At 36.4% G+C, this 72,089-nt stretch overlaps 2 protein-coding genes across 2 annotated transcripts; one reads left to right on the top strand and one right to left on the bottom strand.

Annotated features, from left to right (window-relative positions):
- Positions 1-27,822: 27,822 nt before the first annotated feature.
- LOC145692459 (uncharacterized) lies at positions 27,823-28,692 on the bottom strand. Its single transcript, XM_081767768.1, has one exon. It carries the CDS (start codon positions 28,690-28,692, stop codon positions 27,823-27,825), a length of 870 nt encoding a protein of 289 aa, XP_081623894.1.
- Positions 28,693-40,472: 11,780 nt separating this feature from the next.
- On the top strand, positions 40,473-44,730 carry LOC145692458 (uncharacterized). Its single transcript, XM_081767767.1, has 2 exons — positions 40,473-40,605; positions 44,249-44,730. The coding sequence occupies exons 1-2, from the start codon at positions 40,473-40,475 to the stop codon at positions 44,728-44,730; spliced, it is 615 nt and encodes a 204-aa protein (XP_081623893.1).
- Positions 44,731-72,089: the final 27,359 nt, after the last annotated feature.

Here is a 72,089-nt window from a genome sequence, read left to right as displayed (position 1 = left end):
AATCTGTGAAGAAGTAGAATTACCTTGGTAGTGGGTAGAAGTAATTGCAGCTTTCTTGTTTCTTTCCCTCTTCCATTATTCTAATTCTTGTACTCTGCTTCCAGTCTACGTTACCGAAGTAACAAACTATTTGCGTTCTTTAATCGTGAAGAAGTTTGCGTTCAGTAATTTCTCTCTTGCAATTACAGTTCATCACAACTAGGCACATACAAATACTTTTTCTTTTGTTACAAAAACACTTTAGTATCATTTAACATTTGCAGGAAGATGTATCAAATAGTTTACTGTTTACATGACCGGTGAGCTTTTCAATGTTATTCTAAAACTGATTGTTTCCTTTTCCACAAGTGTAAGATTTTCTTAGTTGGTAGTAAGTATCGTCGTAAGATTTTGTCATTTGAAGAACCCGCGTATGTGTCACAGTTGGAATAGACGACTGTTTGTATAACTGTTCAAATTGTGTAGTAACTTTTTTGGAGAAGGGAACATTTTTTTCTATAATGCAGAAGCAACAGATAGCTTATATAATTCTCCAAAACACGACAATAATACACCTTTGTAAGTCGGTAAATTATTTTCACTTAATTTTTTAGGCAATCCAAATATAGGGCAACTATGAGATAGTCTTGTTAACAAAGATTTCTTATCCACTCCATTTCGGTTCTAATACGGTTTCACAAACAACAATCCACCAAAATATTTCCAAAACAATCGTAACTTCTAAATAACACCAAGTCGTACTACCAAACAGACACATTAGTACAAACACAAACAACACGACAAGAACTGACTGAGTGAGACTTCAAAGCATAGTCCAGCTCATTGATGTGAGTTTCCGCGCCGCACTGTAGCAACAGATAAATCAACTTGACGCCAATAGGTGTCAAATGGCCTTGTACATTTACACATAAGTACGTTTCTAAGACAAGGGTATTATCATTCCGATTACAGGTTAGTAAGAAGAAAGAAACCGCTTTCTGAAGACAAAACTTGTGCACTGACAAAAAATTGCATGTGGCGTACGTAAAATCGTATGTTATATCTGTAAATCCTGTAGTTTTTGGACTTAACGTACAGCAAACGTATAACTCAAAAAGCATGTTTTATAATACTTTCTGTATAGGTGTTTCATCTGTACGTACTTTCCGTATAAAACAATATAGGCGGTCAAGATCTCGCATACAAATGAACGTATATAACATATAGCTGACAAAGGTAACATACATATATGTATGTAATATAAGGAAGACTGTTAGATATCAGACATCCTTCAACGGCATGATGTAATTTCTAAGGGCAGTTCCTATGTAGCATGAGGATAAGATATGCTCCGTACTGATTTCTGTAGCAAGCAAGAGGATTCCGTATATTTGTGCAATATACCGCTGTTCGGAGAACGGATTTTTTTCTTAGTGTGAGCTACGAAACTCTGGATTTTCTACTTTCTGTTAAGTTTACGATTTTCGGTTGCAATGCGTGAACTGAAGATACTATCCAATTTCGATTTCATTTTATTCTGCGTATTGCTATATGCTTACGGAAAACCTACCGCTTCAATAGAACTATATAAAAAAAAGTAAACTGTATTTTATACAGGGTATTCCAAAACTGTACAATTTTTGACAATTTGATGAAATTATGACCTCGATGACAATGTCAACTGAAGATACTATCCGATTTAGATTTTTTCTTGTGCGTCTTGTTACATGCATACGATAAAAATATGGCCCTATTAAAACTATAAGAATTAAACTATTTTCTAAAGAGTGTTCCAAAAAAGTACGATTTTTTACACTTTGACGAAACTTTGACCTCGATGCACAAACCGAAATTATTGCCCGATTATTTAAAAAATGCATTTTCGCACTGTTAGAATACGTTTTTTTTAAATAGTTATTTTCGACCCACCCTACTCTCTATGTTGGTCACCATCGGTTCCGTTGAAAATGACCAATTAGACAAGTGGCCATCTTACAGAAAAAAAAATGTTTTCAAAGCAAAACCTATTATGAACTGTAATGTAACACCTCTTAATTAAATAACTAATTATTATTTAAACATTAGCCTTTATGTATGAGCAACTTGGACGAACGTAATGGAAAGCGCCACTTCCGGTGAAGTTTAGTTATTAGATGGAATGGGTTGACGTCCAACTACAGAAGAGTATGTAGGTAGTTTAATTTCAGATATGTACGTAAACGCAGATGGCAAGGGGAACTTTTGGTATATATAATTGCATTGAATTTCTCCAAAATTTCAATGTTTGCGAATGTTTGTGATATTGTATCATTCGTAGTTTGTAATACGAAATAATACAGTGAAAGTCATAAGTATTCGTACACCGACTGCAAGCTATGATTAAATGCTTTTAGCTCCGACTTTGTTGGAGATAGAGCATTGAAACAAAAGGCATTGCATTTCCCATTAATTTCTTTATTATGTACAAAACAAACGTTCCGTGAATGCGAAAACATAGACACGTAATGGCAAAAGAAACCAAAATGAACATGGTTTTGATATGTCAAAAGTATTCGTACACTGAAATTAAAAACAAAACTGTCCAACTGTTCGATCTGTTGTTCACGCCCTCTGGCGGTTAGAACGCCCTCTGGTGTTTTGCAAAGCTAAACACTACCACAGGACAGCGAAACATCAATCAAGATCAAAGATTGATTCAAGACGAAAGACATAATGGGTCGAAAAGGGACAGAGACAACAGAAGTAGAAAGAAAAATAATTATAAGGCTTCATAACGACTGCAAATCCTTACGGGAGATATCAGATATTATCGGAAGACCACATTCGACCGTGTAATCAGTCATAGATCGAAACTGCGAAACAAATACAGTCAAAAACATGCTGCGAAGTGGACGTCCACGGAAGAGAACTAGACAATGTGCGCGTATACTACTGAACATAATGAAGAAGAACCCAAGAGTCAGTGCTCCGCATATAATGGCAGAGGGAGCCAAATCAGGTATGTCAGTTTCAGAAAGCACTGTGCGTCGTGCTTTCAACAAACAAGTTTATAATGGGCGTGTTGCTCGAAAGAAATTTTTTGTTTCCGAAGTGAATAGGAAGAAGCGTCTCCAGTTTGCAAAAGCTTACGTGAACAAAGATGTGGCTTTGTGGGACAAAGTGGTATTCTCAGACGAGAGTAAACTTAATCTTTTTGGTTCCGACGGTAGACAAATGATGTGGCGGAAGACAAATAAAAAGATGAACCCGAAAAATCTGCGGCCAACCGTCAAGCATGGAGGTGGGAGAGTGCTAGTTTAGGGGTGCATGAGTGTTTCGGGAGTGGGAAAGCTGACAATTATCGACGGTACTATGGATCAGCATATGTACATTGACATCTTGAAGAAAAATTTACGTCCTAGAGCTGAGCAAATGGGCCTGCAAGATAACTTTATATTTCAACAGGACAATGATCGCAAACATACGGCACACAATACAAAGCTCTGGTTACTGTACAATGTGCCAAAGCAACTGGCCACTCCTCCTCAATCGCCTGACCTCAATCCGATTGAGCATTTATGGCACTTACTCGAAAAGAATCTCCGCAAGCGCAGCATTACGAGTAAACGTTCTTTGCAAACTGCACTCGAAGAGAAATGGGCTTCTATAACAGTTGAAGATACGCAACGTTTGGTGCACTCGATGCTGAAGCGCCTTCTAGCTGTAATTAGGGCCAAAGGGAAACCAACCAAGTATTGAATCATGCGCAATAATGTTCTTTCTGAACGTTTCGTAAGTGTACGAATACTTTTGACATATCAAAATCATGTTCATTTTTGTTTCTTTTGCCATTATTTATCTATGTTTTCGCATTCACAGAACGTTTGTTTTGTAAATAATAAATAACTTATATGGATAATGCAGTGCCGTTTGTTTCAATGCTCTATCTCCAACAAGGTAGGAGCTACGGGCATTTAATCATAGCTTGCATTCGGTGTACGAATACTTATGACTTTCACTGTATATGTGGTGTTGTAAGTTTTCGTTTAATCTGCACAATGAATCCTTTTAGGATTTTCACTTTTTGAAGTAAATTTTAGACTTTCACTCAAACAGCTACTGCTTCCTTACTATTTATCATAGCATCATAATTCATACAATTATTTAAATGATAAAACACTTTTCAACGGTACCAGTCGCTTATCTTTATTATACACAAAAAACGGAAAAATCTGGAAAAACCGAGAGATTTCAAAACTTCAATCTTGTATCGTAAAAACTGAGGTCGGGTACATAAAAATATTTCAAAAATGCACTGCGTCATTACTTTTTAATCTAGAGTTATGATTCAAATGTCATTTTCTTCACCATAAAGAACCCTTTCCAACGGTACCACTACGATACTACGCCATGGTAACAAAAGTTACCAAAAATCCTAAAACGATTAAAAATCCGTAATAATCTGATGTAGTGCTATTTGAGAAAAGTATAATTTTATACTGAATTAACAATAGCGATAATCGGAAGATGTTGCGGAGCATTTCAAACAACGTCCTGTAGATGTTTGCATGTTATACAATTTCATTGATGTTAATTTAGTAGTTAAAATGTTAGGAGATCGTTTCAAGAAAAATGGGCAACCCTGTGTATGTAATAGTAAAATTTACTTGTACAATATATAAGAAAAACACCATATGTAATAAAATATGAATTTTTGTTTGTCACTCGTTCACTGTTATTTATTTATTTATTCTTTCCCCCTCCACCCACGACGTTACTAAGTAATGTCAATTGTTACAAGAAATACTCAAAATGTCCATACTGTCTCACTCTTCTTGGTTGCAAAACACCCAAAGTGACTCTGTTGCTCATCTGGAAACAGTCGCTAATTCGTGATGACCAACAAGTAGTGGGTCAAAAAAAAACGGCTATATTTGTTTTTTTAATACTTTGTAACGTAAATTGGATAGTCTTTTGTCAATCCCCCCGCCCAACTCACACACACAAACAGCAAGCTTATTTTTGTACAGTTATATAATTTATATAAAATAAACCTAGAAATAATATTTTTTTTTTTGTATTTTCATCTTACATTTGTATTTCTAAAAACTTCTAGGAGGTATCTTGACCTTAAATTGATTTATTTTGCTTCCATGAATGTTTCTTTATTTTTTGAAGCGTCGAAAGATGTGTATAGAAATCATAATGAGCTTGTGATTCTCACAATATTGCTTTTATTTAAATTTCAGAACTCCAAGTTATTATAACTGAAATTAAAATACACTTGAAAATAATTATAATGTCATTAATTCCGTTACACACAATACAGGAGGAATAACTTCAAAGATCATTGTTGTTTATATACACTATACGAGTATATATAGTGTAAATTTACATTAGATGATAGCCTCAGTACATTATAAGCACCATTGTATTTTCTATTTGATTTAAAAGGATTTTGAACTACATTTGTCTAAAAATATATTTCAAAAATAAAACGATATCTTATAAATTTTTGCATGTTTTCTTTCTAAAATGACATTTTTTGATCAATAGATTCAATATGCTTCAATCAAAAATTTTCTTGTAAGCCTTATATCTGCAGAACTACATATAATGTGCCATGCTATCACTTAACTCAGTATGGTACCCTTATTCCGTAAAAAGTACGAAAACTCGGTTTAGAGGCCGTTCAAAAATTTTGTCACCCCTGATCCATAAACTAATTATTGGCCAAGTTCGCAATCTTTTGATGCATTTTTCCTTTGATCATTCCTAAAATTCTTGGCCAATATCATAATACAGTATTTTGATCCATTTTTCATCATTCATAATTTTTTTTTCTATTTACAACTAGGCCTTATATTTCATTTGATTTCATTTTGAGTTTAGCATCTCGTTCAGTAGTAAGGCTTTGTAAGACGTAGAAAACGGTTTAATTTGGGATCCGAACCATATGAGCTCCCGAAGGGTCTCCCATGCCAAAGGTGCGTACGCTAACCGAATAGCCACGAGGGAGTTCACTTACAACTATAGTTCTACGACACATTCACAGATACAGTACTATTTTTACTTGAATAGTTCCACACGCACACTCTAGGTACCAGAAAGTGAATAAAGGAGAAAATACTAGTATTTGGAATTCTCCAGACACACCACAATCTTGAAAAACTGTCCGCAGAACTATGGATACATTATCCAAATTATCGTAAGTTCAAGTTCTTGAATGAAGAGATGAAGATACTTTTGCGTGACTGGATATTACCTGACAACATACTATTCGATTGAAAAATCTTCCTGATCACATTGAAGTTGTTAATTCTCTCCATTTACACAAATTGATGACTGTTGGCACATTCATTGAGAATTCAGTTGTTGACTCTTATGTTGATATGTTACAAGCGACAATTTCAGTCAACCTTCATGTTTTACATTCGTATGCATCCACTTCCCAGGGTTATCTGGTTAACAAAGATTGAGATTATTAAAACACTGACTGGACATTTGATTGTGATATAATTCCTCCATTCTGTGAGGACAATATGCAAGGTTATTGGTACTTAGATGCGTACTACAAAATAACGAATACAATAAGCTGAATTGATTCAGGAAGAAAAGTCAAGATTATATCAAAAGAAAAAAGATTGTGATTGATTTTATGATTTCCTGGGGAATTGTTATCGAAAGAGAATAGGCTAATCTTCGCTTGTGTTTAAGCTTATTTTCGTTAACCATAATACACCATCAAAAAGTTTCAATACTGACTGTTGTGTTTAGGTAATATCGTTTGTAAATTAGTACCTCAAAACGTTTTTTATTACAAAAATGCCTAAACTTCGTATTTTGTTAGAATTTTTTCGTATCGAATAACTTTTTTTTTTTGTCACGACGATGTTCTTCAAGAAAAAGTAACTTTTCATATATCTTCTTGCAATCTATAATATACCCGTATCTTTTATTTCGTTGCCTAATTGTTTCCAAGTTTTTTGTAGGTTTCTCAAATTCGCTTCACACTTCCTTGTTAGTATCTCCAGAAACTGTGTAATTAAATGAGCGCATTATGAGCGTACTCGAAAGAATTGCGCCATGAAAATGCTGTCGAATCTCTGCCAACCAGACATGTGTTATTCGATCCTACTGCCAAGTCAAGTTATTGCTTGATTATCTTCCAATATGTATTTTCAAAATGGAGTGCCTTCAATTTTAAACAAATAAATAAAGTATAAATATTCTCTTTTTGCTACATTATTTGACGCAGGCATAAAAATCTTTTCATACTGTCCTTCATCTTTTATCATGGCTACGCTATCTAATTTCGAACAGTTCGATACAAACAGAAGTTCCATACAAATGCATTTGATAGGGTTTGACCAATGTGCAAGTTGAGTTAGATACTAGTATAAGCAATGGAATCCATGCTACTCTTTTAGCAGTTATAAATAAGAGGCAATATGTAGTTAGAATACACACCGTTGAGTTGCAACATTATTGGTATGGAATACTTCTAAGTCGGTGGTTCTCAACCTAATTACTATCACGACCTCATTTCATCACATCCTTTTGCCAGCGAACCCCTTATAATTTCTGGTTTGTAATAAGCTTGTGTGGGATTTTTAATATACCTATTGTTGAAATCCTCATGTTACCCACTTATTTCTACAAAGGTTATTTCTGATGTATGACAACGACTTCAAACTGCACTTATCTTAAGATAAACTATGTCGCCACCATCGGGAATGCTCTATTTGGTGGTCCTGTATCTGGGCAATATAGCCCTTCAACGGTGTGGAGTCTCCTGTGAGACAAGGCTCGTTTCAGGAGGCCAAATGAGCAAACGGCCATCGATGACGCATCAGGGGACTTCACTGGGATGTCTGTGAATCAAATGGCACGGATTCCAGTTTCTGCTGCCATTTGTTGAAGGAAGAGAAGGGTTGAGCAAGAGTTTGACTTGACGTCTTGTGTTGATGCACCCACACACGATACTTTTTCCTCCCGTAGAGATGTGGAATATCATGGCGATAAATGTGTGTCAGGACCTTAGCCTGATAATATTAAAAATTCAACTTCCTATTTTTGGCTACGCGATGTATGGTCAGGTTACACTGGTACGAGTATCCAGCAATGATAATGAAATCTGTGTCAAAAACTTTCTTTGTATTCAGTGAACCATCTTTGAAAGCCAATTGCACCTGTCGATCGATAAAAAAATTCCGCGTGGCTCGTGACAGTTATCCAGATAAACATATACCTCGCCCAGTGTTACAACAAACTTCCTCTTTTTACCGGCCAGGTACTACTCATTTAGATTTCGACAGTTGGTGTGACGTTCCTGGACGTGTTTTGGCAAGAACTTATGAACACACCAATTCTGTTGCTTTAAAAACCTCAAATCGCGGTGATTAATGGTTTGCATTGTCTTCAGTGATGTCTGTAGCCGATTCGCGATACTAATCTATGGGAGTGGATCTTCCTTGATGACTAGAACTCCGATTTCTCGAATTGTAACTCGTGTGTGCTAGTGGCAGGTAGGGGGTTAGCCTGTTTTTGCGCCACAGCAATCATCCCACGTTTCGCCTTTTCTACCCCTTTCAACGTCCATGATATATCATTTTTTGGGTACAGTGAATCCACACTCCTTGCACAATTTGACAATGGCTCTATAACCGTAGTTCATGTCAGAAGGGGTAGTTATGTAGCCCTCCCAATAAACACTTATTTTCGGAGGCATTTGTCTCGATATGCACTTACCACACCTGTCACGCACAGTCAATGGTCCAAAGTGCCCATACGACTGGCAGCTTCCTTCTCTTCTCGCTTGGTGGTGCTGCACAAAGTATGTCATTTCGTCACCATAGATCGGAAACAACCTCTGTATAATGGTAGAGTCCATTTCTTGTATATAGTGGGTACAGTAACTTCCCTAAAAGCGAATGTATTAAAACCAAATTTGGTCAGTTCATTCATACTACAAAGATTAAATCCGATCCGTCATACTGTTTCAAATTGGAGGCGATTTGAAATTTTTTAAACTTCGTAAGTCCCTTAAATTTGGGTCATGTGATAAAAAATAAAGGGTTTTTTAATTTTGGTTAAAAAATGTTGGGCAGTTGTTAAAAACGTTAATGAGTATTTTACTTTTTGAGAGGCCGCCACTTTGAGAGTTACCTCATATTGTTGTGAAGTTTGTACATTGTCGTGTACGTGTTCGGTAATACCAAAAACTTTTGAAAGCAACTTGCTTACATTTAAAATTTAGGAAACAATTAAAATCGCGCACCAAAAATCTACCTTCATTGTGACCAGTTTGCTGAAAAAAGACTATTGGTTCGTACACATACGTGTACAATTTTGGCAAGAACATCAAAGGACCCTAAACAAAAGCACTTCTTTTTATTGCCGACAGAATAATTTATCAACAAACCCAACACAGCTATTGCGGATTAGTGTTTTGGCTTTGTGATTAGCTCAACCTCACAAGGCTGAAAAAATAATAAATTATCTCTTTATTTAGTATATATTTTCAAACAACCTATAAACCTAGTGATTTGGTTGCAATTCTCATTAGCCTCATATCGTAGCTCTTTCACTTAAATTTATTTTACACAAGTCTACACCGTTTGAAAGTATTAAGTAAACCTATTTTTTGTTGTGCTTAACAGTATATTGTATATACAAATTTAAAAAAATGCCTATCAGAACAAAATTGAAAATAATAATTAAAAATATATTTCGATATTTGATTCTAATTATGTTTATCTCTTCCGCTTATCTTCGTGACCCCATGAAAACCTCTCACAACCCCCAGGCTGAGAAACCCTGTTCTAACTAAATATAGAATAGAAGCCATATGCTATTTTAAATTTGAAATTTATATAACTATCCCTAAGCATTCTGACTTCCCACTGAAGTATATGTAATACTGATGTTACATAGCTTACGGCTTCTACTCTATATTTACTTGGAATATTCCAAATAAATGATGAATATATATAAGCTGAAGTGCACAGAAACCTTTGATACCACACCGTTGGCTTCACTAAGCAATTGTAAAGAAGAAACTGTAGGCCTTTTGTGTGTGTGTGTGTGTGTGTGTGTGTGGCACTTCTTAGTTAAAAGATAGTCTCTGTTTCCCCAGATGGAGTTTAGATATTTGCAGTGTAGCAAGTAGTTGGAATGTAGTGCCAATATTAACCATTTGTTAAGGAAGTTGGATTTTATTCATGGAAGAACAGAAATCATTAATTTCTTCTTTAGACAAATAACACAAAGACTGTCTAGAGATAATAGTAGAAAACACTATACCGGGTGTTAATCAACTGTAGCGACAAGCTATAAATAGTGATTTCTCATTAAAATAAGAAAAAAATGTCCATGTGGACCTGTGAGAAAAAATCCATAGTTTCAGAGCAAGGGCTGTCCGAAATCATGAAAAAGCTAAATTTCAGCACGAACTATTTCGAATTCGAGAAACCGTGCAGTGGCTATTCATATCAATGTAAAGGCAGTCATATATATGCAATCCAAACATGCATATTTCATTAATATGTAATCAGTTTACAAGGGATTCCTTACAGACTGTATTTACCAGATATGTTCTTAACTGAATTATCAGATTTGTTCTGATTCCAAGGGGGCTATATCGTAAGCAAAAGGTGTCCTTGACAATAGTGGACACAGAATACTTCAGCGGGAAGTTCAAGTGTAAGAGACTGTCAGTTCCACAACATGAGGAACCACGGAGGTGGCAAATCCTAAAATTCTCACTTCCCGCCGAAGTATTTCATGTCCATGTTTTCGAGGACACCTTTTCCTTACTTTATACCCATACTGCAATCAGAGTATACCTGAGAATTCTGTTGAGAGCATACCTGGAAATTACACCCTGTAAGAAATCCATTCAAAAAGCATTGCACATCGATGAAATATGCATTTTGGATTGCGTATGTATGCATTTTTCTACTTTGGTATGAACCATTATTCCCCGATTTTTCGTATTGGAATTAGTATGTGCCAAATTTTAGCTTTTCCACGTTTTTGAACAACTCTAGCTCTGAGCCTATGGCCCTTTTCCCACAAGTTCACACGACCTTTTTCCTCTTATTTCGATGTGAAAATTCGCTTCTTACAGTTTATCCGTATAATCCATTAATACCTTGTATAACGCAGAGTATCAAGTAATTATTTAAAGTTTTGTCAGGGACGTCCATTTTGTTGGGCAACCATGGTTTCATTTATTTATGTCAAAATATTCTTTCTATCTATAATTGGATTTCCGTTTCCTGCTTGGTGCAATTTATCTACCGAAAACAGGAGACTTTCAATCGTAAAGTTGTTTAAAATCAGATGATGCCAGTTGAAACTTAGAGAAACAAACTTTTCATAGCAGGAAACATAGATTAAATTTATATGTTGGTTTCAAGAAATATAAACAATTCGTTATATTTTCTTGCTGTACAGTTTCTCTTACTTTTTAATGCTCTTTATCTCTTTTACTTCTTCCGCTTCTTCTACTTTCCTAGTCCAGTAAAACGAGAGTACATCGCAGAATGAAAGAAGGAAAAGAGAGAAAGACCGTAGACGCGTTTCCGTTTCAACCATCCATACGTCTTCGGGCTAATGGCGCAGGCTTTTACACCAGGCCATTTAACAAACTGAAACAAAGCGCGTTTCTCTGCTACGCAAAGCTGAAAATTTCCAGACACGAACTACACTACTTCTTCAAGGAAACTCAAGCCCTGACGAGATCCTACGAAACCAGGTCGTTCGTCGGGTGTTTCCTTACTATTTTTCCTCCGTCTTCCCGTCCTACAACACTGTAATGGGTGGCCATTTCTCATGGAAATATTCTGAGAACTAACACTCTTCTACTACAGGAAAACGATACGTATGGCGCATAAAATACGGAAAAGAAAGGCTTTAGCTTCCCGTGTCTGTAATTTTTATTAATTTGGGTAACGACACCACACATACATTACACACTCACAAACGTGTGCTTATGCTGCGGTGCAAGAAATGTAAACCTAAATATATTTCATCTGTTCAATTTCAAAGGCTTTATTACTAACGTGGTTTCCTTTAATGGTATTAAATTCGCTTGACAAATCTTATGCTACAATATTGGTTTTGCCACATTATTTTCGATGAGAAATAGTATGCGTTTATATAACGCATGTGTCATTTTGCAATGACTAGTGACGACGCCAGTTTTAATTCATCTGGGGGTAAAGGAAAGGGTAGAGAATTTTCGTGGGGGGCAGCTACTAATTTTGTACACCGAAGATTATAGTTTTACATTACTTAAACTACATTACAATATAACATGTATGGGGCAGACCCATAGCTACGGAGAACATACAGGGACTAGGCCTCCCACAATCTAGCAGTGCTCTCCAACTGAAAAATCAACAGAATTTGCTTGATAAGTTTCTATTTATTTATTTATTTATCTATTTATGTATTTATTTATTTATTTATTGTCAACACAACAGGCTATAGTCCAATTACAGTGTCGAGAATTACATAACGGCATTTCTTAATTTCTTAGGTGACATACCACACACATATATATTACATTGTTATTTACACGCGTTCTATTACACAATGCTGTTGTTCTTCAGATTGGTGATTTCATCAATATATTAGCCTTTTTTTAATTTTTTACAGTACACTGAGAAAAATCCGTTATCCGGAAAGCGGTATATTGTACAAATATACGGACTCAAATAGAGCATGTTCATTACAGAAATCAGTACGGGGCGTACGTTATCCATATACTACATACGCACTGCGCTTAGATGTTACATGACGCCGTTGCAGGAAGTCTGATATCTAACAGTCTTCCGTATATTATATACGTATACGTATGTTACATACGTGACCTATATGCTACATACTTCCATCATCTATATACAGTTCTTTCGTTCGTACGGAAAGTATGTTTATTCGGAACTGTTATGCGGAAAGTATGCATACGACCTCGAATTGCGTTATACAAGCAACGGATATTAGGGACAAAAGACCTTCTCAACGCAATCCACGTGAGGACCTCAAAACAGAGTTCTGTGAAAAACAATACAATTTCCAAAGTCAGCGGTATCGCTGAAGCGATTGTTTAGAATATTCCATTTTAAGGGACAACCACTCTTTTGTCCTTATAGAAAGATTTTAAGGAGCAGTCTACGGGATTGAATATTTACTTTTTCAGTTATACGTTTGCTGTACGTTAAGTCCAAAAACTACAGGATTTACACATGTAACCTACGTTTTTGCGTACGATATGTACGTTTTTTTCTCAGTGTTATAGAGTCCAGTGTTTTTACGTGTTGTTAATGAAGGGACATGAAAATTCAATAAAGAAACCAAATCAGGAGAGTCCAAAATAGTTTTAGTTACTTTCTGAATGAATAATAAATCAATCATGTGACGTCTTTGTTCTATCAGGTTTATTAGCTTAGAAGTGTTGTTCGTCGATCTAGATTTCTTAATTTTGGGACTCAAATAGAGCAAAGGTTGAAAGAATGATGCAAAGGATGCACAAAAGAACCAAAACCTAAATAAGAAGGACTCTTAACTTAAGCATAACACTATTTCCTGATATTTACACTAGATGTGACTTAAATGACAAAATCTTTTAAAATAAATTCTAAGATGCATTACATGAGAACAGCATATATATATATATATATATATATATATATATATATATATATATATATATATATATCATTAGATGATTCTAAATTAAATCATTATATATTTTTCCCAGCTGTTCATCCCAATCTAATTGGATTACACTGAACATGTAAAACATATTTTTTGATGAGAACAATAATACTAATAAAAAAGTTCGGCATTTCACTACTAAACTTAAAACCATACTTGGGTTCATGCTTACGATAGTAACTTCTATTCTTTCATTCTTAAATCGGTACTCCATGTTTGTTTCTGCATAGAGGTAATGTGAATAGCATAATATTATATATAGCACTTGTTAAATAGTTTTATTGCAGGTATTGGAGGCGCAAACAATTTAAACTTTGGAATCGGATGATCAGGTATTGTAAAACTTTAAAATATCATATTTTTGAATTAAGAAATGTTACTCACAATAGGCTAGTGATTTAATATAGAAAGTTCTTAATTTGTAACAAATGTTATCTAAAGAACAATTCTTTTAAATTCTCAAGGTACATTATTTTATGTCGGTATTTATACTGCTCATCTAAAGTGTGAGTGTCATAACGAGAAACAAATATTGTGAGTTTAAGGTCATGCTTCTTGCACAGATCTTCTACAATGTAGTATGAAACAGTTTGTTATTTGCCGGAAAAAATAATCAAATGGTTAGATCAGCCACAGCGAAATACCATGAATTAATGCTTCAGTAGATAATATTCAGAGCAAGTTGTCAAGTACAAAAGTTACGACCTCGAATTGCGTTATACAAGCAACGGATATTAGGGACAAAAGACCTTCTCAACGCAATCCACGTGAGGACCTCAAAACAGAGTTCTGTGAAAAACAATACAATTTCCAAAGTCAGCGGTATCGCTGAAGCGATTGGTTAGAATATTCCATTTTAAGGGACAACCACTCTTTTGTCCTTATAGAAAGATTTTAAGGAGCAGTCTACGGGATTGGATTTTTTTCTGGGACAGGATTATGTAGTTGGAAATCAGCATTGGAGCGAGGGAAAGAATTTGATAAGCATTCGTGTTGTGAAAGCCACATAAAAACAATTGAAATTTGGGGAAAACTTAAAACTAAGAAAGTACAGAGGAAAATGTGTTAATATATGTAATTCCAAGTGCGGAATATATAGCTAAAACAGTTACCATGTTAAATATGCAGCTGAGGTAGTGTATGTTCTCGCAGTAAATGAGCTACCATATCGTTGGAACTGAGGATGTGGAGTCAAAGGTCTGCAAAAATTAAACCCTTATTAATTAAGTTCTACTGGACTTTTACAGCATTGCTCAAGTACACAATGGAAAAAGATTCGAAACTGAAGTCTATAGTTATGTATATTCCTCAGAATAGTCAAATTCCTCAGAACGAAATAATAGTTGTGTTGTCAGAGATTATACTGTACAAAATAAGAACAGAATATGATTCCAGTGAATTACTCGCATAGTTTCTTTGCTTGAACGCATATGAGACTCCTCTCCTGTGAAAAGTTTGTCAATAGTTGTGAGGTTTGTGAAAGAAGGAAAGGTGTATGAATTTTATTGGGTCTTTTTCACTTATCGAATTTATCATATAAATGCATACTAGAAAAAGTTTCTGAAGCATACTAGAAAAAGTTTTCAAAACAGAATTTCGGAAAAGAAGGAAAAAGAAAAAGATATTGTTTCAGTGTTATGACGGTGGAAGTGTGATATCAGAATATAAGATAGGTGTTCAGAAACTGTTATCGGAAGAACTATAAAAAACAGTCCCTTATTTTCATTTCTATGATCATCAACTTCATATTGTAATTAATCATAGTTGTTCGGTGATTCCTAATTTGAATGAGGATTTTGAATTAGGCAAGTTGCTGTACAGAGATTTCAGAAAGCATCGAGTGTCTCAGATGTACAAAGACGAAAAGCTTAAGAGGTTGGTGAATCAACGATGGACTGGACCCTTCGAAACAGTGAGCATGATTCAAGAGAACGTTGATGATATTGTATCTGTTCTGGAGTTTTCTCTCAAAGAGAATAGGTCATGTTGATACTGACTTATCAATTAAAACGATGGAACTTTTAAGAAAGTGTTGTACATTTGAATTATGTTTAATTACCGCTCTATTATTACAAATTCTATCAACATTTGAGTAAGCTATTAGTGAATTAGAAGACACAAATGCATCTCGGGAAAGCAGTTCAGGTTGTGAGGTTTTGTCTGTGAATTTTGGAGCATAAAAGACAGTTTAGATTTAACAACATTCATACTAAAACCAAACACAAACTACAAAATATTTTGCATTAAACTATCAGATCTTTCTTGAAGCGAATTCAAAGCGAAGAGATCCACCTGTCTTTAAAAGATTTTGTTGATTAAGAATGTGTAAATATGAACCAAAATGAAACAGGTCAATTAAAGCAAATTTTTATTGAAGCATTCGACAATAAGATATTAGAAACTAAAGAGAGATTTGCAGGGAGTAATGAATAACGTTTGAATCCCTTAATTTATTGCTACTGTCAGAAATATTTTTCAACAGTTCTGAAGTAAACAGGCTGAAATAAACAGGCTTCCGAACTATAATTTCAAGTTGTTAAAGTAAATATTTTATCCAACAACAGAAATGATATTAATATTTTGAAGGTCTTAGATATGTTGTATTCGTACAAAAGTGCTTTTTTTCCAATGTGTATACATTATATGTAGATGCTGCAACAATCAGGTTTGAACTGAAACATGCAAGAGCCCATTTTCTTGCCTTAAATCCGCACTTACACCAGAAAGAAAACAATAGTTCACGATCCAAAATAAAAGCCAACTCTGTTCTGTTGACATTCGTAAAAGAATACTCGACCACTTTTGATATGGAACTCTTTGTCGAGAGATTTCGTAGACGCTTTCGACGATTGTAACTGTAGAAGTTTTTTTGGGGGTGGGGCGAAATAAACTTACGAGTCTTTGAAGTGCTTTCCAAATTAAGTACGGTGCATATAGAGATCTATTAATGAACACAGCTTCTATTACTTCGTGTGCGACAGAGGATCAAAAAGAAAGACTTGTTATTTTTTATTTTATTTTTCGTAGTAGCATGCGTATTTTCAATTGCTCAATATGAAATGGAATATCCTAATCCTACCTAACAAGTATTCACTGAATGTATGCATCTTGTTCTGATGTGTTTATAGTGTATGGGGTTATACACTCTTGAAGTGTGTGATCAGTGTGATAATAACACATTGTGATCAACCTAGAACTTTTTCTTTTTTTGTGCATGTACTCAAATAATACAATGTTAAGCGGAACTGTAGTGTAAATTAGAAATAGTATTTGTTGGCTTTCTCTCTTCTCTCTCTCTTTTATATTTAAGCATTCTTAAAGCGGTATCACATCATAGTTTGCTACACAAAATAACAGAATTGCAATACAAATGGATAACTGAATCGCAAATTGCGATGCATCTATGATACCATCCATATCATCTACCTAGATATGCATAGAATAGCCCTTTCTGCATGAGTTTTTTTTAAAAAATCACATATAGTTGTGGTAATTCTCTCCTCGAAAGTACGACGTTTTCATTTAGGTTCATCTGTGATTCTCACTAACACATACTAATGCACTATGGATTAAAGATTATAGTACTTGAAACTGGCTGTAGAATTGACAACAAAGAAACCATGTACACCTCGGTATTTTATAACATTGTGAAAATAAAACGCTCCAATGGTGTTTCGAAATGCAAGACCTCAGGTTACTATTTGGAAATTAAATAATCAACGAAAACAGGTGACGTTGGCAATATCCTCCCTTCCTGTCCTTTGTTGTTTGAAGCTTTGGTAAGTAATTCAAAAATGGCACATATAATTATTTTATAGTGTTGCCCAGAAATGTTATTTTGCTACTTCGTGTTGTTTCCCATTGGAATGACCAATGAAAAGTAATATTCGGTTGACAACTTCTACAAAGTGGAAAAATGAACTTGATCCCGGTAGCATTTAGCTACAATATGAGTTAGGAATTTAACTCTTGTGGCAATTAAGCTATTGTGTTTTTTGCCATAAAATTGAAGGTTCTTGTCGTGCGCTACGTAATGTCAAATAGTCGCTTCTTGATGAGATATTACGAATTCAGCAAAAACAAAACTTCTCTATATGACCTCTCTATATGACCTCTGAACCAGCTACCATCCTAGGAAATGCGTACAATGACAATATGTATTTTTTTCACATATAAAAAATGGTTTAAATTTATTATTTTGTATCTTTGTAAAACAATAAAATATGTAGATAATAATTTCCTTCGCTTCTGAAAATGCTATACAAAAATTATAAGTTGCAACCCTAATTTAAATTGGATTAGCAAATTGCTAGAACCAAAATCTAAAGGAAACGCTGATATATACATATATACAAGGGCGCCGATTTATCTCTAAATTTGGGGGGAACTATTCAAATGCAGAAGGTATATATATGAGGATTTTAAGACAAATTGCATTCAAATTATGCCAAATATTGTATATTCATAAATACAATTGGGGCCCACATGAGCTTTGGGGGGAGGGGGGCGGGCGCCCAGCATCGACGCCCTTGCATACCTGTCCCGCCGCGAACACGGATAAAACTTACACACATACTTCTAACAGGTCCGAACTATGACACAAACAAACCAAACAGTGACACATACTCCTGTCAATAACACAGATTGAAACAACTGTGATGCAAATACACATAATAATGGCACACATACTTCTAACAATGACAGATAATCCCAATTATGATGCAAATACACCTAACAATGAAACACATACTAGTAATACTCACAAGTGAAGAGAGGGAGATTATATATAGAAATGGAAGATTGTTTATACACCAATCGAAAGCATTAATTACGCTTATTGTGAAACTGTAAGAAATTTTTTCCGAATGCTGATACTGTGAGAGTTATATGAATATACAGGGTGTCCAGAAAGTCCGTTGCCACCCCTAGAAATCGCAAACGGTGTGACAGATGCGGAAACAGGAAAATACGTGTTTGATCATTTTAAAAGTACAACGTATCAAAGCAAAAACTGTTGACCCAGGGCAATCTGCAAGGACCCATGCAGGCTCCAACTCAAAAATTAAAATGGTAAGGGGGCAAGTATCATATCGTTGGAAAGCTGTTGGAAAATGAAAGAGAAGGAACAAGTCTCGACTCTCTACAATTACCCTGTTAAAAATGGCGGCCGGTCAAAATGTCAGCAGAAACGTCATTGTAAAGTCTATGGCCACCCCCGTAAATCAGAAACGGTGAGACAGAAGTCAAAACGGGAAAACACGGGTGAAATCATTTCAAAAGTACAATGATTGAAAGCAAAAATAGTTGTTCCAGGGTCCTCGGCAGGGTCCCAAATTTGGTCCTACTCAAAATTTTCAAATGGCAAGGGAACAAGTAGCATATCGTTTGAAAGCTGTTGTAAAATGAAAGCGAAGTGTATTGTCTGCTAGTGACGTCATATATATGAAGCGTATTACGTAACAACTCATGTAGGAACGGTGCTCGCTATCACATTTTCTGCTATTGATTCAAGCAATATGAGATTTCTAGAAAATTATCGCACGAAAACCGGGCAAACTGCGCATGCTTACATTGCCTAGATGCTTGAAAGACAAAAATGCGAATCCAGCCATCAGTGCTGTTGTGGTTCTTGCATCGGTAGGTTGACGTTGAAAGTTTATTTAGGTTTTGTAATATTTGTTTGTTAACGGTTTCAAAAATGAAACAAATGAACATTTCCAAAGTGCCACCTGTCACTTGGCCACTTGTCATCGATCAAGTCTAAAATTATATCCGCTATAATAGAATCAAGTCGTCTCCAACAAATGAATACGGAATTGGATTTGCGGCAACCATCAGTGACATCATGATTGAATTCTGTGATAAGGGTGATGCAGTATCTGACGCACTTGTTCTCACCAACGTTTTCGTGATTGATGCAGAAATACCGAGTGATAGTCTTCTATCATCAAGAAAGAGTTCGGTAGAATTAGCTGCTTATGCTGATTATGAGTCATCTTCATCAGCCGGAAACCCACGAGGCTCGAAAAATATACTGACGACGAGAAGAAGTTGGTGATTGATTATACTTTGACACTTGCCGGTACATGCAAGAAAATCACATCAATTCGTAAGAAATATTCATGGTCGCCAGACTGGCCTGAAATACAGCTTGTATCCGGGAAACTTTGCTGAAGAGAATTGCTAAAGACATACTTGCAGATTTCAAAGAAACTTGCGCAAGAGGACTTGATATCCACGTCTACTATCTACGAATTTATGCTACTCGATATGTTGCAAAATATAATGTCGCTCATTCATTTGATGCTTCACATTGGTGGTAACAAAAGATCAAGAACAATCATGGAATTACCAGCAGAAGAATTACTGCATTTGTTACCAAGCCATGGTTTGAAGATCAAGAACGTCTGCAAAATGAAGCCAAACAATGGTCAATGAAAATTTGTGATCTGATCAATAGCAGACAAATTTGTGCAGCATTTGTATTCAATACTGGAGAGTCTCGATTCAACTACGAGATGGCAAGTGCAAGATCGCTTGCATACGTTGGTGAAGACAAAGTTGAAAATCAGTCCAGTCCAAAAGTGCAACGACTCATCCATTTATAATCCGGCCGATTATTGCAATGAATGGAACAATATATGAGAAAATGATGATCACCTTGAAGAAGCCTAATTGAACTTTTGGACTATTCGTCTGGCCATCAATGACGAAACCAGAAATCTCGTCCTTGGCGCTTCACCTAGTGGTATCATGAAACAAGCTGGTTGTGACAAATTTGTCACAGATCTTCTTGCGAAAGCTGCTTCACCGACAGAAGAGAATCTTGTTCTGCTCGACCATTAGGGACTGTTCACTAATCATGTGAGAATTGTATACAATCAACCTCAAGATATTTCACTGCGTGTAGAAAACATTCCGAAGAATTGCACAAGGGCTTGTCAACCACTTGATGGCTACGGCTTCGGAAAGTGAATTAACTATCTAAAATGACTAGAACACTTTGTGAAACTCGAGCACGGTAATTACAAAGCTTTTCAGTGTGAACACTGTCTAGTTCTCATGTTCATTTTGCATATCAAATGTATTCAGCAAGGTGCATTGGCATGTACCCATATGCTTACAAAAAGCCGGCTTGAAAACTGGTATACATCCTCATTTCGACTCTCCGAGCATATTCGCTTTCCATTTTGCAATCAGCACTCGTTGTCATCGTGAAACACTTGCACGTACTCGCTGTTCCTGGTACAAGACAATTTCTTTTTTGAATCGTACTTGATAATCCAGACAACGAGCATAAGTACCACTTTTGTACATTATATGTTAACTAGTCAGTTCTGTACTCAAATGTGTAAAATATTATTTCTTTTATTTTCTTATTTCTTAATTTAATTTTATTTTATTATATTTCTTTATTTATTTAGACAATACAAGGCCCAAAGAGCAAAATCTCACAGTAGGGACATTTCCCTTCTTTACGTTGAGTACAAGAATTAAAGTGAAAACAAACTAAAACTCGACTACAGAAAGAAGACCTAAAACGCAAGATGTTTGCATAGTGTTATCATTGACCGTGCAGACTTGTTCTATCTGCTTTCATTTAACAACAGCTTTCAAATAATATGCTACTTGACCCCCTTGCCATTTGAACATTTCGAGTAGGACTCCGTCTGGAACCCATCGGAGGACCCTGGGACAAATATTTTTACTTTCAATCATTGTACTTTTCAAATGATAACAAACATGTTTTCCGTTTTGATTTCTGTCTCACCGTTTCAGATTTATGTCTCACCGTTACACGTCCTTCTCACAAACAACGTTTCTTGGTTTCTGGAAAACTATCACATCAGATTCACAGACGTTCACCTCTGGTGCTTGGGGTCTCGGGTTCGATCCCAGCCCCGGTCAAGTGAACTTTGTAGTGGACAAACACCGTATGCGTGGGTTTCCTCGAGATTCTCCCGTTTACTTCCACTTTCGTCATTCCACCATTTCATTCACTACTCATCATTACCGTCTCCTTTAGCTTAACCGGCATAACCGTGGGACGTAAAACTCAAAGATTTCATTTCATTTCATGTTTCAGATTCACAGAATTTCATCAAGGTCGCTTTAAGTTGCCAAGTTCACATCGTTTCAGGATTTTGAAAAAATAATTTCCTAATATGCTATATGTCTATTTTTCCATAATATATTTGAGCTCCCTCTTATCTATTGAATAGTGTACGTCATTTGACATGGGAGACCTGAGTTCGATTGCCAGTGAGAGCTAGTGTGGTTTCACATTTAGGTATAGATTCTCGTCTTATATCGCCTCTTTGAAGAACGGGACGCTAAAGTAAGTCGAAATCAAAACAAACAAAATATTCAATGTATCATATTGAAGAAGGCGGGTTAAAATAAAGAAATCCTCTTTTGCGTATCATACTAATGATGATACGTAAAAAAAACTTAATAAATCTGTAAGACAATAATAAAATTGGAATTTACTTGCTTCATTCCGTATGATTATTGCATTAAATGTTTGATTGGATAAATTTAAAAGCTAGGCTGTAATTCACAAAGGCTGGTATCCCAACTGGGGCTTTGTTCCGTCTCGCTCGCCCTTTAGGTATCTTGGCTTCAACATAATGTGCGGAGAAAGAACCGACTGATGACAATAAAAAAGCACAAAACGGTCGCCATGGAATCATCCTGTGTGTAAAAGGGGAAAAAGGACATTGGGGTTAATTACAGCGGCCACCTCTGTGACTTTTAACCTGCTAATGTTCCCCCAAAGTATTTTAATTGCAGTCGTTTGTTATTCTCTTTGTATTTCGTGTTTACTATTTCATTCTTTTCTTCACTTGGAAAGGCAAGCGATGGGAGGAAAATTCTCAGAGAACATTAAATACAGCTTTCAAAAACAGTAACGCTTGCTGCTTTTCCAAACTGAAAGACGCTTATGATAAAAAGATGGATATGTTGTAATCATAAACAATTTGCTTATTTCTAATGTTTGTTGCCTTGGTTTGGTAAAATCTTATTTATCTGTTCGACAGATAAGTTTCTAGTAACGTTAGTCTGAGGTTTATTTATATGGAAATATAAATATCTTATAATATTAAGTATATGTTATGTACAGTGTTTCTTTGAACGACGGTAACGATTATGGAGCAACCAAACATAAATTTATTTTAGAAAAACAACAAAGATCGTCTTGTGAGTTTTCGTACATCAAAAAATGTGCATAGGCTATATAAACGTAAACAGATGATATCCGTGAACACTTAAAAAAAAAAAAAAAAGTGGATCGAGTTGTAGGATGGTTACCTTTCAATAGATGTCGTTACTTACAAGACTCTATGATTAACATGTAATGAAGATGACGTTCTCAAACTTGAAACAACCTATCAACTTATTGTCTACCTCTTGCGAGCGGTCCCGGGTTCGATTCCTGGTGGGATCACTCGGTCGAAAAAGTGTAACACGCTTCTTCAGGCCAGCTACCCTGAATGAGGTTTTTCTGGGTTTTCCTCATTCACACCAGGCACATCCTTCCTTCCCTTTCTCCGGATTAGGTGCTCGCCAAGGGACGTCATCCTCATGTAGTGAAGGGCTACATGACCTTAGATGCCGAAAGCCCAGAAATCTAAACCCTAAATCTTAAATCCTTATTGTCTGTCTCAACCATTTTCATTTACTAGCTCATTATCAGATATTCAACTTACAGTCGTGATAGTAACAACATCTGTTAGGACGAGATTATAATATAGGTTGGACCAAAAGTAGATATACACCCTTGCATTGATCAAGCATAACATTCTAGTTTATGGGTTTATTTGCTTCGGCTCTTCCGAGCTTAAGATGTAAGTAAACATACATAAAAACATATAATAAAGAAACTAAGTCTACCTGATGTATAACAATAAGAAATTATATAAAATGCAATGAACTGATCACTACGGAAGTTTATACCTATGTTTGCCCTGTATATACATTGCTACCATCTTGGATCTAACTTGGATCAAAAGATGTTCACACAAATAATTGTTAAAATGGTACACAATTTATTTTAGACAATTCTTTCTCAATTATGACCGCCTTATACAAAAGATATTGATCTCATATAAGAGGACATATAAGAGGACCAATCTGCTTCTGGAATTCGACGCAGATTACAGCGTGCCTATGGAGGTGCCAGTAGTGTTAGGAGGTGGCTGAAACATTTTAAGGATAAAAAAGAGAGGATCGAAGATGATTCTCGCCCTCGGATGGGCACCCTCGATTTTCCTCCACGAAACGCAACAAGGCAAAGGTTGATGAGCTGGTTAGGAGAGATAGGCGTATCACTGTGAATGAAATCGCTGCTAAACTTGGTGTTGTATATAATGCGGTGCAAGAAATGATTCACAGCTTAGGCTATCGGAAGGTTTGTGGCCGTTGGGTCACGCGTTTATTAACCGAGGACCACAAATGTCAGAGACTAACCATTGCCCAACCTTTCTTCAGAGATTTTGACATGAAGGTAACGACTTTCTGACGAGTATTGTGACTGGAGATGAAAGCTGCTCCATCATTGTGAACCTGAAACAGAACTACAGATTATGGAATGGCACATTTGACCCCGTCACCGAAGAAGAAAGCGAAGACAGTGCAATCGACAAGGAAAGTTATGGGGAGCGTCTTCTGGGACAGGGTTGCTTTCTGGTTGACTTTGGTTGACTTTCTTGAGCCCGGACTAACCATAAATTCTGCCCGCTACTTTCAGACACTTTTGAAGCTCCGTCGTGCCTTGCGTGATAAATGTCCTGTAATGAAGATCATCCCTCAACAAGGTAATGTGGTTTGCATCCTGCACGTGGAGCAGATGAAGTAGATAATAAGATTTGGGTGGGAAAAACTTCATCATCATCCGTAGAGCCCCGACATGGCATCCTCTGACTACCATCTTTTCGGTTTTTGTGAGGGAACAGATGTGATGCCATCTCTACTGGAGGATATTCGGCAAGCAGTGCGTCAGTGTCTACGGGAAGATGGAACGGGATTCTATCGCAAGGGTATTTTCAAACTTGCAGAACAAAGGGGAACATGTATGAAAGAAAACGGGAACTATGTGGAAAAGTGAAAGAAAGGTCTGTAGATTGAGATGATATATTTGGTTTCACTTACAAATAAAGATTACGGTTGTGAAAAAATGTTGCTCACGATGTTCAGTATGCCCCTCGTATAATTGTAAGAAATCAAATACTATCAAGCTAGGTACGTAAACACACAGCCCAAACGTTATGATAATGCGCTATTTTAAAACGAAGTTGTTAAACTTACGTGACAGGCACGGCTCACAACAGAATCGTCCGCCAACCGCGACAGAGTTCTCACTCGAGGCTTTGACTCCAACTCAGTGTCCTAACTGTGCATGGAATAGATAAGACTGGCAATTTATCAAAGTTTGATAGGGGCAAGATTGACAGAGCCAAACGTCTGGAAATGAACATCTTGGAAACAGTGCAACTTGTCGAAGGTTCGCGAGCCTCCATGATTAGTGTCTTCCAATGGCGGCGAAAGGAAGGTGAATTACATATTAACAGCAAACATTAACATACTTTGTAGTTCCAATGTTTACCTCACGAATGTTTGATAACGACCGCAATAGACACGTGTTCATAATCATTGGGCACAGAGTTGTATGTTCCGATAAATCATGATACTGCATCACATCAATGGTTGGGTCAAAATACGTCGTCTTCCAGAGATATCGTTGTTCGAAAAGTTTATAGTAGGATAGTGACTTGTTTGAGGAACTTTCATATAAGGGCCCCGGAGTACATATGGAGGTAAGAATGATGACTCCCAACTAATGGTGGGTCTTTACTAATCACATACACTCATTCATGTCAGCCATATTTTCAGTTGACAATTGTACGGTATCTTTCAGCTGTACAATGCTACTTGACACAAAATCAACGTTATGCTGCAGTTGATCGAGGACCACAGTGGTGAATGTCAATTGCTGCAACGTATCGCGAACTCACCGTATCTTAACTAAATTACATACATTTGGAGTGTCATTGACCTTCTTCTAGGATTTTTAGATAAATCAGTAAATATATGTGTGGAGATTTGGAGCGTGATTCATCTACCCACCTACCACAGTCTCATTCCTTATATGTAGAATAGCACTGCTGATGTTCTGTGACGCGAATATTTGGTAGGTGATGATAATGTTCCGACTGGTAAGTATACATATAATTCCAGTGGAGATGGACGCCCTAAGTGAGACGAACCAGGGCCATAATTCTTAAATTATCCACCAGAGTGCAACGTGAATATAGGCAGAGTGTCATGGCGGAGGTATGCTAGACACCTGTCTTTTCCTGAAGAAGTCCACACACTTCTTAAGTAGGCGAGCTTTTTCTTATTTCAAGTAGGTCAAAATTTTCTTTGCAAAATTTCATTGAAAGCAATGTTCAACGTTCTTGATGTAGTTTTCTTTGGTTTTATTTTTTATTAGATCATTTCATCATAGAAGAATATGCTGATGAAAAGAAAGAAGTTTCTATCGTTAAAAAACTACAACAAGTAAACTACCCTTCTTACCTCTCCTTCTTGATAATAATGAATCACTGCCATTGTGGAAGAGATGTACGCTCATGTCCAAAATTATTGTCGCATATCTATAAATATGTTGTTTGAGGAATATAAATTGATAACGAATTCGTCCGGTATTTCTTATAATGTTAGTATGTGTATAAGCGGCAAAGACATGTATGTGGTGAATTTCATGTCAAAAGAGCAGTAAATAAGAACAATAAAACTTCCGTGTCCATTTAGCAACATTTTGTTTTACTCATTTTAATTTTCGTATTTATAATTATTTTCCTATGAAATTTACCACAAATATACATTTCCCGATTATACACATCGTATCAGTGTTAGCCCTGCAAAATCATTATCAAATTATTTCCTTACAAGAAGACAATTATAGATATGCGACAATCATTTTGGACATGAGTGTACATCAGCTTACAGAACAGCAGGAAGAAAAAGGTGGTTAAATACGCGAAAGTAACCATAAAAACAAGGGGCGAGACAAGAAACAAGAAGAGAATTCCGATCATATCTTCATCTCCATCCAGCGATGATTGCCAGTCGATATTATATGCTGGATGACATGGAGGAGTATGATGGAAACTAGTGTGTTGGATGTGGTGGAAACTAGTGTGTTGGATGTGGTGGAAACTAGTGTGACGGGGGGTCAAGGGGACATTGCCCCCTCCCTAAGTTTGGTAGAAGTTATTGGGGGCACCGAAAGCGCCCAATGAATATTATGCCTTATTTTACAGCCGATTCAAGAATGAAAAGTTTATGTACAAAAGCAGTGCACAAAAAGGTTATGTAGTTTGTATGCACTGTCAAATCTTCGACAAAATATAGAGTGCTTTGTGTTATTATAACTAATGAACAATTTTTCTGTTCCTTTTAGTCTGCCTTTGTAAAATAGAAACAATTTGGCAACAGTGTTTCTTTCAGAAAAAAATCTCCGAGGGGGTATTTTCAGGGTCTGGAAACCAAAAGTTCAATGATTTCACAATGCAAAGTACTCTCAATTGAAAATATAATCATAGGGAAGTGGTGGCGCGTATGGACGATTTAAAGATAGAATTTTCCTATGAAGAAAATAACAGACACGTATAGAATACTCACAAGTCAGTTAGTACTTGATTGAAGAATTAGATTCGTACTCGTAAATCTACTTTATAGCACATTTATGATTCTAATGATTATAATAACATGCGATTTTTTTTAAATTAAGAATTTGTAGTCCTACCTGTTATGTTCCTCAAAGCTAACCTGCCGACAAAGCTGAGATGGACACCATAGTTTGCAGTTCAATCACTAACACTTCATAATATCCACATAATTATGTAATACAAAAAGCTGAACTGTGAAGCACGTAAGTCAAACTGTAAGATAATTCTTCCTCCCGAATACACGCATCCACACTCACATCACAAAATAACTTCATTCTCACGTAAAAAAAACAAAATAAAATTAAAATAAAATAAAATAAAATAAAATAATAAAATAAAATAAAATAAAATTAAATAAATAAATAAAAAGGCAATTGGTATTAGTTATTTTAAAAGTACTTTCCACTTAACGTAAACGCATTCTTCTTTGCTTTTTGGTTGCATAACGTTCTATAACTTTGCAGAGAAATTCTTCACTAGGAACTTCTTCTCCTTCAATGGAAATTCTCATGCAATGGTCCAAGGAAGTTTCCCCTAATCGATTCCTCAACGGTGTCATTATTCTGTTCATGGCACTGAAAGATCTTTCAACGGTGGCTGTTGCTATTGGCACTGTTAGAATTTTTACACTGGCCTTTTTAAGTTCATCGTATCCAAAAGAAGATGTTAAAATGTATTTTAATGGCGATATCTTGTCATTCACATTTGGTGCCAGAAATTTGAAAGATTGAAGATCTGCATATAAGTGATCTTCATTTATGCCGGACAGAATGCAACAGAGACTTTTCACATCTAATTCTTTGATATGTTGAATAGAATCAAATGATTGAAAAAATGAACACGCTGAAATCAAATCAACAGCTTGCTTATTAAACCTTCTGCCCATTTCAGTGGCTACAGCATCAGCGAATTTAGCAAGCATTCCCAAACATTTCTTTTCTTCAGATGGATCTGACTTGATTGTTCGGATTCCTGAAAGTTTAACTTTCATTTCGTCGTAAGTAGTAAAAATGGTACTAGACTCTTGTCTTGCTGCTTTATTTGCATCTTCAGAAATTGACTTCAGGTGAGCCTCAGTACTTGAAATCAGCTGGGGTAAATTCGCTAACTGACAGTCTTCCTTTTGCAGGTACTTACTTAGATTTGACACGGATCCCAGTATCTCTACCAACAAGCACAATGTTAGAAGAAAGGTCGAGCTTTCCATTTCAATTAATATTCCACCTGCCAAGGAACAAAAATCTCCACCTTCTTTATATAAGTGCTCTAACGTCATCATTATTGCTCCATAACATTTTTTAATGGTTTGAATGGTTTTGTGATGACTGAGCCAACGTACATCCATGGGTTCTGGAATTTTCAAAGTAGGGTCCTGTAACATTTTTTGAACATCGTGAAGAGCAGCTTCTCTTTTCGGAGATTGGCGGAATATCTTGCAAATGTCCCTCACAACGTAAAAAAATCTTTTAACACATGGAAACAAATTTTTTGCACTTGTCACTGAAAGGGCCAAAACATGCGCTCTACAATGTATGTACGGGACATTTCTCTTTGCCTTTTCTGAAATTCTCTTCTGCACCCCAGAAACACTACCAGAGAAATTAGAACCCCCATCGAATCCACATGCCACAAGATTATCAAATGACAAATTTCGTTTGGTTATATCATTTTCAATACAATTTGTAATAGTTTCGGCGGTAGTGTCCTGAAGCGTAGTTATGCATAGAAATCTCTCCCTCACTACGCAGCTGTCAGTAACATATCTCACACAGACAGAAAGCTCTGATTTATTCGCTGTGTTAGGCGATTCGTCAGCATTAACGCAAAAGGTTTCTCTTTAAGTTCAGCAGCAAACTCCTCATCTAACACTTCTCCCATGCACTCCAACATCTCACAAGCTGTGTCTTTGCTGCAGTATGTTGCACGCTCACTCTTTATCTGAAGCCAGTCGTTTAAACTTTGAATACACGGAGCGATCAAATTTCTTACAATATGTTCATATTTACTCGTATGAGCCACTTCTTCTTTCACAAGAAAATATAAACTACGCAAGAGAATTTTTACAGCCTGTTTGTTTTCTTCGATTTCAGTGCTACTTTGATGCTGTAAAATTGAATGAATAATTTTATTTTCATGTAAAATTCGAAGATTTTCTTTCACCATTGCACTTTTGTGATATTCAGAGGAATCATGCTTGTGGAGTTTCCCTGTAGTACCAGTTGCTTTCCTGAAATTTGTGAACGGAACTGTAATGAATACGCCTTTAGTTTTCTGTGCTACATTTAAATCATTTTGATAATATCTTGAACACACACCACAAAATGCACCTCCCCGATTCTCGTCATAAACTAACCACTTGTATTTATCTGTCCAAGAAGTCATGAAACGATATTCATGTTTCGATCTTCCCTGTACAGCAGAACATCCGGAGTTAAAAGAAGTTGAAGGAAGAGGTTCCTGTGGGTGAGATGAGGAAATAGTGGGACTGCCTTCTGGTACTCTTGAACGATCTTCGAGCGATAACCCATGCATTATTTTTTTGGTAAAGTATGACAGTAAAGTACCTGCTTTTCGTTTTGCGCTCATCACTGTGATTTTCAGTCTGTCACTTCAAGTAAAATAAATAAATAAACAATAAAAAAGAACATCAAAAATGTAATTTAAAAATTAGTTACAGCACGCAAAATCGAACAATCACGCAATAAACACTATTGTCTCTACCGTCTCCTCCCAGCGCACATTTTTCAGGTTTTACAAGAACAAAAGAAAATTTAAGTTTTCTTGTGGAATTGTGAAACAGCCTGATTCAAAGTTTTGAAGTAAGCAACACAACACTTCACACGCTAACAGTACGTTGCAGTAATAGAACTGTCTCAAAATTGTCCACAGCGAAAGACGCCAGCCAAGTTCTGTCCGAACCCACTTCTCTCTCTTATAGTAATAAAATGCATTTAAAATAAATATAGAAAGATAAACAGGCAGGGAAAGAGGCATGTTTTGTAGTATATATATATATATATATATATATATATATACAGAGGAGCATTTCAGGCCTGGGGTTAGAGGAGGGATAAAGCGAACCGTCTATTCCAGCTACGAGCCGATTGCCACCAAGCAACTATCACTACCGCCATACGACCTAACTTCATTGTTTCTGCCCAATAAAATTTTGCAAAAGAACAGCTTACAACCGTTGTCTCCGTTATATATATATATATATATATATATATATATATATATATATATATATATATATATCAGAGTTGGCGTGGGTCAATGAAAACTTGACCCACCACCCACCGTGACCCACGACCCACTGACCCACCACCCACCGTGACCCACTCTGACCCACGACCCACTCTGACCCACCATGACCCACCACCCACCGTGAACCACTCTGACCCATCACCCACCATGAACCACTATCATCCACTGTGACCTACTCTGACTCACCAAAATCCATCGTCATTAACTCTGAACACGATCCACGGCCTCTTCTTTACTGACCAAAGAGTTTACACTTGTAATAAAACAAGACTGTGAAATTGTCACTAATCGAAGTTTGAATTTCTAGTCAATCGCTCAAGCACCATTCTGCTACAATAACGGTGGATCTGACCTTTACGATATAAAATGGTAAAGTGTTTGTCAGTGAGGAAATTAAAACAGTTCGAGGTGGGGGGCGGAATTAGTGTAAGCCTAAAATATACTTGTACTAAGAGAGTATTCTTGCAAGTGTTAATTTCTGAACGCATTCCACAAGAAACTTCTATTCTCAGGAAAATACCCCTGTACAATATGGAAAAGGTTATGGTGTCTCAGTTCACAGTATTTTTCTCACAAAAGACTTGAAAAATCAGTTAGTTGTTCATAGGGTATAAAGGTGCTCGGGTACTCTATGTGAGAGCATCTCCATAAAGTATGCTCATAATTGTAATTTGCGTAATCACTAAAACACCACGTTAAATTTAATTTACAAATATGCATAATTGCAATTATTATGAATATTTATTCAAAGTAGTTTACATAAAACAAAGAAGAGACTTACTAAAAAGTAGGTATAAAGTTGAATAACACAAATAAGCCATTAGTAATACAAGTATACATTTTTCGTAACTCGTAATTTTCCACCTTAAAACAAATCTGAAATCGGATTTATTTCCTGTTGGTAACTTTTTGGCGGTAAATCATCCGCAGCGGAATGATGTCCATCCTTCAGCCAAGAAATAACTAGCTGTCGTCTACTTTGAGCTTGTCTAGCGGTGGGCCATTAACATTGATGAGCAACAAGTTAGACAATGTTTGAGCACTTAATCTATTTCTAATATCAGTCATCTGTAAATTCATAAGGGGAAATCCCCGTTCGCACTCTGTCGTGGAAATTGATAATACATCTACCCAACTTCTCATCGACAATCTACTTGTTAGACTTAAATCTGATAACGATTTTTCTCGGTCAGTTTTGAAATACTCAGCAAGAAGTATCATCTCTCTATCACCATACAACATCTTTTCCATATCGACCATGTCAGTTGGCAATGTCGACCCATGTAGAACTAGGGATGCGCTCGAGTCGAGACATGTCTCGAATCTCGACTCGACTCGACTCGAATTCGAGTCGAGATTCGAGTCGAGACACACTTTGTAAAATTCGAGACGAGTCGAGACAAACGTATTTCTCGACTCGAATTTTCGAGTCGAGACACGAGTCGAGTCGAGACGGCTCTTAAAAATCTCGACTCGACTCGAATGTCTCGAAAATCTTTCTATAATTTTTAACATTATTTTGAAGAAAGTATTCACTCAGAAACAGCCTTGAAACCAATTCCAGCTTTTATTCCTTTAGAAAGGTACAGAACGCATAAAATTAATAGTTAATCTTTAAAGATCAAGATTTAATTTTCAGCTCAATTCAGTTAATTAGAACTAATAGTTAATGTCGTTGTATTTGGTTGTACTGCAAATATAATAATAATAATAATAATAATTGATTATCTAGTTTGTATAAAACTATTGCGATAGAGTGAACTTCATAAATTCTCTGAATGAGCAGTTGGTAGTATATAGTAATCTAGCATAGTTATAATTATTGTGTTTTTGTTCCCATGAACGCAATAGGGTTACGTTACTTCTGGATTATTCACTTGCCCAACTATTCTGAGGCTTTAATATGTTGCAGCATATCACGAGCTACGGATAATATATAATGTAACATTTGTTGTACATCACATATTATGATACGAGACTATTTTACATAGTATATCTTATCTAATATAAATAAAATAAAGAGTTTGTTTGTGTGTTTGTCTGTCTGTCTGTGCGACCTGGGAACCAGACGAGTGGACCGAGAGTTCCCAAAATTTGGTCACGGGTACCTTAGTCCAGGCCCCAGATCAAGACGAAGCGTTTTTTTAAAATTTCGAACCAGGGAGGTCTCGAGGGGGACGTTTACTGGGACCGACCTGGGGACCAAACAAGTTGACCGAGAGTTACCAAATTTTGGTCACGGATACCTTGATCCAGGTCCCAGTCTAAGGCGAAGCGTTTTTGTCAAAATTGGAACCAGGGGGTCTCAGGGGGGCGTTTAGCGAGACATGTAGTAAAAGTAATCCAAATTGATCGACATTAGTGTCAAATCCATAATTTTCACGGTCGCTGAGATCAATGGTGACACTTCCATCAGCGATGACTTGCAAATTCAGCTACTACTGTATGCGGGCCGGGTGTCAGCGGGTGAGGAATACCGAGACATGTATAAATAGCCCATATTGATTGATACTAGTGTCAAATCCATAGTTTTCGCGGTCACTGAAATGAATGGTGATACTTCCACAGGTGTTGACTTCCAAATACAGCCCCCATGCGAAGAATGGGTATATTAAGCTAGTATTACAATAAATGGACTGCTTGGATGCCAAGAACTAGTATAGATAAGTACCATCCACTTCTATGAATAGGTATTTTTTAAAAGGATTTTTGTAAACACTAAGTTATAAAACAATGAACTACATACAGTAGTTATGGTTTTGGTTCCCAACATAAAAGAAATATGGATTGTTCATGAGATATTGAACTTCAACTTTCACTCCTGCAAAATTTCAATTTTGGAGTTAGGCCACTTGGCATCAAAGCAGTTCACTGTAAGATAAATACATTCCGCAAATTAGTAGCATAGTTGTTCAGGAACCTTCGATTTCCATCCTCTCAAATGAAAGCTGAATGATTGCTTGATACATGCTGACTATATAGGAGAAATAGTGTATTAAGTTTTCGAGCTTTGGTGCGTATCCGTATTTACACTCTGATATAACTTTAAGTTCACACTCAAATCGAGCTAATTGTTTAATGCATTTCGAAAGCTTTTGTTTTTATGCAGCTCATTAAGGAAAATCTATTTCATAATCGTAACATTTATGTACTAAGAAACTATGAACGTAAAGTGGACTCGACCTAGCCCCGTGGCCGCTGTGACTCAGTGGCACAGCTCTCACCCTTGGTGTGTGAGGACTCTGATTCTGTGTGTGTGTGTGAACTCCGCGGCTAGTGTATGCGTACAGAGTCGGAAGCGGTATGTATTGTTTATACTACTTACAACGTTACCCCCCACATAAAATATAAATTCACCCTTTCTCCCTTCTCTTTTTCGAATACAATGAACGGACTCTTTTGCTGAAGAACGATGCTAAAAGAAAATTGAAACATCTGTGTCTAAACTTTCTTTGAAGCGCAGTCTTTTGTATTTGTAAGGTTTTGCGAGTGTTTTCGAGATAGCCAAATTCGCGTGGTACCATTATGGAGAATAAATATTTGATAAAGTCACGTAGATGCGCTTAAACCTATTCCATCTGTCCTTATAATTTTTCTGGTCTCATCAATTTCTCAGGAGAATACGTACAACATATGTCCAAATTCCATATATACTTTTTCTAAACTAATGAGTAAACTCATTAAGAACACCAACTGATATCAATAAACAGGAAAGAAAACAATACTTTATACTTCTATCATTTGGTACACATCTCTATGAAGCACAGCTTGTTTCTTTTTGGAATAGCTCCTTCGTGTCACAGCTGTGGTTAGTTTTGTTTTGTGTTAGGATGAAAGAGAGAAATGCAACATTTGCTTCGAGGTGAAGTTATATATATTATTAAGATGAGCGGTGATAAGCGAGGTTTAACAAAGAGTGACTTTCGGATGCACAATTTAACGGGTAATTGCAGTCCGTGTTGAGAATCGAACCAAAGGTATGTAAGACATGTTAATATTGAGCTCTTTTGTGGTAAAAGTGAACTTCAGAAACACACAAAAGACTTGAAACATCAAGCTAATGTAAAACAATTGAAAAATAGCCCTTTCTCATCATCGCCATCTTTTCTGTGGCTAGAAACATGCAGTGTGTAGCAACAAGAATCGTGTTAAGGACTTTTTTTCGAACATAACATTCCCTTCCACACCATAAAAGACAATATAATGTTTGTTAAAAGAAATTGCACATATTATTTTTAAATTTTGTTTGTGATCCTATCATGCATAATTATAAATAATGCCTTTCATACTACGAGAATGAGTTCAACTATACGTCATGGCCCCTCTAAAGCGGGTACGCGGTGGCTCAGTGGTAGATCGTTCACCTCTGGTGCTTGGGCACCCTGGTTCGATCCCAGCTCGTACCAAGTGAACTTTGTGGTGGACAAACACCGTGTGCGTGGGTTTCCTCGGGGTTCTTCCGTTTCTCCCACTTTCTTCATTCCACGATTTCACTAATTTCTCATCATCACCCCTCTCCTTTAGCCTAACCGGCATAACCGTAGGACGTAAAACTCAAAGATTTCACTTCATTTTTTCCCTCGAAAGCGATATCTTTCAAAATTATTTATTGTTAGATATTGTAAATTTACGGTATCTATTTTAGTGGACGGGAAATTTTGCATCTAATCGGATAATTTCATGGCTTCTAACAGGAATTCGCAGTTACGAAATTTGCATCACTGTCTTTTGAAAGGATGCCTAGAAAAAATACTACTAGAAAATAACTGAAAACACAAAATGGATTTGATAGCCAAATTCACGTCATCTTGGTGCGTCATCATTTTTCTTTAAATATTTGTATTTAGTATTAGATTAGAGTTTAGTGTCCCTTTCAGCATCAAGGCTATATGAGACGTGAACTTACAAATTAACGTGGGTTCAGAACCACAGGAGTTCCCATCGGAAAGCGAACCTAGGTCTCCCGCACCAAAGACGCGTACGCTAATCACATGGACAAGGGTGTTCGATATTTAGTAATGTGTACATAAAGTTGTGAAATTGCGCTTGTATAATGGAATGCAATTCCTTCTACTGACATAAACCTTCACAATACTTAGCTGGACAAAGTATCTTTAAAAAGAAAATGTCACTCTTTATGTTTCAGTTCCTGATTCGACTGAAGGATGGAACAAATTGCAATGAGCGTTTTTGGATCCTACTTTGTGTAGTTGATTCATCATAAACTTGGTATTTGATACGGATATGAACTATTACACTTATTTGGTGTTTATTTCTAAATAATAAGTCCTAATACAATTTCATAAAGTTGTAATTCTTCTTTAGTTTGTATCACTTTACACAATGACAAATCCAAAATGTGTGTTGTATCGGTGCAGTACCAGTTTTTCACGTTTTTCAAAATGTTCCAAAACCCAAAGAATAATCTTTAATTTCTGATATTTTAGTCGTCACAAATTACAATTTTATAATGTAGTCAATGTTTATAATTACTGGGCAGTTGGGCGTTTAAACTAATGACATCATAATAAAGTCAAAACCCTAATTTTGAGTTGAATTGATTCTGATTTTAACGTCCCGTTCAGCAGCGAGGCTATGTGAGACGTGGACCTACTGATTAACGTGGAATCCGAACCTCATGAACTCCCACCGGGAATCAAGCCCAGGTTTCCCACGCCAAAGGCAAGTATGCTAACCGTTAGCCACGAAGGAGCTCCACCATAATTTTAGTGGGCGATAAGAAATATCTCGCCAGTGCTTTTACAATAAATAAAATTTTATAAGTATTAAAGAATAGTGGTAAGAGATTTTATAATAGCTCTTTTATTTATGAGATATGAGTATTTTGAAAAAAAAAACAACTAAAGAATAGGTTGGCGGAACCACAAAAGACTCGTAAAATAAACTTTCTTATAAATACATACGCACCTTACTCACCTTTTATAATTGCTATGCTTACATTCTCCATAAAAACAGAAATTCTCTTTTAGTGATACTTTACACAAGATCATGAAGTGGGTTCAAATTTAATTAAAGGCAAAATACAATACAATAATCCACAAATATTGCCTCAAGTGAGTTTAAAGATCTCTAAACACTAGTGCGAAACCGGGCTCTGCCGTTGCGATCGATTTACAGGTCTTGAGACGAAAGTAAGAAGGGTCTTACGCACACAGTAAGTAAAAACAATTAATATGCCGGAAACTTTCCCCCAAATGGGTGTATCTTAAAACTAACCTCACCATTATTTTTCTAATTAAATTCTAGCCCGAAATTATGTATCATATTACCCTATTCCCATTTTGAAAACTTGACCTTAATTCAAAATGGCGGATTTCAAGATGGCTGCCATCAAGGTCATATCTACCATACGACTTCCCCCCAGGACTTATATGTATCCACATGGTTTTTCTTCACTTTTCTTCATTAACGCTCCGTTTACAAAGGGTAGTAAGGGACTTGTGGTAATCTCTAATAACCACATCACAACTCTTAAAAGTTATTTAAAAAATAGAAAACATTCACCATGGCAAAAATTTGTCATCACAAGTAATGATGCATACATGCCTTCTATCAGCAAAAAAAGTTTCATTGAAATTGGAGCCGGACATTTGAGTGATGTCCCTTGTGGGATGTGATTGAACGTGACGTCAGAACACATCGCCCCCCTTCCCGGAATTTACGGGAATTAGGTGACCTGAGTGAGCACATGTGGTGCCAGCTCTCTCCAGCGACCTATCAAGGATCATTGCGTGTATGCCAAGACATGTCGCCGTTTTTATCCATGCCAAAAGTCGACATACTGACAATTAGGTAGATAGTCATGATGGTCTGGCTGATGTGTGCGTATATTTTAACTCGTACATTTTGTCTCGACTCGAATTTCGAGACGTCTCGACTCGAATTCGAGTCGAGTCGAGACAGAGACTGTCGAGTCGAGACACGAGTCGAGACAGAAACATATTTTCGAGTCGAGACACGAGTCGAGACAACATTTTCTCGAGAGGAGTCGAGACAGGCTTAAATCTCGACTCGACTCGACTCGAATGCATCCCTATGTAGAACATAAACCTCATCTACCACGCCTTTGATAGGGAATCTTGTGAATAAATTATCAATTAAAGCCTTATAAACTGATGATTTCTTATTTGTTTATAAATTTAATTTTTGTAATTACACATGAAGGTTTGATACCATTACCAAGTTCCCTCCCCCGTCTAGAAAGCGAAAGGGAACGAGGTTTCTGGAAAGTGTTCAGAGGTGAATGGGAATTTCCCTCCTTCTTCCCCTTCAATTACCACATTGTTGTTTGCCATGTGCCAAATTACGATGAATTTCAATAAAATTATCATAGTGTAATTATTTCCTTGTTGAATTATCAACACTTTTCAGTGAAAAAAAAGGATGAAATTTCAAAGTTCCAAATCAAAGTAAGTAGACCAACGTAAAGGGGAAAAAAAGGGTAAAATTTTCCATACAATTATGCGTACAATCCAAACTTCAAATTTCCGTGTAATTAAGCTCACAGTACAAATTTTATGCCTATTTTTCTCACAACTTTATGGGTTGATTGCCCTGTGCTGCGAGCGCTCCATATAATAAACATAAGCTTCAGCAATTATTATAGCAGAAAGCAATGGTTATATGAAGCCAAGCACTGTATTTTTTGTTTCTGATTTTTTTTTCTGAAATAACATCGATCGTTTTCGATCATTTTTACAAACCAACTCACTACTAATTTTCCATATATAGAAAGTGCCTCCCCCCACACACATAAAGGAGAATTTTAAAAAATGCTAGGACACATTCTGTTTATTTTCAATAAAGAGTTAATACACTGAATTTCAGCTCCGTAAGTTTAACGGCTTGCGAGATACTCATTTTTTTTTCGGAAAAATTCGGATCCTCACTACCTCCTTACGATATTATGCATTATAATAAAAGCAATATAACATTCCAATTTGGATTAAGGCCTAACTATATACCAAAAGTAATTTCATTTGACTTTGCAATTTGACCGTGATGATCAGGCACACATAGTTACATTCAATTTTTTATAAATAATTTATATATTACAGTGATTCAAAAATGTATTTTTTCCAGTAGTTAGCTCTAAAAACCCACAGGTCTCGAAAGCCAAGTTGTAGTGTACGTCCTATTGCTATTATTACTATTAAAATATCAATATCCAAAAGTGCTCGAAGTTTTCTTTTCACTTGGTTAGATATACTCACCTCAGGTAAGTTAATACACTGAATTTCAGCTCCGTAAGTTTAACGGCTTGCGAGATACTCATTTTTTTTCGCAAAATTTCGGATCCTCACTACCTCCTTAGGATATTATGCATTATAATAAAAGCAATATAACATCCCAATTTGGATTAAGGCCAAACTATATACCAAAAGTAATTTCATTTGACTTTGCAATTTGACCGTGATAATCAGGCACACATAGTTACATTCAATTTTTTATAAATAATTTATATATTACAGTGATTCAAAAATGTATTTTTTCCAGTAGTTAGCTCTAAAAACCCACAGGTCTCGAAAGCCAAGTTGTAGTGTACGTCCTATTGCTATTATTACTATTAAAAATATCAATATCCAAAAGTGCCCGGTTTTCTTTTCACTTGGTTAGATATACTCACCTCAGGTAAGTAGACAGAAACAAGTGGAAAAGAAAGGGAAAGGAAGGTCTTGAAATAAAACGGAGACAAATTTACCAGCCTTCAGAAGATACTCTCTACAATGCAGTGAGCAGAGAGGGTCGGTAGATCATACTGAGTCGGTGGGTCGCAGTGGGTCACGGTGGGTGGTGGGTCGCAGTGGGTCATGGTGGGTGGTGGGTCGCAGTGGGTCACGGTGTGTGGTTATCACAGTGGGTCATGGTGGGTGGTGGGTCACAGTGGGTCACATACTGTTGACCCACGACCCACTGACCCACTCCAACTCTTATATATATATATATATATATATATATATATATATATATATATATATATATATATACTGGAGTTTCTCTTCCTTCTTATGTGATCTACGGTCAATATTTCTCTTTTTACTCAGCACCAAGAGGTTTTTGAATGCTAGGGAGAGGTAAGCTGCCTTTATAACCATGTTTTCCAAAATGTGTCGTTTGTTCTTATACCCTATGTACCTCACTCCCTCAGGAACCTTACGAGCCAAAAAGATAATTGAGAGAGGTTGGAAGTGTCCCTCCCGTGAACACCCTTAATGTTTACGGGAGTTCAGCTGAAAGGACAAAACCTGTTAACCGCTCACCCCCGCGTCTGTAGCAGCAAAGGAAGGAAAATGTAATGTGTATTTGGTGCTTGCTCTGTTGGGAGTGACCGCCAATGCAATCAAACTGCTTTCTTAGTTTGCGCGACAAGAAATGAAGTTCTTGTGTGAGCTGAAGACTAATATATCTGATGGTTATACATTTTGTTCTCTTTCCCGTTCACAAACGTACTCAAGCCATTATTTGTGTTGTTTCTTTTTTCGAGTACAGAAATATATAGGTTTCTGAACATTCTTATATTCTTTGAGAATGCGCCGTGGGGGTAGCCTTCAAGTTCCGGGGGGGTAATACCCCCCCGGCTCACCCCCTGAAAGAATCACTGATTTGGCAAGAGCTTCGTTTTGGTTTATTGTTGTCTGCCGCTAGAAACAAATGCAATCCTTTCCCTTTCAGAACAAGTATCTATCGTTTGAGAGGCAAACATTTTCGAGGTTCTGTTTTGTGTTTACTGGTTTGTGCACTATGCAATATGAATGTTTGAACTGAAATATGTCTGAATTAGTGAACAGAAAGAAGTTATCTGGTGCAGAAGGACGGATACGGAAACAACAGAAACATCATGAAGACGGAAAGCTCTTGAAATTCCTTAAGAAAAGTACTCAGCAAGATAATATTTTACATGGTAACATCAAAACTGACATGTATTGACACAAATTTATAGGCATTACCGGCATTTATGGTCTTACGCTCGTCACGCTTGAGGGATGATATTACTCTCCGGGCACACTACCCGGGGAATGAAGGAAGTGGCCTGGGTCCTAAAAGTTAGGTACCTTCCCGGTATTATCCGCTTTCAGTCATTATTAAACCTCATCTTACAGCAGTTCCAGTAGAAACAGCAGAGGTGGTCACCAATTGTGTTTCTCAATAAGACATGGTACTGGAGACAGTAGTTCCATGGCACACGTAATGCTGTAAAACAAATTTCACAAACTGTTTCAACCCTGTTTGTGTATGTATTCCCTTTGTTACAAGCACCAAAACAAAACATCAATCACAGACTGTTCCACCACAGTTTGTCGGAAAGAGAGCGCACCATTTTCTTTCAAGAGAGTGTTTCCTTGACATCCCTTGGTTTCCAGGGCCGGATCTAGAATCCTGCGAACTACGCGTTCGCAGGTGGAGCCAAGTGAAGTCGGCGCCAAACTTAAAAATGAATTTTCTGTTTTAAATATAAATATTTGTTAGAGAAAATGTTACGATGAAAAAATTTCCTAATGGTTTCAAATAGATCAATATTGTACAGACTCAGATATATGTATATAAAATATATCAAAAGACAAAACATCCGAATCTTTACGTGGTTGGCTGTAAAACAATCCTTTACAATTAAAAGACTCGCACATTCATTGGTTGCAATGCCACATTCACAAGTAATGATAGTTTGAGGAAGATTTCCCGTGGTGCAGGGAGATTTAGGAAATAATTTTAAAGAGGGGAAAAAGGGAGATTTTATGAATATGAGATAAATTGTAGGGAAATTTAGCTTTTCAGTAAGTGTTCTATTAAGGATTATGGTAGTATCACTAAAAACAGCGGCATTCTTTCCGTAATCCCATCATATACACAAAATACAAATTTAAAAGACTCTTCAGTCCTTCTCCAACAACCCTTCTGCGACGTTGCTAGAGAATATCATTACCAAATATGTCATTGAAATGGGAATGGATCAACAAACGGAAGGAAGTTAACTGCACGTGTTATTTATGGATTGGGTGTCATTATCACAGTAGAAAGAAATGTCTTCAAGAGTGCTCCGTCTTTTCATAAACAGTATCCCTGCACAGTGCTTCGGTTCTGAAATGCACATTATCGAAGTTCAATGATTATGCTTTTGTTGTCTAATGGTCCAGGGAAGGGGGTGAATACTAAGATGGGTGGTGCAAATGTAATTTTTGATAATTTCTGAGGAAAATTTTGACTTAAGTTCCTAATATTAGTAGCGCACAATCGCTGCCCACTGCTTAATGCTTACTTTGTTAATGTCTATTAGTCTGTCATTCGTCAACATTTTCGTTTCTGAGTTGTTTCGCTTCTTTCATTTTTTTTTAATTTATAATGATGTGTGTTTTCACTTTTAAATAGTACTTTGTTTTCCATGTAACAATAGTGGATAACGATAAAAAAAAACAGGTGAGCATTTTATCGGAAAAGAAAGCCTACAAAACTTGAAAGAAGGTGAGAGGGATGAGAAGGATCTAAAAAGTTTCTTTCGACTTCTGAATAAAATTTAAGTGATAATAATACAAACGTTGAGGTCAATACTAGTTACTGTTAACGAAGCATTTACAAATCGATAAACTCTTGAAACAAAGTTTATTTTACTTGGTGATTGCAGAAATTTAATTGTTAAATTAAAATGGAATGGATACAGCCTCTTCGGTTACGGGTCTGACCTAAATTTAATGTATTTCAATATTCGTTTGAATATAATTTGTTTCCACGCAGTATTTCCGTATATAATTCGAAAGGCTAACTGTAATGAAAATCGAAACTGTAATCGAAAGGTCATTAGGATTATAACATTTTTTTCCCCAGAACTCACTGTTAATTACAGCAGAGTATACATATACTCATTCTATTAACTAGTATAATAATCATTATCAATCCATTCTCTCGTATTAAATTTAGATGGTGCGATATTTTTAAACACTTGTTAATGGTCCTAATGCAAAGTACAGTTTTGATTATTAATTGTGTTCAGGGATGCACCGATGGAGGTGGTTCGAGAGTCTGGATCCCCCAAAACTTGTAATTTTTAAAGAAAATTAGTACAATTTCACGAGGCAAATACACAACATTATTTGCATTTTGTGCGCTACTCCGAAATATAAGGAGTCTAGTATCAAAAGCCACCAAATCCATTTTTTTTTTTTTTTTTTTTTTACCGAAATTGAGTTATATATCACATGTCATATGTGTGATCTAAAGGAATTAAATGGGAACAGAATTTTGTTTAAAAGCTTCAAATATGGGACTTTGTACGCGAGTATATGGCGCTTCACTGGACGTTTTGCGAGATTATTCGAAACTAAGCAAAATGGATGTGGCGGATTTTAAAACTAGGGGCCTCATATCTTCGGACCCAAAAGAGAAATCTTGAGTGCTGCGCTTATATTGCACTGCTTGCGTTTACATTGTGATATTCATTCCCTAGTTTCGAACGTCCATCTTGGAAAGAGACATGAAAAGAGTGAATTGTCTTATAAGCCTAAGTCGACCTGGAAAGAATTTTTGCGGAATTGACCTGATTTGGAAGTTCCGCCACTGAGCTGAAGACAAATATCGATTATGGCATACACTGTTTTCATTTGTTGTGTATTAAACAAGTTAAGCGAAAATTATTATTTGTGTTCAACTATATCTCAAAAACGATTAAATGGATCAGCTTCGATCACCATTCAAAATTACATACTCAATAAAATAGATACGGATGCAATAATAAGAGATTTTGTCAAATTGAAAGTCAGAACAGTGTCTTTATAACATCAACCTTTTAGTAACATTGAAAATGAGAAATTAAGCTAATTACCATAATCTTATCACTAGAGAATGCTATGTAAATATGCCTCTTTGTCAAAATCAAGCCTGTGTTAATGTTAGACTTGAAGTTCTTGAGTTTTGTTGTGTTTCGACTTTTGTTTCAATTCTACTCTCCAAAACACATCTTATGTATATAGTATACTTTAGTTTTGTCTTGTGCAAATTTAGTAAAAAATGCTCTTAATTATTAAAATTGGAACTTTGTTTAGTATTCATACACAGTCAATTAGTTATAATTTCGCCTTGTCTCATTAATACTCATAGGGAGACCACATATATTGAAGAAACTTACAGAATTTGAAGAATTTTTGTCCATTACAATTTTCTACTTTTTTGTTATTATTATTATCGTAGGGGCGCCTAAATATTCTTTGCTTACACTTAAGAAATGTCTAGAACCGGCTCTGTTGGTTGCATTACGATGAAGGACTAGAGGGATTCATATGTTATGAATGTGTGTCAGCATTGGCTAAAGACCTTCTAACTATTCCAATAAATAACTCTAAACTTCTGACTGGTGATGGATTTTAAAAATGAAAAAAAAAAGCACTGAAAAAATTGAACATCATGAGAAAAGTTGCCTTCAGAAAGAATCTGTACTTACACTGAGCTCTCTTCGTTCTATTCTAGTGTGCACACAATTAAACAATTCAGTTGGTTATCAATAGAAGGAATCAGTGCAAGCTCTGACAGTCGCCATGTTCAAATCTCATTGTTTCTAGGTTGCCAGGGCTTGGCTGTTAGAGGACACGATGGTGGTGAAGAGAATTATATAACGTTGCTAAAACTATTGTCGGAGTATGTCCTTGAAGTATCGTATTTCTGTAAAAGAAAGAGGAATTTCACATCTGCTACAATTCAGAGTGAGATGGCAAAGGTTGCAGCTTCTGCAAAGCTCGGACTAATTTTACACGAGATCAGGCAATCAGATATGTATAGTCTGATAGATGAAATTTGTGACATCAGTGGCCAAGAACAAGTGTCTATAAACGTTCGAACCGTTACCCCAGACCTTGATGCTGAGTACTTCTTGAGACTGTACCAGACATCGTCGATTACGGGTGAAGTGCTTGTAAAAGTTATTCTTGATGTTTTGTGTCGATTTAACATCCGTCTTGCAGGACTTCGTGGACAGTGCTACGAAGGGGGAGCTAATATGTTTGGGGTTCGAAAGGGAGTTCAGGCAAGAATTACAGAATTGTAGCGTTTGGTTCTCTCTGTTCACTGTGGGAATCAAGCCTGAATCTCGCACTTCAATACAGTGCTCGGGCTGAGCCTCTAATACGAAAGTGTATGCAGTGAACAAACGATGTTGGTGTGCTCATTCGAAGTTCGCCCAAAAGAAGATCTTAGTTTAGTGAATTTAAATCCTTGTATGAGGAAAAATGTCAACTCCACGCTCATTATGCCCAACAAGATGGACTGTGAGGACAGATTCGGTGGCCGCACTTCTGAATTCGTACTTTCATGTACTTGAATATCTCGAAGAGTTGTCAGAAAGTAATAATGAAACCGCAAGTAAAGCCAAAGGTCTTGCACAACAACTGCAGGAAAGCGAAGTGTACTTTGTTCTATTGTTGTATAAATTAATTTTTGAGCCTTGTGAACATCTAAGCACAGTTCTTCAGGAGCCTACAATGACAGTGTCAGGAGCCATGGAGGTGGTAGGTATTTTGGTTCAAACGTTGAAGGCTACTCACTTGCCCTCAGCTACCGCGCAGGAAACAGACCCCGAAAAGATTAGAAAACTCGCAGACATCCGCGACAAATTACCAATTCAATACCGCAGAAGACAAATTACCTCTTATGAATGTTTGGACAATGTCATTTGCGAAGTTGAGTCTAGACTCCATCAGCCTGGACTGAAGAAGTGTCGTGCAATGAAGGATACAATTTTGGAAGGTAACTTTCCTGAAAACATTAGTGACTACGAGAATGCCGTGTCAATCCACAACTACATATGCAACAGTTGCTCACCACTATTCCCACTTCAAAAAATCTGAGAAACCTGGTTGAGAACTTCAAGAAACCCTGTAAACAAACAAGAGTATTGTTTCCTGAAGTGATGCAAGTCCTTCGTCTCCTGTTTGTCAACCCGGCAACATCTGTACCTGCCGAGAGAAGTTTCTCAATGTTGCGGAATCTCAAAACTTATCTGAGGAAGACTGAACCATTTTGCACTTCTTAATGCATACCCAGACAGGACTGAGTCACTGGACGTGAATGAACTGTGTAGAGAATTCACAAATAGCTCCTACTGTGCAACTATCTTCGGAAAAGTGTGAATTCTTCTCTTTGAACTGTGCAGTTTTTTATGTCGAAATGAGCAACAAGATCACAGTGGCTCGTTATTTTTACATTCAACATTTAATCGAATTGAAACTATATTATTCCGTTTTTCTTAAATATATTAAAAGTGGGATGTTACGTACGCAAGGGCTCAAAACACGGCTTTAAAAAAGTTTTCCCACCGTCTTTATAGCTGAGAAATTTTGAACATTTTTTTTTATTTCAATTTCAAGGTAGAAAGTATTTTCCAACTTTCTTCCCCATTATAAGAAGACACTCACGCACACGGTGTTTGTCACCGCAAGGGATCGAACCAGGGACCCCATGCACCAGAGGTGAACGCTCTACCACTGAGCCACCGCGGCCTCTAGAGAGTGAGAATGTGATTTTGTTGCTGAGCGTATACGAGACAATCACATCATACTATTTACCGAGTAATTAATAGTAAACTGTACTTCATACGTATCCTGACGCAAATCAAATGAGATCTACTAGTTTTACTAATGTGCGACTCTTGGTTGAATGAATACATTGGGCCTCTGAAGAAGCTGTCTTTACTTCAAGTAAGTGAAACATTTTGATTTTTCAAGTGGATAGTTTTTTTTTCGTAAATTACAAATATTTTCCCACACACATTCAAAAATAAACAGTAGTACAAAAATAAAATTACAGTAGTACTGTAAAGATTAGTGGAAATAATGAGCTGTGATGGAGGGCACTGTAGAGAGAGGGCGTAACGAAAAGACTTGCCCCCTCCTATATTTGAAATGTTACGTGGCTGGTGAAAATTATAATGAAATAAAAAGAAGACGACTGGATACATTGTGTTATGTGTGAATGCTGGTTGTATGATGGCTGCTCAAAATATGATAACATTTGTGATTTGTGTAGCAAAGTTTTAAAATATACATAAAACAAGATGCAATGTGCGGTACAATGTAATTACTGGCACTCACTATTCTTCCTAACACATGAAACGTATGTATTCTCGCAATTTGCAAGTGCTTCCCTTCTAGATTCCATGTTAAAGAGAAAATTCATTTTTAGATTTCCTATATCTCTATACTAGCAGCGTTCACCCCGCTTCGCTGCGGTCACCCCGGAACGCAATAAACTTTGTTACTTAGATAATTTTTACTTTTTCGCTTTCAAATTGCAAGCGCCTGTCATTTATGTTAACCCGCCGAGTCACGTGGTCATGCGGGTTGCATATACATACGTTTATTTTTACCTATGATGAACTATGGAGACTTGAATGGTCCATTATCTCAAGACACTGGTAATTAAAAATTAAAGTGATATGATAAAAACCATCTAGGGTCCAAATCCTAACAACCCCCCAAAAATGAAAGAAATCGGTTCAGCCGTATTAGCGTGATGAGTTCACAAAGGATTTGTACGTTCTCTTTTATATATATAGACTAGCAGCGTTCACCCCGCTTCGCTGGGGTCACCCCGGAACGCAATAAACCTTGTTAATTAGATAATTTTTACTTTTTCGCTTTCAAGTGATATGATAAAAACCATAGTAGATTGCAGTAAATGTTAACATTATATCGCCTGTCATTTATGTTAACCCGCCGAGTGACACGGTCATGCGGGTTGCATATAAATACGTTTATTTTTACCTATGATGAACTAACAAAGGATTTGTACGTTATGGACACTTGAATGGTCAATTATCTCAAGACACTGGTAATTGAAAATTAAAGTGATATGATAAAAACCATCTAGGGTCCAAATCCTAATAACCCCCCAAAAATGAAAGAAATTGGTTCAGCCGTATTAGCGTGATGAGGGAACAAAGGATTTGTGCGTTCTCTTTTATATATAAGATTAGTTTAATCATGTATTATGTCCGTAAAAAATTTAAAATTGTCACAACAATGGACATATCTTACGTAATACAATGATAAAATATTGTTTAATCAATATTAATTATCACAGATCAACATTAGATTTCAGTAACGCGGTAGCTGTATATCTGCTTTATTACTATAATGTATTTAGAGACAAAAGTGTTCCAAATTATTTACTTATTCTTTAGGATCTGAATAGAATACTTCTTTATTGTTTTCCCTGTGTATGGTTTATCATGGTCCGTCTAACCCATATACAGTACTAACCATGTTTTCAAGCTTCGTTGTACAAGAAAACGTACTCTATGAGGCACATTTTGTTCACGGTATGTTGTTCTAATTGTGAGAAAAGACAACAAAACACTTCGAATAGGTCACAATTCCTAAATGTCTCTCTCTCTTTTTTTTTGGGGGGGGGGGTCTATTTAAGACATACGCTAGCAATAATTCTCTGCCCATTTCGGGCAACCTATCACTGATCTGCGTGTTACTGAGCTTTAAAAGTGCATATTTTCATGCTGCAAAAATAAAAGCCATTTTGAATGGTTTTGTGTGATACTTATAGACATACCATATTGACTTGACACCTAGTCTTCCGTTTCAAGCGCTGCTATCGGCTGAAGGAAATCCACTCCCTTTCGCTAAGGCTCTCTCGCTTAGCAACTGCTGAACCCTTATTGGCTCAATGCGTGGGTGTGTCAGGGTGTTAGCTTTACTTCGCATTTTTGCCACGGCTCAAGACACTTTGGCAGCACAATGGTAATCTCAGTAAATGAGAATATGTTGATAAAGAGGACTTCGTGCCTTCACTACCTAGCAAAGTCACTGAAACTTAGTTTTCTCCCAAAAGAATTCAGCTCCCATATCTGGAGACTATAATCGAGTAAACGAAAACTTGCATCAGGAAAATAATTTGGCGAAGCCTTTTATACTTCCTCATCATTGTTACTCACCACCGCCAGTTCATGTTCCAGGTGTATCACCAGTGCCATGCAAGCAAAGACAACACGAAAAGGTCAGCCGAACCCCGCCCAAGTACTAACGAGTAAGACTCCTGTGAAGGAGCGTCTCGAAGAACAACAGCTCAGACAAAGAATTCTCTCAAAGAAACACGTCAGGAATATTACTTCTACAAATGCTACTTACAATTGTCTTATCTGTGGCCAGAAATATAAAGTGTAATGTGGCAGAAGGTCTCAGCGTTCTACACATGTATCAAGCATTCAGTTACTGTGTTTTGTTCCGACAACATTACGTCATCTATAACTTATGTACCACTTTGCCCGCCCTTCCCTTGTTTTCTAGGTGATTCTACATAAGAATCACTGAGTGGACCGGAACTTGAAATATATTTTGGAATTGTTCTAAACTATTTCTGTATCACTTTGAGAGGGAGGGCTCGTTGAAGTATCGGGTTATTTAAGTGATAATTCAAGCAAATATCTCCAGACTCTGGAGTGTTCAAGGAAACTTTTTACGTGTTCATCCTTCATTGGCCTCCCAGGATCGGTGCCTACGGTATTGATACATTGTGATAGAATAAAACTGATATTTTATGGAATCTAAATATATTTGTTTGTACATTAAAATTATGAAGATTTGTTTTAATAATTAATTTTAAATTGATAAGTAATAGCGTATCCAGAAAAGTAATCGATCTTAACTTTGACCTGATCGCATTAAAAAAAAAAAAAAACTTGTTTATTTTTTTAAAGTTCCTTCTTCCTCTATGTCACTTGCGAGAGAAGAAAACAACATTAACCATACATGAGTTATAAAAATGGTTGAATAAACTGAAAATATTAAATCTGGAACAATTTAAGAAAATAAGTTCGGTAATCTTTGTGTTCATAGATGATACTACTCCAATTTCCCGTCATTCTTGTCAATCCAATATCTCTTTCCTTCTCCTGCAACTTTAAGGTGATAAATCAAGGTACGTACACGTTTCCGATCAAATAAGATAGTTTGCGTGTGCAATAACCAAGTGAATGCGTCTCAGATGATTATGCTGCACCATTAGTGAAATTGTTTGTTTTGGTGTTTGGGGTTCTTCCTGCTAGTATGAATATTTGCCATCCGTAATATCATGAAATACGCATAATACTAAACATTTAAGATAAAACATTGCTTCCTACAGTGTGTCGATTTCACAAAATCGATCAATATTTCTATCACGATGACAATTCTCACTTTCACAGATCCGCCATTCTTGCTCTATAGTAAGGCGATAATTCTGTGTAAGAATTGAATTTCACTACTCAAATCACGCACTGAGTCCAATCGAACATCGGTGGAATGAAGCCGGTGAGATATTTCTCCGAAGTGCTCAACTCTCCGATGTTACTGGATATGGTCTTAAGGAAGGAATAGGTGGCCAAAACACATGCTGTTTACCAGAAATTGGTTGCGATAATTTCCAGGAAGATGCACCTTATTACCCAGTTAAATAGACGCATGGTACCTTATTAAGTAGGTGTAGTTAACCTTCTATCAGGTGAGTTTCTGGAAAGTATTATACATTAATTACTTAAATTGAGTTTTGCGGCCTCATACTACCGAGGCTATGTGAGACGTGAGCCTATGGTTAAGGTGAAACCGAAACCGTCATAATGCTCTCGAATTTTAAGACTTTCCCGCCAAGATTCGAGTCCTACACCCCCACATTAGGATCTATCTCTCTCTATCTCTCTCTTTCTATATCTATCTATCTATCTATCTATCTATCTATATATATATATATATATATATATATATATATATATATATATATAGATAGATAGATAGATAGATAGATAGATAGATAGATAGATAGATAATGTGTGTGTGTGTATGTATCTATTGGGATTGGAAGAAATAATAATTCTTTTGAACAAGGGCAGCGGGAATGTATTAAAGATTTTTTCAACGACACTTTATTATTGGTCAAATATTTCAAAAGAAGCAATTCACAGTTCTTTGTGACATAATTTCAGGCATTGATTAATTGACCTACGTTGGAGTTGGAAACTTTCATCAGCAAATTAACAAACTCTATTTTCTCTTGGTCCTTTAATCACTTCCTTCTCTTTTCCACAGTCTCTTTTGCTCTCTCTCTTTCTCTTTCTTTCTTTTGTCTCTTTTTTTTTCAGTTCCCCTGATGTTTCTAGCATTGGTATGTTGTGATATGAAAAAGCTCAACGGAATCGAAAATCGTACACTATGCGGACACGAAAAAAGGAAAGAAAAATCGCAAAAAGATACATTCACCTCTACGGAAGCATACTTTGGTAACAATGGAATGGGTAATGGAGAGACTTTAATTTATTAGTGGTCACTGTGTTTCTATTGGTCAAATAATCCATTATAGCTTGAATTTCGAGGAGGAAAAGAAAAGGAGAAAAATAGCACAAAAATCCTTCAGCACTGGAGCTAAGCAAATACTGGAGGGAATGTGATTCGACCAAGATTAATGGAAACTTGAGGTAAGATTTGTTTTGGTTTCCAAGGCTGGATTTTAATGTTTCTGTTTCTCTCTTTTTTTTTAACTCTTACATTCTGAACACAAATTGTATTTTTATCGCTGTTCGAATGCGCCATAAATTCACGACTGCACTGTTTGCTGACTACAGAAGGTCTTTATTCTCTTAATGCCAAAGATAAATGTATTTTGTGGTTTAATAATAATAATAGAAAATACATATATTAGTTAAGATAGTAAAGTGTACTACCTGAACCTGCGCTCTTTACACAGCGCATTATTCACATATAAGCATGAATCTACTTCTCATACCTCACAACATGGCCGGATCCAGGATTTTCTGAGTGGGGTGCACCATTAACTACCAGTACATTTGAATAAAATTTAAATTATTAAAATGTCTTTACGCATCCGTGGTGTGTATTAGGAATTGACTAAAACTATTGCTTTTGCAAAAATCAGCTTTTTTCTAAGCTCGAAACGGAAACATGACATGAAATTTTCGGCAGGTATTGCTATATTCACTGAGAGCTTTTCCCTTTAGATAGTGTATATTCACAACGGAGGGGATTGCACGTGCCCCGGTACACCTAGTGGGACATCCGGCTTTGTCTGTACATGTCCCTTTATACACACTAGTGAAAGACATCTTGACAAAAATCGACAAGGGGTACCAAAAGGTTTTCTTTTCGATTTTTTCAATATGTCGCTCCGTTTGCATGATTTGAACCTACTTCCGGTTGGAGTTTCCGATTCACATATGATCAGTGTTTTCTTTCTTTTTGCGTGCAGCATGTAATAAACAAATACATTACACTTACCATTAATTATAATGTCAATGAAATATGGTGTGTTCATTGGGCAAAACACTAGAAACAATTGAAGAGTAATATCTCATTCTGAATTAGAGGTGGAAGGTGGCTAATTTTGAACTTAATCAAATAATATAGAAAAATAAATAAATATGAATTTCATTGTTGTTGCTTTATACGTATGTTTTGTTACTAGTTTATTTATATTGGACTTCCGAAGAGAAACATCAAAATACTGTAATTTAATAACCGTGTCTATAATGACAACTCCCCGTCACGACCTCTCTTCAGTTTTATTACAAATAGGAAAAGGAAAAGTGAAGAAGGAAATGAAAACGGGGATTAGAGGAAAAGAAGGAATTAGAGATGAAGAATTACTTGATAATGACTCAAATATGGTAAAGAAACTTGAATAGTTATTTAAAAGGTGATTCATACTCGAATGTTATTACTCAAGAATCAATTCCCAAGAGACATGTGTTCCCTGATACTGCCTGACCTGGATCCAGGCAACTGCACAAGTGGGAGTCGCCCTAACTCAACCCAGACGATGAGAAGTGTTAATTTATTCATTTGTTTGTTACTTCCAAATGTTAAATAAACTTTATCCAGTATCTGAATTTCCATAGTGGAGATCGAACACACATTTGAGAGATATGCAACCCCTACATACAGTTATGTTGTGTTGGAATGTATAATGCGTAGGATATGGTGCTTTAGTTTCTTTTTAATTTCAACACTTCCAGTATACCCGTAAAAATGTAAAAATAAACAATGGCCATGCTTTTAAAATATTGAGGTAGAACTGGACAATCTACACAAAATTTGCAATCAATCAGTGAAAACGTCATTTTTATAGAGCCTTTAGTTTCCGAGAACTCACTGTCGAAAAGATTTGCCACAAACATATAAACGTCCACAACATATAGTTTAGAAAAACTAGGAAGATGGAAGTACATATGACGTGCATTGATTTTGGAGAAGGCTTATTAAAATACAAAGGCTTTGAACAATAATTTTAAAACATAAACTTTACGAAAAAATCTAGATAACTAATTTATTTAAAGTACACATACTTTAAAATATTTCTGTTCGTTATAAACGTGAAATCACGTGAGCTCAGGCGTCTTTGTTGTTATTGCAGCATTTTAATAGATAGATAGTTGAACCTGCGCTCTCTACATGGCGCATCATTCACATATGAATATGAATCTCCTCCTCATTCCTCACATCATTTGTACATGTCCCTTTACAGACACAAGTAAAAGACGTCTTGATATAAATCGGCGAAGGGTACTATAAAGTTGGAATTTTTTTCGATTATTTTCTCAATATCTGGCACCGTTTGCAAGATTTGAAACTCATTCCAGTTGGAGTTCCTAATTCATATATGATCAGTGTTTTCTTTCTTCTTGCGTGCAGTATGTAATAAGCAAATACATTCAATAAATAATTAATTATAATGTTTCTGATATACGGTGTTCTTTGTGCAAAACATCCAAACAATAAAGATTCTTTTTAGCCTTGAGAAATGGTTATCCTTCGTTTTTCATTATCATTTGGCTGAGTGATATACAACCCCTGTATACAACTATGTTGTTTTGGATATAAAACTCATAGAATATCATCTATTTATTAAAGTGGTACAATAACAATTAAAAGCGATTTTTAAGGGGTAGTGGTTGGAGTTAACACTTTATTTCTGTATAGGGAAGTAAAAGGGCATCTCATTATCAGAGGAACAATCTTTATTTTTAAGTAATTGGAATAAGCATTAGTTGTATATAATCTGCCACTAGAGGGTTTCGCCCTCCCTCTTGGCTTGGGGTTTAAGATCATCAATTATTCTTTATTAATATTATGAGTGGCCAAGGAGCTGTCAAAGAAATATTTATTTTAGTCATAAACGAAATCAAAACAAAGATTATATCAAAAATAAAAGATCATTTTATATGTCAATATAACAAACAAAACTTTATTAAATAAAACAATATTAAACAAAGTGCGAGTGCAGAAAAATATCATAAGTGCAAAAAAGTGATAATAGAAGCAAAGCCGAATAAAATATTGTGAAATGTATAGAAGAAACTGTTGAAAGAAATTATAGTACAAATTTATGACAGCTAAATAGTGATGAGTGAGTTGCTCTGAACGTCACAGCACAGTAGATAGATGTTAGAACAGACAAATGCATATTAATCTTCTGTCCTGGAGCGGCTCAGGACTGGTGATATGGGTAGCTCTTATTAGTGGTGTGGAGAACCAGTGCTATGATGGGAAATGATGAGGAATGTGCTACTGGATTAGTTGGTGACGAAAGGATGCTGCGTAATGATGATCTGCTGGAATATTGCGGAGATATATTATAAGCAGGACGCTGAGTGGGGTATAACAATATTTATATTTGGATTCTTGCTGTAAGTCTGTAAATATTGTATCAAGAAATATATCCTTATGATTCTGGAGATTCCTTGTTATAAACTTTTCATGCAACTTGGCAATGTGGTGAAAGAGCAGGGGAAAGTAAATTTTATCATATAGGTCAGTATCATGATAAGGATATTTGATCCGATATGCTAAACGAATGGCATGTCACTCTAGAATCTCAAGTCTGTTGTAGAATTTTTGTGGGGCTGAACACCAAGCTACGTGACCAAAAGTAAGGACACTCCTCATGAATGCTTTGTAGGTGTTAAGTAGTAATTTAGAGTTCGATCCCCAGCTCTGACCAACAAGGCGACGAAGAAGTTGTAATCTGTTTTTAGCCTTCGTAATTTTTTTTTTTTTTTTTTTTTTTTTTTTTGTAACTGGGATGTCAATCACAACTTATCATCGAAGATGATATCTAAGTATGTAACAGTTTTAGAGGGCTGAAGAAGGTGAACGCCTACACGTATCTGCAATAAATTCGGATTACGCCTAACTTTACTACGACGCTAGTGTCTGAGTTTTGTCTTAGTTTACTGATAGTCGCCAGTTACAACACCATCGCAGGAAAGCTGTAATCGTAGTCTGCAAATGTATGTTGTTATGTTGTATTGTTTTGCGCAATGTTAGGAAGGCAGTATCGTCAGCATATTGGAACAGATAAGTATTCGGCGCTGGAGATGGCAAATTTGAAGCATACAAGATGTACAAAAAATTCGATAAGCTAGAACCTTGCGGTACCACGTGTGTGGAAATACTGGATGAGATAAAGAGTTATTGACACTGACATAAGCAATACGATTAAGTATGAATGAATAAATAATTCTGAGATATGAAAGAGGAAGACTCAATTTAAGCAAATTATGAAATAATCCGTAGTGCCAAATCCGATCGAATGCATTTTCAAGATCCATCAGTATGAAACAAGACGGAAGGGATTTATTGTAATGGTTGGTTATGATGGTGGTTAGGCTAGGTAACTGATCATTTATACTGTAATAGGGCCTAAATCCAGCCTGATGAAGTGGTAAAAGTTTATGATCAGTGATATAGGGGTGTAAAGGTAAGAATTGTATTTTTTAAAAGACTTCCCAAGTGTGGACGTTAGTTGGATTGAACGATATGATTGTACAGAATGTGCTGGTTTGTTCGGTTTCAAAAACATACAGACTTTGGATACCTTCCTATGGGAAGGATAGTAACCTGTTCGAAGTATAAATGTATATATTTTAGCCGGAAAAATGAAAAAGTTGGCTGAACATTCTTTAAGAAGTCTGTATGATATTTGGTCAAAGACGGGGGCAGTGCTACGTTTCCGTTTAATGACGGATAGAATATCTCCAGAGGTGATTTCCTGAGTTAAAGGATTATTGTTGTCTAACCTGTGATGGATGGAAGGCAGTAATAACTGGTTTATTGTTTCTTCGGAAACTTTGTAACTGCCGCGGTAAATGCAGGTAGGATGTGTAAAGACAGATTGGAGATGGCCAGCGAAAGCATCTGCTTTCTCATTGTCTGTAGGTAAAGGCTGGTCATTCTGTATAAGAGGATAAGATGAATTTAATTTTTTGCCCAGTTACAAGGTGAATTTTTTTCAATATTTCGTTGGATGTGGTTCTGTGTTCAGTTGATTACGGGTGTTGCTCCAGTTAATCCGCATGTGGGCAACAATATAATTATGCACCGTCCGTTGCCACTTACGGACTTGCGTTAAGTACTCTGTGTTTCGTGCTTTTTGTATTCTCGAAAGTAATAGCGTGATTTTATTACGTATTCCGATTGCAGCGTCGCCTTGAGTTATTGCATTATGGTCTAGGTAATCACCGCTTAGAAAGTTATATTGAAGGAAACGAATATATGTAGTTGGTTTGAGCGCTGTTTCATTCAGAAGAAAGATGTCTCCATTTTCCTCAAGTAACAATTGCTCTAACACTATGCTATGTGATAGTAGAGAGCGAATGTTCATGAAAAAAGCCATAATCGCATAAAACATTATGAACTTAGACTGCACTGTCTCTCGGTAGAATGTGAAAATGAACATAGGGCCCAAGATATATAGCATACAGATTAACTTGAAAGATAGCTGAGGCTGCTGCAATAACGTGATCCAGAATAAGTTGGCGTTGGAAAGGAAATATATTTTGAAGGATAAGCGTAATGTAACGGAGAAAGTTTTCAACAATTAATGGATTGTGATACTGGTACTATTGAGTCTGTAGTCCGTAGTGGGACCGCCATCTCAGGACATTTTGGATTTGCTGCTGGTTTAGCTTTACATTTATAGCTATATGTCGGATGTGTGTCACTGGAACAAGTGCAGCAGTGCGGAACCTTTCCTGTATTTGTACAATCTTTGGTTTCATGAGTGCCAGTGCAGTATCCGCATTTCGCAACATTTGGACATTTGGCAGTAATATGTTGATTATAAACTTGGCACCGCTCACACCGAATAGGCAACGGGTGGTTGGTACAAGATGGTTCTACCCTGTGACGCGTTTTGTAGATAAATGCGGCCTCTTGAAACAGAATATCAATAACTGATTGAGAAGTGGTCTAAACTCGTACATAAATGTTGCACCGTTATTATTTTTAATTCGGATAAATTAAAAGCGATTTTTTAAAACAAGTGTTTCATTCCATCCAATGGATGGGCGGGCCGTAGAAGGCAATGCTTTCTCTGTGCGCAGAGATATTTTCAATTTTTTAGATTATGTGACATGGAGAATGGTTTCAGGCTATATAATAATATATATTGAAGTAGGAAACTAATAACAAAATCAAGTTGACAAAATATGTCAGATTTGGCTATTGTATTAAAATGCTTCCTGATTACATGCACGGAGGTTGTGTGCAATATATATATGTATATATGGATTTCGGTGGTAGATACGGCGGTCAGGATTATACTGGTCTGTGTCTTTGGTGCGTTCGTATATTGCTAAGAGATGATCCAGTGGTGGGTAGGAATAGCGTGGTACAGCAGGAACTTGGTCTAACAGCTCATGGACAATGGGATGTGCCAATTGGATTCGTGTCGCTATGTAGCGTTGGCGTAGTTGGTAGAGGTGTGGCAAAATGTTTGGAAATTGCGCACGACGATATATTTCAGCAGTGGGAGTATCGAAAGCGAGAGAGTAGGCCAGACGTAAGACGTGTCTTTCGAGAAATTTCATACGCTCATAGAAGGTTAGTGCCACTGATAACCAGGCAAGATGTCCATTAGTGATTGCTGGGAGTACAGAGACTTTATATGTTAGCAGTAGAAGTTTTGTATTAAGACCCCAAGTGGTGCCTTTAACATTTCGTAAAAGGTTCAAACGGCGCCGGATATTAACTTCCAATTGTTTCAGACGAGGCGTCCAAGTAAGATGTTTGTCAAATATTAGATCCAGATATTTGAGACTGTTTTGAATTGGTATTGGAGCCTCAAAAAGAGTTAAATGTAGAAGTTGAATGATACGGTATTTATTGCGTTTGAGTCCAAGGAGAGTCATTTGAGTCTTAGTTGAATTCAGATTGAGGTTCCATTTCAGGCCCCATGTAACTAGTTTGTCCAAATCTGTTTGTAAGAGTTGATTAATGCGATCAACAGAAGATCCCAATGCTATATAAGCAGTATCATCAGCAAATAGTAAAGCATATAGTGGGGGCTGAGGTTGATGCATGTCAACTACATAAAGAATATATAATAGAGGAAATAAAACAGATCCTTGGGGCACACCGGCCCGGATTTGAAAGATGTGTAGCTTTGTCATGTTCATCTGAACGAAAGCCTGGTGCTGATGTAGAAAATTGGCTATTAATCGGACGTAGCTGTGAGGAAGCAGCCGTTTGAGTTTATAAATTAACCTCTCATGCCAAACAGTATCGAACGCACGTTCAATATCAAAGGAGATCAAAACAGATGGTAAACGCTTACTAAAATGGTTGACAAGTAGTGTAGAAAGTTTGAGTAACTGATCAGCAGTGCTATAGAGTGGATGGAATCCAGCTTGGAATCCAGTTAGTAGTTTGTTCTTCATTTGTAGGTAGTGATGTAGCCGTTTTACCACAAGGCGTTCTAGTGTCTTTCTAAATACGTTAGTAAGTCTAATGGGTCTGTAAGATGACACAGCAGTTGGATCTTTGCGAGGTTTTAGAAAGACCACAATTTTAGCAAGTTTCCATTTAGTTGGAAAAGAGCTTGTAGATAAAATAGTTGTATACAAAGGAGCAAGTAAGACTAGAAACGCCAAACGTGCCTTAAGCAGTTGATACGAAATTGAGTTTGCTCCCGGACCTGTGTTGCGACGGCATTTAAGAACTGCTGTAATATCGTCTGATGTTATTGTAGCAGTGAGCTGATTTGTGGGATCAGGGTGGTAGTAGAAATCAGGTTGAAACGATGGTTGCACTGGAGAACCAACGTGCAAGATATGGGTGTCTGGAGGACAAGTAAACAAAGGTGTAGTGTGCGGAGTGAAGAGTCCCTCAAGATATGCAGCGAAAGCAGTTGCCTTTTCTGCATCCGTCGTTGGTATTTGGCCAGCACATATGATGGGATATTGTGAGCCGTTTTCTGAAATATGAGACGTTTAAAGATATTCCAGAATTTAGTGGGATTTGTTTCTTGGCGCAAAGCATTGCAGGAGATACGCCAGTGTAGTCGCGTGCGGGATAGTATGTAGTTCTGTACCGTACGTTGGAATTGACGATGCAGAAGAAGAAATCGGCGGTCATTTGTGCGACGAAACTCTGTTAAATACTCGTATGAGTGTCGGAGAAGATCGAGGGCGCGTGCTGGTAAACGAGGTCTAGACAAATCGCTTTCGCATTTAGGAACTACGTAATCCGTAGCATGAGAGACTATGTCAGTCAGAGTACGTGAGCAGGTTTTAATAGATGCAATTGTTGTGACAGTAGATGCAGTACCCGGCAGATCTTCGGCATTATAAGTGCTGTATTGATCCCATCGAGCTTTGCTAAAGTTATATTTAGGTGTGCGTGTTGATGCGGATGAAGTGGATTTCAGACGTGGATGCAGTGGATAAAGAGAAGTGTAGGGAGATGATCACTACCTACGGAACCAAGGACATCAATAGTAGTAAGTGGTAACAGATTATTGGAGATCATTGCTACGTCGGGACTAGTGCCGCTTTCCGGACGAGTAGGATGTGGCAACTGCAGTAAGGAACTATGAGTAGTTCGGAGAAAATCTTGAAAGCGTTGTTTCTGAGCTGGTTTACGAGAACGGTAGTTGATGTCTGCTAATAAGATGCATGTTCTAAAGTTGAAATCTAGATACGTCAGAAAGCGGATTGGTAGATCGAATATAGACAGTGGTAATGATAATAGTATTTCCTGGAAAGTACACCGTCAGTATGACGTGTTCGGGAGAAGGTGGTATGATATGGCACCGTGGAAGAGAGTGCTTAATGGCCCTTGCTGCACTACCACCTGCGATGTTTTGTGGCAGATCAGAGCGTATGAGATGTTAAGTGGAAGATAGAAGCGGTCGGATCGTTTTAGTTATGTTTCATTAACAAGGATGTTATCTGCTTTGTGTTGAGTTATTAAAGCGACTGCGCTCCAACCTATAACTTTGGCTTTGAAATCTTTCGTTTACGGTTATGTGTGATTTCACGTTTATTAGAGACAAACATTTTCTGAGTATGTGTACTGTAAATAAATTAGTTAACTAGATCTTTTTCGTAAAGTTTATGTTTTAAAATTATTGTTTAAAGCCTTTGTATTTTAATGAGCTTCTCTAAAATGAATGCACGTCAATTGTCCTATCATCTTCCAAGTTCTTTTAAACTATATGTTGTGGACGTTTATAAGTTTGTGGTCAATCCTTTCGACAGTGAGTTCTCGGAAACTACAGGCTCTAGAAAGATGACATTTCACTGGTCGATTGCAAATTTTGCGTAGATTATCCAGTTCTAATTGAATATTTAAAAAACATGGCCATTATTTATTTATTACATTTTTACGGGTACACTGGAAGAGTGGAAATTTTAAGAAAAACTAAAACATTATATCCTACACAGTATACATTCCAACAACGCACTGTTGTATATAGGGGTTGCATATGTCTCTGGCGTATGTGTCATGGCCAAGAAAAAGGACGAATAACAGTTTCTATAGTCTAAGATGAATCTTTATTTTTGGAATGTTTTGCCCAATGAACACCATACAGTATATAACTTCCATTATAATTAATTGTGTATCTAATGCATTTTCTCATTACATACTGCATGCAGGAAGAAAGAAAAATGGTCATGCACGAATTAGAAACTCCAACCGGAAGTAGACTGAAATCTTGCAAACGGTGCTAGATATTGAGAAAAAAATTATAAAATCTTCCCTTTATGATACGCCTTGCCGATTTTTTTTTATCAAGACGTCTTTCACTTATGTCTGTAAAGGGACATGTACAGATGTAAGGAATGAGAAGGATATTTCTGCTCATATGCGAATGATGCGTTGTGTAGAGAGCGCAGGTTCAGCTAGGTTTTTTTTTTTAATTTCAACACTTTCAGTGTACCCCTAAAGAATGTAATAAAAGAAATAACAGCCATATTTTTTTAAAAAAATACTCAATTAGAACTGGACAATCTACACGAAATTTGGAATCGATCGGAGAAAACGGCACGTGTCTAGCATTTGTGGTTTTCGAGATCTCATTGTCGAAAGGATTGGAGACAAACATATAAACATTTTTTCGGAAACAATCATAAAACTAGCATTTTAATATATAAATGAAACAAACGCCTGAGAGATATGCAATCACTATATACAACTATATGGTGTTGGAATGTACATCTCGTAGGATATGATGCTTTACTTTTTTTTTAAAAAAATCAACACTTCTGGTGTACCCCTATAAAATGTAATAAAGAAATAACATTCACGTTTTTTAAAAAAAATATTCAATTATAACTGGATAATCTACACAAAACTTGGAATCGACCAGTGAAAATGGCACGTTTGTAGCACTTGTGATTTTCGAGATGTCATTGTCGAAAGATTGGAGATAAATACAGTATATAAACTTTTCTTTGCCGACAAACAAATAAACCTAGCATTTTAATATGTATATGAAACAAACGCCTGAGAGATATGCAACTATGTGGTAGTGGAATGTGTAACCCGTAGGATATGATGCTTTACTTTTCTAAAAACCCAACATTCCGGTGTTCCCCTAAAATGTAATAAAGAAATAACGATCACGTTTTGTAAATATTCAGTTAGAATTGGACAATCTACTCAAATTCTGGAATAGACCAGTGTAAACGCACGTTTCTGGCACTTTACTTCTTCCAGATCTCATTATCGAAAAGATTGGAGATAAACATATTGTTACGTGAATATAGAGACTACTCCAAAATTAAACAATAAATTTTAATAGTGTCTAGAAAGCAAATTCATGGATACTATACGGATGTAAACCACTTCTCGAAACAAAACAAGTTGAAGTGAAGTTTCATAAACTATTTGTGAAACAGAAATGTATACTTGTGTCAAAATATTTGTGAAGTTAAGTACAAGGACTTCCGTATTGACGTCACAGAAAACAACCTTTAGTGCTTAGGATAGTCCAGAAATACAGAACAGAAAGATGAAAAGTGAAAAGCAAATTATGTAGATAAACTCTGGCAGTGGCGTGTTTACGATTTTGTTTCGGGGGCTTTGCTAACTGTCGGGGGGGGGGTGCCTGAAAATGTGAAAATTCTGCAAGATATTTCATATACTTTACTATAGTAAGTAAGATTTCGGGGGGACTTAAGCCCGGAAGCTCCCCCTAAATACTCCACTGAACTCTGGTAAATTCTATCAAAAGAAAAAGCTGCCTCTAATGGACGAGACCTTGAGAGTCGCGTGAATCGAGTCGTTAGTCGCAAGTCAATTGGTTATCTTCTTATATTATTGTAGGATTGCTGTAAGGATACACACATGTAAGTTAGAATAACTCTTTATTTTTTACTAATAAGCATGAAATGATTACCAGAGGTAGCACTAGTTCGATTTGTATTCCTTACGCACCTTATGCCTTTGTGCCAGGATTTATGTTTATTGAGATTTGTATTTGTTGTCTCATATTAACTCTTGGTCTAACTATTAGATCACTAAAATCAACAGAATCCTATTGACAATGACCGGAGTTGATTAATAACTTTGATTGCTAATTGATTTATGTAAATGTTCATGTAATTGGTTGAATTCTCAAGCAGACTATCATGTCTTGCGTTTATGTAAATATTCTAATTCAGTTGTAAGGACTAATCCAGCTCAACCTGTCTGATTTACTTAGTTGTTAAAATAAATTGATAGACTAGGAATGAGAGTAATCGTTGAACTTTACTAGCATTAATAAAATCCCCGATCTTTTTCTGGCGTGAAAAGGTAATTTGCATATTAGATATAAGCACTACCGAGCGACATCATGGATTATTATTATTATGTTTATTATATTAGCCTTTGAAGTTACCTGGATGCAATAGGTTTTGTCAATCAGATTTAAGCAAAGCGCCTGCAATGTCCGTCAACCCGCTAATACGTAACATGTCTATGGTTGCCTAACACTGTAGTTTCGGCCTGCAACAATGATAATGTTATGGGCTCAAACCGGCCCCTAAAATGTTGAAAAGGACAATAAGGACACGGTTTTTGAAAATTGGAATGAGAACTGGAGAATCTACACAAAATTTGGAATCGACCAACGAAAACGGCAAATTTGTAGCACGTACAGTTTTCAAGATCTCATTGTCGAAAGGATGGCGGACAAACACATAAACCCAGCATTTTAATACATAGACTAGCTGAACCTACTCTCTCTACACAACGCATCATTCACATATGAGCATAGATCTCCTTCTCATTCCTCACATAGTTTGCACATGTCCCTTTACAGACACAAGTAAAAGACGTCTTGATAAAAATCGGCAAAGGAAACTATAAGGGGGAGATTTTTTCGATTATTTTTTTTCAATATCTGGCACCGTTTGCAAGATTTGAACCTACTTCCAGTTGGAGTTTCTGATTCATATGTAATCAGTGTTTTCTTTCTTCTTGTGTGCAGTATGTAATAAGTAAGGAACGGAACTTCATGTGCTAAAACACTCAGAAATATTGATTTATTTATGTGCTATAAATTTTGAAAATATGTGATAAAACTAGAAAAGTATGCGACAAAAATAAAACTATTTCGTAACAGAAACTCAAATATTACGTGTATTGTGAACATTTTAAATTCAGTTTTAAAATGCTTACCTTCTAGGGAGCTATTCTTTGGAAGAGTTGCAGTGGACTACCATAGTTTTCTCCAAGTTCTACATTGTAAATTTGTGACGATTATTCCTAAAAAGCGTCTTATACTGCGAGAAAGATCGCTCCACGTCACAAGAAACAATTCTCACAGATTTGAAACACAAAATTTAACTAACACTGAAATCGACCACATCTTCCTTCACCACTTCTCCTTCCAAGACACGTGCAATTTTACACAATGTTTGAAAACTAGGTTTCTTTAAAAAATGTCTATAAATTTAGTGATTAGCGCTTGTCGGCTAGTTCCAGAAAGTTCTTTCAGTTTCCTTTTTACTATGCGGATTTCACCCACTGAAGCTGACAGAGTGTTCGATGACAATTTAAGCTTTTCTGTATAACGAGAACGAAAGGACAGGTTTGTTGAAATAAATACTAACTCGAGTTTTACGGAGATATCTTGTAACATTTCTTGTAGAATTTCTATATACGATGTTTCGTCTTTGTCTAGATAATTTACGACAGATACGAATTGTTCAGTCTAAATAAATTGGGCATAATATTTAACGGCATCCAACCAAGTGCCCCATCACGTAACTACAGGAGCGGGTGGAATAGGAATCCCAGGCAAGGCCTACTGTACCTTTTTTCATGTAAGCTGCAGCATCTGTAACAAGAAGTAACATTGTCAAATTTTATGCCTTCTGGCCACAATAGTTGCATTGCGTCGTTGAAAAATCTTGCTATCGTTACATGTTAAGCAGCAGATAGCTCTTTACACACTAGCAAATAATTTTTCTTCAACACAGTTTCGTGATTATTACTTAGCACTCCTACAATCACGTTTCCCACTTTTTTACCACTGAAGTCTGTAGTTTCGTCTATATATTACCAAATACTTTGATGCACACATTCCGAGCGAATATATTACCAAAGTTTGCTCATAACACCTGTGCAGATAAGTTTTTCGTAATGCTGATTCGTCATGCGGTTCAAGTTAGTATATTTCACGAGAAACTTTTGTAATTCTGGGTTCTTTAGTTTGAACAGTGGAATATCTGCGGATACAAAAGCTCTGCACAAATCCTTTGAAAAAGCGGACAATTTTGACGGTTCACCAGAACTAGACGCAATTGGTTGACCGGTAAATGCTTGTCCCTTGCTGAAAAGTGAAGCAGCAGCAATATGCTTCTTGCTCTGCAAATGCTGTGCCACGACAGATTTGCCACACGGTTGGCAAAATAGCACTTTGCCATCAGTAGAAAGTACATCTTTATATTCGTCACAGAACTTCTGCAAACGAGATGAATCACTTGCCTTTATTTTAGGCATTTTACAGTAAGGAAACACACACACTGCGCTGAAGCACTACTCAAAACACAAACGAAAAGACACGTAGTGGAATGAAATTCTGCAATGTTGTAACTGGCTTGTGGCTGGGTAGAATTTCGTCAACAGGACCTTACGTGTAGATTAAAGTAAGGCCAGAAGTCTGCCAGTCAACGTGCTCAAAGACAAAACAAACCTGACAAACTCGATATGAAAGAAGTGTGGGAAAATAAGCATTGTTTCTTTCGAAGATTTCGATGTAGCAGATCTCAATAAGTGATATTATGTTTTTAAAAAGAAAATTCTTAAAGTATGTATTTATATACGGAAAACTGGAAAATATGTGCGTTATGTAAAATAAAATTTGCTGTGGTGGCATAAATGGATATGGTCAGCATTTTGGCAAAAGAAAAGGCCTCTATCTCACTGCAGAAAAAAACATTTATTTAAATAAAGTTCCGTTCCCTGGTAATAAGCAAATACATTACATACACAATTAATTATGTTAGCGATATATGGTGTTCATTGGGCAAAACACTCCAAACAATATTCTTCTTAGCCTTGAGAAATGATTATCCTTCGTTTTTCATTGTAATTTGGGTTTGAAACAAACGTCGGAGAGATATATATTAACCCCGTATACAAGTGTATGGTGCTGGAATGTATAACTGTCAGGATATAATGCTTTACTTTTTAAAATTTCAACACTTCCAGTGTACACCTAAAAATGTAATAAATAAATAACGGCCATGCTTTTTAAATATTCGATTAGAACTGGACATTCTACAGAAAACTTGGAATGGACCAGTGAAAACGGCACCTTTCTAGCTCTTGTGGTTTTAGAGATATCATTGTCGAAAGGATTGTAGAAATACATATAAACCTAGCATTTTAATATATGTAGATTATACTATGTATACTATTTTAAAAATATGCATCGTCACTAACAATACTGTCCGTTAAGTACCCAGGATCATTTAAAAATTAGTGCATTTACTTACATCTGTAGTTAATAATAACAATAGTAAAACATGGATAAGTAATAATTTGTGCTATATTCTGGTAATCAAAATACTTGTATTTATTTCAATAAAATTAAAACATATTAACATTGAAAGTATTCGCCCTTTTGTTGGCCTGTCTAGAGCCACCATCCAGGCAGTTCCTGGATTTCACATTGATGCCTGTGACGTGTCCTTAGAGGCAAAAACATCAGTCACTGCTTCTTCCACCTCACTCAGATTGGTGAAAGATATTAATTTCAAAAAGTTCTCAATAGACCAAAACATGTAGAATCAAAAGGCTCGTGATATATAAGGTGTGATATCTTTTCGATGCAATGCAATTCCTGAAGGTTTTGTCATAGTTTTGGAGTCGAGTTTGGGTTTATGATATCCTGTGGCAGCAGGGAAAGTTTTCGGTTCAACAATGCAGGATATTTGTGGAGCATACATCTGCTTCAATTATTTGGAACAAATGTCAGCATTCATGATATTACGTTAGGAATGAACATAAAGTGAATTACCTTCTCGTAGTATCATCACATATAGAGCATGATGCCATGCTCAAAACGACTCTGTTTGATGACAACTTCTGGAAGTTGTTCCTTGCTCAACCACTGATTTTCCATATTCGAATTTCGAAGAAACGCCAACTTTTCGTTGCATGTGATAATCCATTTAAGGAATCGCACATCGCACGGATCTTGCAGCAGTTGTCAGCACCACATCCACTCTCCTTCGGGCTTGATCCGAGGTTTTCTTATGTGGTATAATACTGCAGTTACTGATGATATTACGGAAATCGTGAAGGTGACGCCTTATAGTGGACTATGTGTGCTGGTGGATGGATTTTTCTCAATAGTATCTCGTATGTCCTCAGAAGTTATTACGCTGGAGTGACCGGATCTTGACTGATCTTCATTTCTACAACGTGCACAAAGTTTTTACAAGCAACGAGTTGCTTTTCTGTGGTTCACTGCACCTTTCCCTTTCACATGACAAATGTTTGGAGTTGTTGCCCTAGGATTATACTAGAGTTCGAGGTCATACAGTAACAGTGCATGTAATTAATCGTTGTAGAGAACTCATCCCACAGCCACTAAAAACTGATTAAAAATACCGACGGAGTGATGACCTCCGTGGTAAATAGTCCTTGAACGCTGCTTCTTATTTCAGTTTGACCTGTGCTTATAGTCGATCCCAACGTACACACAAGATAATGCTGTTTGGTTTGTGGATATATTGCAAGACTTATGCCTAATCTTTGTAATAATAATAGTGATTATAACAATTATATAAAGTTGTTATAAATCTTTCTATATAGTGTTTGTATTTACATAGCAAATCCTAGCAAATGAATGAACATGGATTTCTGTGAGAGTCATTCCAGTATCATACGTTTTGGAGACGAGAGAAGAGCTTGTTTTCAATGTCACCCATTTTCAACAGAAACAGAAACCTAGGTACTCTAGAAGTACAGCCAAAGAAATTTAGAAATCTATATTTTCTTAATTACCAACTACAGTGGATGTATGGCTATGTGGATTTTCTACCATTTCTTCCACATTCAAAATTTTTAAATTAGAAACTACCGAGAATTAGATCATAGTTTGTTCCATTTTATTTTCACTTATTTAAGGAAAGAGAGACTAAGACAAGATGATGGGGTCAACTCCACACTTCCACACTCAATGTAACACAATCAACCCAACAACTACTAAAAACAATAAAACCATTATTTATTCTACTATGTCTGATAATTATGGGGTCAACCTCAGCCTTGTACACTCAGTGTTACAAAATCAATCGAAACCACTTCCAATACCTAAGTTAAACCTCTTCCATTTTGTCACTATGTGCGAAAATTTGTTCACACTTATTTATGGAGAGAGAGAGAGAGAAAGAGAGAGACGAAAACAAGGAGGATGGGGGAACTTCATACTTGTATACTCAATCTTACATAACCAATTCAAACCACTGCCAATAACTGTGTCATAATTTGTTTAAATTTGTTCACTATATTCCATTATTTGTCCGGGGTGCAAAGGGTCCCGTATTCGATTCCTGATGAAAGAGCCTTTGGAATTCAAACTGTCCTCAATGTTTCTGTGTTCGTGTTCCTGTCGTTAAGGAAGTTACTGAAAAAACTGTAGACTGTACAATGGAGTAAAAATAGAAGAAAATAAGAAATTTAAGTTACTGAGACTCTTTCGATGAATCAGTTAACTTTAGAAAATGGTAGAGCGCTTACCTCTGATACGTAAGGTCCTTGCTTCGATCCCGGACAAATGAGGCTGTAATGGACAACATCGTGTCCGTGGATTTTCTAGAGTATTTCAATTTCCTTCCACTTTCTCATTACACCAATTCTTCATTTATTTGCTTTAATCATCGTTTCTCTTAGTCTAATGAGTATAATCGTGAGACGTTAAACTGAAATATTTCATTTCAGATTTTTTTCTGTTGCATGAGTTAGCGCTTCCGTTCCGTTTCCCTATCAGAAATGCAAAAGTGTTCCCAAATTGGTTCTTCAAAATTGCAGCAGGGTTGTGGCCGTATGGTGCTAAGAACTTGGTCGTCACTGTTTTATATTGCTGGAATATTCAAACGAAAGTAGCTGTACTTTAAACAATCCAATCCAACAGAAGAAAAAGTCATCCTTTTGTGCTGGATAAATAACGCCACTCATTTTAATTTTATTGTAGTATTTTCACTCAGTCACGAAACCAGCCATGTTTCGGGGTGCGGATGAATATGTTAGGGGGCAAGTCATTAAAATTTTCTTACACATATCTAATTTGTGTTTTTTGTATTAATAATAGCATTTTGTTTTCAGGTCTGGAGGGCCACGAAAGGTTTAGGGGGTAGGATCCCTAGGCTCCTCTGGTTGCGGGCCTGTTTTCACTTGCTGCACACCTGTAAATTCCTGATTTAGAGAAGGAAAGCAAATAAACATCCTCGCCTTCATTGCGTCATTTCTGTATGAAACTTCATCAAAGCCAAGTTCACATGAGACGGAATTACCTGTCACAGTGAGAACAATCTCATTTACTATCCATTCTTTTCTAAGGATATGAATTACGAGTAAGAACACACTTGTAGATTAATCTCGTTCAAAAAGTGAGATTGTACTCACTAGTACTTAGTCATCTTATGCGTATTACCCATTAAGATTTCATTTGGTTGTTTGAATTTGCAACATAAAATTTTGTTGTTTCCTAATTTTATCATTAATTATTAGCTATGTCAAAATATAAGCGTGGAAAAAGTATGGGACATAGTAAACACATTAGAACAAATTATGTTTTAGCTATTTAATGAAATTTATCCTGGCTCATTGAATTTCCAACGTAGAACTCTGTCTCGGTCTCATATTCACTCCTACTTGTAAGCTATGCCCGATTACAAACTTAAACAAATTATTTGACATAATGTACAAATTCGAAAATTATGTACCAACTCAGCATTTCTCAAACCTTTTAAACCCGAGAACCATTAAAATATCTGAAATATTTCTACGGACCACTAGTTTTGCATACCTATTTTATATGTATGTGTGTGTTTCTCACATCATTTTGTCTAGGAAATATTGAGCATTTAGAGGTCAAAATTGTTAGTACATTTATGGTTATTTAAAAATAAGTTTATTATAACACATAATTTCGTTACAATACCATAATCATATCGCTATGCAACTTCTGTAGTTTCTGATCAAAACACATTGTCGTATCAGGTTTGTTCTGAAAATAACTTAACACCGTTTAGAGAGATCGAATTGTATTCTGGCGATGCCTGGTCCTGGCTATACGGTGGATGAAGTAAACCACCTAGCTAAGTTTTTTTAATATCTGATTGATGTTTGTAGTCTGACCTTCTTAGGGAAGTATACAACATTATTTCTGTTGACCGTTTCCTGCAGTTTTTTCCAAGTGTTAGGCATACCCGCTATAATTGTCCATAGTACAGGTGTGCATCTACGGTTCTTTCCGGCTGCAGTATTTTCCGATATATAATCACCTTCCAATCCCACCAAATGCACAGCAATACCTTTTTGATAATCACCGTAAACGCACAGCCTGTGGAACGACTTTTCACTTCAACCAAGACCTTTTTCGTGCAATGTTCTCGTACGTGATGAACCGTTCCGACTTTTCGTGATAAACATTTTTAAAAATGACTCAAGTTCATTACGTTCCAGTAGATATTCGCAGGTGAAAATTCGATCGAGTACATCTTTCTTGAGTCAGATCATATAACGCCCAAACAACGCGCTTCTTTCTGTAGCCACCTTTCTCAAAATGATTTATCACTGTTTAGTGACAGATATTTAAGTCACTGGCGATGTCATAAAAGTTTACATGTCGATCCTTCTCGAATATAATCGGCTTTTGTTGTGATTGGTTCTACCTCCGAGGGTTATTTAGGATATCAAAATTTCCAGAAGAACTGAGGCTGACCAAGCTTTTAGTTGCTTCTTTTAATAACGATTTTTGCCCAAAATCACCACAATGTTTTTCATGAGTCTTGCAGCATTTGCTCTTTTATCGAAATAAAATAATCAAATGTGGTTCAGGTTTGTGGAAAATGTACTCGTCTTCACTGAGTAATGTGGAAAATGTACTCGTCTTCACTGAGCAATACATTATATCTTACTATAAGATTTCCAACACTCTTTTTCCACATCTATTAGCTATCTGCTATTAATTGACATTAGGACTGACCGGCCGCCCCATATATCCTTTGCCTTAGACTAACGACACTAACGACACCGCATGCGCAAAAGGCTCAATAATTTTTAAACGACTTGACATTGAGACACATTGTACTATTATGACGCAGTAAATAACAAAAGAAACATTTTGAATTCCTACGAGTACGGAATTATTGAATTGGAAGTAATGTGTTAAAAGCCAAATTATATTCTGAATACATTTTAATAATTTATTTAACAAATTAAAAATATAATTAGGTTATTACTCATTTTTAATGTTATGATGAAGCTTGTCGTCTCTTGCAGAGTTCCTACATACCTGGCTCAACATTAGTTAAGTTTGAAGATTGGCGCATACATTAAGTCCGTTTTTGTACTTTGTTTTCAGTTGCACGAGCGATGAATATTTGTTTCCACAAAAGTCGGTTGTTGAAGCCTGCATGACGATTTTCGATGCTTCGTACAACAATTCTTGAAATTAATTTCTCACTGAAGGTGAGATCCAGATTAGAGACAAACCAAGATCACGTAATTTTGTTTTAAACCCACTGTTAGTAGAAAGCCCGATGAACAGTTCTTTTTCCGATACTGAGAGATCATATTGATGAAAGTTAGTCTCAAATGGATCGCACGTATCCACATAATTTTACATAGAAATTGTTCAGAAAATATGTTCCAAACTTTTGTTATGCTATTTTGAAGTGGCTACCATCTATTTCTAGAAAGTCACTCAATAACAACAAAAAGCATTATTATCCATTAAAGCCTTTCGAAGAAGTAAGCGATTTGACCTAGGCAGATTATCCAGGCGATAAATCTTTCAACGAATAAAAATATATTTGATTAAAATCTATGAGAATCAAGTGCATTTTATTTACCGAAAGATTCAAATTACATAAAATGTTACAAACCCAAACCCAAAACGTAAATACTACGTTCTGACCTCGAGAAAACAAGTATCACATTTATATTAAGGTAGTAACGAGGAAGATATTTAATTTACTGAATAAGAAGTGGTGATTTCAAGAATAAAAAGTGAGCCTGCAATTGGATTTATTTACATATAATACATTATCTTTAAGGGAAAGATAGGTATTTTCTATACTAAAGAATAAACTAAACGAGAGAAGATATTATTCAAATCGTCACGGGGATATCAGTTAGATGTCAATCACCTTATAGACAGGAAGAAGGAGAGCGCCGTTTCGCAACGAGACAACCAACAAGTCGCAAGCACTTCAAAAGTAAGGAACTTCTTCATGGGGTGAACATAAAATTTTCAACTGAAAACGGGACAAGTTTTAAAATAACATGAGAAATGAGAAACAATTCAGAGTGTAAGTTAGTTCCTGTTTACTTTAACAATATCTAATACATTTATATTATAATATAACATAATATGTATAAACTACAAAATATGAACAGCATT

The sequence above is a fragment of the Thermobia domestica genome, chromosome 8, assembly GCF_964235325.1.
Source record: "Thermobia domestica chromosome 8, izTheDome1.hap1.1, whole genome shotgun sequence".
Taxonomy (NCBI): Eukaryota; Metazoa; Arthropoda; class Insecta; order Zygentoma; family Lepismatidae; genus Thermobia; species Thermobia domestica.
The sequence above is the reverse complement of the archived record's forward strand: the minus strand, read 5'-3'. Positions and strand labels throughout refer to the sequence as shown.

Bases quoted from the DNA above. Each gene is read 5' to 3' on its own strand.
- LOC145692459 (XM_081767768.1), bottom strand. From the start codon at position 28,692: ATGACGTTAGAGCACTTATATAAAGAAGGTGGAGATTTTTGTTCCTTG.
- LOC145692458 (XM_081767767.1), top strand. From the start codon at position 40,473: ATGTCTGAATTAGTGAACAGAAAGAAGTTATCTGGTGCAGAAGGACGG. The intron at 40,606-44,248 runs GTAACATCAAAA...CATTGTTTCTAG, and splicing joins GCAAGATAATATTTTACATG to GTTGCCAGGGCTTGGCTGTT.